This window comes from Lissotriton helveticus, assembly GCF_964261635.1.
Source record: "Lissotriton helveticus chromosome 1_1 unlocalized genomic scaffold, aLisHel1.1 SUPER_1_unloc_2, whole genome shotgun sequence".
In the NCBI taxonomy this organism is placed as follows: domain Eukaryota; kingdom Metazoa; phylum Chordata; class Amphibia; order Caudata; family Salamandridae; genus Lissotriton; species Lissotriton helveticus.
In genome coordinates, this window is record NW_027611659.1 from 997,422 (window position 1) to 1,053,198 (window position 55,777).

Below are 55,777 nucleotides of genomic sequence, written 5' to 3' on the forward strand. Positions count from 1 at the left end.
TCAATTTCTATAACATTAATTAAGTTAAGGGTGTTCAAATGGTCCATTAGCTCTCTACCCCTATTGCATGTTTGTCTGCTGCTGTGTGAATATTCGCTTGACCATGAGTAAGATAGCTTAGCATTAAAATCGCCCCCAGACAGATTCCTACTGACTTGAAAGTCTCTTTGGATTTTCCAATAGATGCAATACAATTAATCACATTTATAAAATGCATATTTGCAACAGAATGAAAATCATTGTTATAAAAAATAATTATCCAAAAGGAAATTCCCCTATTAAATAATATGCCTAGAAAATTATTGTTATCTGTATGTACCGTTTTTATGCATCCCCCTGTCTTAATATTGACCCAGATTGATAAACCCCCAAATGGTCGACCCTGCTTGGGGGTTGTTGCTAGGAGTGTTATGGCACTCAAACCCCTCAATATGCAATTCTTGTGTGGCCCATGTTTCCTGATATAAAAGGATATCTTGGTCTTTAATAAGTTGTACCCAATCTAGCTGGTGAAGTTTAGAGTACAACCTTGCAACATTCCAGCTTAAGATATGGAGGTCTGAACTTTCTGAGGCCTTCGTTTGCGTAGGAGGGATAAGTGGGTTGTGGAAATAGTACACTCAGTTACTGGCAGGGCATGAGGTAACCTAATAGCAGGATCAGTATTTTCCCCAAAAGTTCATTGTCAGTCTTGTGTCTCTAATCCAGACAAGGCCTCAAACTTATTAGGGGTAGTAATTCAAGAGGGATTGTTGGTGAAAGAAGCATGACTTGGTTTGTAGAAATAACCAAGTGGTAGTGCGCATATGTTAGTGCTATTATGTGTTATGAATTCGCAACCCCTTAGTAGGTGTCTCACCAAAGAAGGTCTGCGAAAGTTAATTAGAATACTGTCCCCTTCGATATTTTTTGTAGATGCACTGACTCACCCAACCCTGCGTGCCATAATAACATCCTTTATTTCGGATACATGGAAGTTTCTATGCCTTGATAGCCAGTCCGCACATTTATTGCGTAGCTGGTCCGGTGACTCATGCTGATCCCTCTTTAAAGTAGGTACTCCGGCCAGTACCAACACATAAGGGCAAGCAGCGGGCGGCAGACTCAGGACATCCTGATTAGCCATTCATACTTGGGACGGCAGGAACATTAATGCACGAGGTACTAGACAACCTGTTGTGATTCGAGCCCCTGGGCCTGTTTAACCTATTAGCACCATCCCTGGTGGGGTTGGTATTTGAAATGGTTATTGGTATAGGGGATGTGGGGGGGGGGGACCCGTTTCTATCTATAGACAGTTGAGGCAGCCCCTGGATTGATTGTATATCGGGTGAAGGGTGATTGTAGGAGCAGCAACTCTGGTGGTTTGCAACACAATTTTTGCATCTAAAATACTCATACCAACACCTACTCTATCGATGGCCCTGCTCCCATCAAGCTCTTTGATTTCGGCCTCCTTTTCCCCCACTGTCCCCTTAAAACGCTTGGCTACTAAAATAGCCACCCACCTTCTTATCCAGGGTAGATGAAAAGAACTGCTGGGGAAAGAGTTGTGACCTCATTCTATGCCAATCTTTGGAGAGGAGCTGTCTCCTGGAGGAGGCACACATCTGCCTCATGTTATCGAGGTAGGAAAGGATGGATCTCCTTTTATTGGGATTGTTGAGACCTCTCGCATTGAGAGTGAGAATTTTCAATGTGAGCTGGGAAATAGTGTGCCATAGTGTGTGCACCAGCTTTTGCCTGTATTTGGGTCCCTGTGATCCCTCTTACCACTGAGCTCCCAACGTCTGCCAGGCCTCCATTGCCCTGTGATCCTCTCTTCAACACCTTTAACCTGAATACCAGTTCTCCACCCTCCCCTCCCTAACCCAAACTTAGAAACCCATTAACCTCAAATTGTCCAGGGCCCGCCATTCGTACGTGCGCGTCCTTAGAAGTCGGAATAGTTGTGAATGTGTGTGGCCTGTTCCCCGTGTCTCTACACTCCCCGTGTCTCTACGCTCCCCGCAGACTTTTTCACTGCCCACCAAGCCTTGCAAATGTCACGTATCTGTCCCTCAGTCGTTCACGGTGTCATCATGGGGGAATGTCTCCTTTGACAATGTCTTCAGCACTGCCAGTCTTTCTTGTGCCATGGTCTTGGGGTCCGGTCTCCTTGCTCGCTCTGTGCTACGCCTCCCGTAGACCTTATGCCTATTTTCTCGAGGAGTTTTAATCTGTGGGCCCTCTGTCTCCTCCTGGATTGGATTCTCGATGCCCAGCACCTGGCAAGTGTCCTGCACGGATCTGAGCTGGAGGAGTTTGCCCTGCCATATGAAAATCAGCCGGAAAGGGTGACCCAAAGAATATGGTATTCCTTGATTTCGAAGACGCGTGGTTGCCACTCGAAATACCCAACACTTTTGAAGGGTTATTAGAGCCAGGTCCTGGTACAAAGCTATGGAGTGGTCCTGATATCTTAGAGGTTGCTTGTGCCTGGCAGTACGTAGTGTACACTCTTTTAGTTTAAAGTCTGGAAAGTAAGCCAAAATATACGGTGGGGGCGCCCAGTATGCTCCTGAAGAGACCCTGCAGGTATTGTGTGATGTCTGGCCCTTCTTCTTTAGGTGGAACTCCCTTAACGTGGATGTTGTTTCGCCGAGACCGATCCTCCAGGTCTTCTGTGTGTGACTGGAGATCGATCTGTTGAACCTTGAGCCGGAGTATCTCTTGCTGTAGATGCTCCACCTCCTCTTCCCGGGCTTGCCCCTGATCTTCGATGGAGGCCACACTGTCCCCAACGGCATTAACGCCCCGCCTTATCGTAAGGAGGACGTTGATGCCGTTGGGGGACGTGTGGCCTCAATCGGTTATCTCCTTCATCTCCCCCGCTATTTCCCTTTTCAGCGTCTGCAAGTCGCCTCATAATGCACCGAATAGCGACTCTAAAAAGGCGTGGGTAACTGGGGCTTCAGAGGTGTCTGCATCTTGGCTGATTTGTGTCATTGGGGAGAGCCTCCCTTCTCTGCTGCTGGTCATTGGGAGCTAGGTCAGCATCTTTTTTAGATTCTGATCCTTCTTGCTTCTCGCTGAGGACATGGCTGCTATATCTCTTACCACATCACTAGACCGTCCTGCCTTGTCGTGGGGGTCCCAGCCCCAGTGACTGGCTGTCACCAGGTTGTCCTCCCGCTGAGCTCCACTATGCTGTTGCTTGATGGTGAGGGCCATAGTTGTCACTCCCTTTCAGTCTCGTCCGGGCCTTGCTGCCTTCAACCGTCTGCTATTGCCCTGCTGGGCATCTGCTGCTTGTTCTCAATACTCTAAGCACTTTGCACCCAAACCTGCAGTGAATCCCCCTGTAGGCCAGCAGCCCTATCTGAGCCTGGAGCACTAGATGTCTTCTTGGACCACTGCGTCTAATTCCTGCACTATGTGCTTGCAGGCCATGGCCTCCGGTTTCCTCTGACTTGGCAGTCAGCTCCAGAGAGACTAATCCATGCCCGGGCCCCTCATCCATTGGCACCTTGTGATTCTTACAGCGTTACAGTTCATATCTAATTCCCCTTATTGGATATTGTCATTTTAGTGTCATTTTGTTTAATACATTTTACTTTATTTTTCTATTTTGGTTTGGGTTTTTTATTGTTTTGCATTTTGACTTTTACTTGTTTTGTTTCTGCATAAATGTTTTACATATTACCTTAAGTTAAGCCTGCCTGTTCGGTGCTTAGGTACCAGGGGGTTGATCCTCGGTTAATTGAATGGGTTTGAAAGTTCACTCTAACAACTATTGTGATTGTTCCTCATCTACCGCAAATAATAATTCAGTTTCTTACAGAAACTATCTGAAATTATCTGCAGAACAGGCAGTTGATAACCTACCAGGGTTGAAACACCCTGTGGACAAATTGGAATATGGGACGAGTATTGTCTGGCAATAGAACCTCTAAAAAAATTCAGCTTGTAGACGAACCAAGAATCACACTTGAATGTCACAACTTTTAAAAACAAGGTAGTCAGGAAAGTGTGGCGAATATATTGCAGCTCTTTGCATTTTGACAGCCCCAAGCAAATTTGAGAACAGAGTGCATGTATGTAGCAGAGACGAGTGTTCACCCAATGTGAGTGGTGAGATCCGCATTGCAGGTCTGCCTGAAGTTGTGATGCTGCTGACAGTAGCGTGTCTGCTAAAAGCAATGGCGTGGCTGGTGGAACTATAAAGCCAAGTAAGAGAAAGTTATCTTCAGACACCACAGTCTTCGTGACTGAGACCAGTAATACTGAAGACTCTGAGACTCACAGCAGTAATTTCTCCTTTCAGAGTGTTATTGCTGCAGAGGGAGTGAAGCCAAGAAGTAAGCACATTACTAAGGTACCAACAAAATTTAATATTGTTCATTTGTATTAACTGTTTCTCTTTTGAAGCATTTGGAAATGCTTTTTCTAGTTTTGTTGCTTTTTGTTAAGTTTTTAGGTCTCGCAGAGAGACCTATTGCCGCCCATCCACAAAGCTGATTTTTACGATGAGGATTTTCAACAGTTCACGTGAATCACGTGACCACAAGCTCCTCGTGCACGAGCTTGCATTCGATCATCAAAGGCAGCCCAGTCTCTCTCACACAAGCTTCTCCCAGCAGGCCGTCCACCCCCCTTCCTCTCCATATGGTTGCTCGAGTTGCAGGCAGCCCACCCCCTCCCTCTCCAGCGCCTGCCTTCTGTGTCTCGCATTTGATCATCAGAGGCAGCCCAGCCCAGCAGGCAGCCCACCCCCTCCCTCCCCATATGGTGCGCTCTGCCTCAGGCCAGCATCTCTCCTCCCATAATTATTCACTGCAGGGCCTGCGTCTCGTCACCCTTCCTACCAGTCCCCACAAGCAGGCAGCAGCTTCAAAGGGATCTGCTTCCCCGCCCACTACTTCACACTTCACGGCCTGGCGGCCGTGACTCGCATTTCTCCTTCCCTCTCCCCACAGCAATGCCAAGAGCTTGTTGTGCTCTAGCCTTGATTCTATGAATATGAGCAGATAAAATCTGAATGCTTGTGCGTGTTGCTTTACCTTCGCTGCTTTTAATACACATTTCCGGTATTTAAGTGCGCTATTGAACCACTTATTTTTGGCCAAACGCTGTTGAAACAACCGTTGCCATTTGTATGCTCCCAGAAATCTTTTGATCTCTTCTTGCATTTGTTCCCCTGTGCTGCTTGCATAAATGAGGAATCTGTTTTCAACTCTGTTATATTAAAAACTTTATTGAGAGTCACGTAGATGCTCAGCCCGCCTTTTGCCTGCCTTCCTCTCCAATTTTTACAGTTGGGTTATAGAATTTTGAGTAACCCATGAGTGGTGTTTCTCCACAGCTCCAGGTCTCCTGGAGACGTCTTATATCAAATGATCTTAAGTGGGTTTCTGATTCAGGCTCTAATGCAATCTTGCCGGCTCCTGCGATGTTCCACGGTGTCAGAGTAATCTTACTGTGGGGCATACAGTAGGCGCTCTTGTTGATAAGTGGATGCTATGATCGCTTGTGAAAAGCTTCCATTAGCCCGTTGGTGTTTAAGTTACTTGGTGTTACTGTTACCCGTCCCTTTCCTCCCACACGCGTCTGAATTACAGTGCCTTAGACTAGTGTTCCTGACACACATTCTTGACACACTGGTGCACGGGCTGCAGACGCGGCCTTGTGACGCGCTTCGGGAATCCGGACGTGCCTGTGAGCTTGAGGCCTCCCCCACCCCCTGGTGTGCAGTGATTCCATATGTGGAAGCGGCGCGTCAGCAGGGATGATGGAGTGGATCGAAGCTTGAGGCTGGTGCGCGTCAGCGCCGTTAAAGGCTCGCGCGTCTTCCTGCTTCGCGCGCTTCGTGAAAGAGGGGAGAGCCGCCTGTATGCTTTCAGAATAATCCATCACTTGATCCATATCACACAGCAAACGTACTGAAAGAAACAACGGCTAGTCCGGACTCAAGAGTCGTCAACAAACCATCTTAAGTGTTGCTCATTCACATTGAGCCTCAAAAACATCACATAAAATCTGGATCACAGAGCATCATCTCGGCGAGAGCCAGAGCATACCAAGCTACGGAATCACAACCTCAGTGCACGTGACCTCTCTGCTACTGCACAGAACATCTCAGTCATTTTAGGTGGCTTTATAGCCTGTGCGAGCCATATCACGAATATTGTTCAGGGCTCCTCAACCGACGCAAAAGCGACTGAACAGTTAATCTCTGCAATGTCTGCAGCTCCTCAATTAGTGCGAAGAACATCCGAGTGGAGCACTAATGAGCGCAGTCAGAGCAGAGAGGGTCTCAAATATTGCACCACATATTTCAAACACTGAACATAGCGTCGCTGCCGTTGCAAGAGCCTCTGAACCAAGCACTTGACCTCTTAATTAGCGCTCACATCTCAAGCAGTGCATAAAGCATCTGAGCCAGCACAAGGGGCCTCGTATTCAATACAACAACTCAACCACCGCACATTGCACCACAAGCAGTGCACATGGCATCACAAGGAGTGAACATAGAACCTCAAGCAGTGCACATAGCACCACAAGCAGTGCACATAGAACCTCAAGCAGTGCACATGGCATCACAAGCAGTGCACAAGGAACCACACACAGTGCTCATAGACCACAAGCAGTGCACATAGCACTACAAGCAGTGCACAAGGAACCACAAACAGTGCTCATAGAACCACAAGCAGTGCACATAGAACCTCAAGCAGTGCACAAGGAACCACAAACAGTGCTCATAGAACCACAAGCAGTGCACATAGCACCACAAGCAGTGCACATAGAACCTCAAGCAGTGCACATAGAACCTCAAGCAGTGCACATAGCACCACAAGCAGTGCTCATAGAACCTCACGCAGTGCACATGGCATCACCACAATTCCATTGAGTACTCCAACCTTTAAAAATAGCATCTGAACTATTACACAGGACATTTCACCATTGCACAATTGTAAATGCACGTTGCACTGATCACATGTGGACAAGGCTTCTCACCGTTGCATGGATCTTCCTGATCATCACACAGAGTAGTTAAAGGACAGTGCATAGTTTCTCAGCCAGTGCACAGAACATCTTGACAACTGCACAGATCTGACATTTGCGCAAGACTTCTCAACCATTGCACTGAGAATCTTAACCCTTGTACAGTGTCTTCTGATAATGGCACAGAGTATTTAAATGATTGCACATAGCGCGTCAGCCGTTGCACGTAACATTACAAGGAGTACACATAGCATAACCACCATTCATGGAGCACTCCAAACTTTACGTAGCATCTGAACTATTACACAGTACATTTGACCACGTGACAAGCTCCTCATGCACAAGCTTGCCCGAGCCTTCCCCCTGCCAGCAGCATTTCTCCTGCACTCGGCCCACCCCCCTCCCTCTCCATATGGTGCGCTCTGCCTCAGGCCAGCATCTCTCCTCCCATAATTATACACTGCAGGGCCTGCGTCTCGTCACCCTTCCTCCCAGTCCCCACAAGCAGGCAGCAGCTTTAAAGGGATCTGCTTCCCCGCCCACTGCTTCACACTTCACGGCCTGGCGGCCGAGACTCGCATTTCTCCTTCCCCCTCCCCACAGCAATGCCAAGAGCTTGTTGTGCTCTAGCCTTGACTCTATGAATATGAGCAAATGAAATCTGGATGCTTGTGCGTGTTGCTTTACCTTCGCTGCTTTTAATACACATTTCTGGTGTTTAAGTGCGCTATTGAACCACTTATTTTTGGCCAAACGCTGTTGAAACAACCATTGCCATTTGTATGCTCCCAGAAAGCTTTTGATCTCTTCTTGCATTTGTTCCCCTGTGCTGCTTGCATAAATGAAGAATCTGTTTTCAACTCTGTTATATTAAAAACTTTATTGAGAGTCACGTAGATGCTCAGCCCACCTTTTGCCTGCCTTCCGCTCCAATTTTAACAGTTGGGTTATAGAATTTTGAGTAACCCATGAGTGGTGTTTCTCCACAGCTCCAGGTCTCCTGGAGACGTCTTATATCAAATGATCTTAAGTGGGTTTCTGATTCAGGCTCTAATGCAATCTTGCCCGCTCCTGCGATGTTCCACGGTGTCAGAGTAATCTTACTGTGGGGCATACAGTAGGCGCTCTTGTTGATAAGTGGATGCTAGGATCGCTTGTGAAAAGCTTCCATTAGCCCGTTGGTGTTTAAGTTACTTGGTGTTACTGTTACCCGTCCCTTTCCTCCCACACACGTCTGAATTACAGTGCCTTAGACTAGTGTTCCTGACACACATTCTTGACACACAGGTGCACGGGCTGCAGACGCGGCCTTGTGACGCGCTTCGGGTGGTCACTGCACACCCCCTGGTGTGCAGTGATTCTATATGTGGAAGCGGCGCGTCAGCAGGGATGATGGAGTGGATCAAAGCTTGAGGCTGGTGCGCGTTAGCGCCGTTCCAGGCTCGCGTGTCTTCCTGCTGCGCACGCTTCGTGAAAGAGGGGAGAGCCGCCTGTATGCTTTCAGAATAATCCATCACTTGATCCATTTCACACAGCAAACGTACTGAAAGAAACAACGGCTAGTCCGGACTCAAGAGTCGTCAACAAACCATCTTAAGTGTTGCTCATTCACATTGAGCCTCAAAAACACCACATGAAATCCGGATCACAGAGCATCATCTCGGCGAGAGCCAGAGCATACCAAGCTACGGAATCACAACCTCAGTGCACGTGACCTCTCTGCTACTGCACAGAACATCTCAGTCATTTTAGGTGGCTTTATAGCCTGTGCGAGCCATATCACGACTATTGTTCAGGGCTCCTCAACCGACGCAAAAGCGACTGAACAGTTAATCTCTGCAATGTCTGCAGCACCTCAATTAGTGCGAAGAACATCCGAGTGGAGCACGAATGAGCGCAGTCAGAGCAGAGAGGGTCTCAAATTTTGCACCACATATTTCAAACACTGAACATAGCGTCGCTGCCGTTGCAAGAGCCTCTGAACCAAGCACTTGACCTCTTAATTAGCGCTCACATCGCAAGCAGTGCATAAAGCATCTGAGCCAGCACAAGGGGCCTCGTATTCAATACAACAACTCAACCACCGCACATTGCACCACAAGCAGTGCACATGGCATCACAAGGAGTGCACATAGAACCACAAGCAGTGCACATAGAACCTCAAGCAGTGCACATAGAACCTCAAGCAGTGCACATAGAACCTCAAGCAGTGCTTATAGAACCACAAGCAGTGCACATAGCACTACAAGCAGTGCACTTAGAACCTCAAGCAGTGCACATAGCACCACAAGCAGTGCACATAGAACCACAAGCATTGCACATAGCACCACAAGCAGTGCACATAGAACCTCAAGCAGTGCTCATAGAACCTCAAGCAGTGCACATGGCATCACAAGCAGTGCACAAGGAACCACACACAGTGCTCATAGAACCACAAGCAGTGCACATAGCACTACAAGCAGTGCACTTAGAACCTCAAGCAGTGCACATAGCACCACAAGCAGTGCACATAGAACCTCAAGCAGTGCACATGGCATCACAAGCAGTGCACAAGGAACCACAAGCAGTGCTCATAGAACCACAAGCAGTGCACATAGCACCACAAGCAGTGCACATAGAACCTCAAGCAGTGCACAAGGAACCACAAACAGTGCTCGTAGAACCACAAGAAGTGCACATAGAACCTCAAGCAGTGCACATAGCACCTCAAGCAGTGCACATAGCACCACAAGCAGTGCACATAGAACCTCAAGCAGTGCACATGGCATTACCACAATTCCATTGAGCACTCTAACCTTTAAAAATAGCATCTGAACTATAACACAGGACATTTCACCATTGCACAATTGTAAATGCACGTTGCACTGATCACATGTGCACAAGGCTTCTCACCGTTGCATGGATCTTCCTGATCATCACACAGAGTAGTTAAAGCACAGTGCATCGTTTCTCAGCCAGTGCACAGAACATCTTGACAACTGCACATATCTGACATTTGCACAGGACTTCTCAACCATTGCACTGAGAATCTTAACCCTTGTATAGTGTGTTCTGATAATGGCACAGAGTATTTAAATCATTGCACATAGCGCGTCAGCCGTTGCACGTAACATTACAAGCAGTACACATAGCATAACCACCATTCATGGAGCACTCCAAACTTTATGTAGCATCTGAACTATTACACAGGACATTTGACCACTGCACATATGCAGTTGCACGTTGTACTGATCACCTCAACATGTGCACAGAGCTTCTTAATCATTGCACAGAGGGGTTCAACCATTGCACAGATCTTTCTGATCATCATATATCATATTTAAATCACTGCTCTTAGTTTCTCAGCCAGTGCACAGAGCATCTTCACAACTGCACAAATCTCTGGGTGGAGTCACATCTCACTAGACGCAACTTGTGATCAAGAACCTGGATGCACGTGTGATTCCAAATGATAAAGGGACCACGGAGAAAGACCCGTTCTCAGTCTTGGGAATGGTAGAATGACTCAGGTGCTTATCATTGTAGCCAACCATCAAGCCGAAATACTAATGTAGATAAAATAGGTACGTATAACTTAGTACATGAAGGAGCCTCCAATAGTCTTCAGTACAATTATCTGCAACAGGATAGTTGTTAATACCGAAACGGGACAGCTGCTTTCAGAACTTATGCTCGTGTCCCTTGACAATTTCTTCAAAACAAAAATATTTGGATAGATGGATGATACTAAAATAACGGGGAACCGCATTCAAGATATCTGCTCGCGTCCCTTAACGATGTCTTCGATACGAGAATGTCGTAAGACGAGCGTTAACATCAACCTGCGGGCGCCACAATCGACGTGTCTGTTGGCGTCCTGCAGCCGTTGGAAGAGGTGATTAGAACTGGCTAAGTGTGCCATGAAGTTGGCATTTCAGTACATCCATGAGAAGTGAGCTTTGAGTCATGTAGTGGTCTTCTTATACCACGTGCAGTTCACCCTCTCCAAAGCCTCAATAATCCCTGGGTGAAAAGGACGGCTGATTCTGATTGGGTGCCTGATAGTTTTCCAGAAACTTATGTTCTTGATTGTTCATGTTTGTCAGTAGTTGATTATACTTTAATTTGTGTGCTTTTAAAATGTGTTGCGGTGATTACGACCGCCTAATTCTCACCTGCTGACCTTCTTCGTCTGCTGGTCCCCGTTCCGCCACGGCTTGTGCCGGTTGTGCGGAGGGACAGGAAGCACCTGGCGCACCAGCAGCGTCATCAGAGCTGCCCGCCCCCTTCCCTACTTAAACCACCACACAGCGCGGACGCGCGCAGCGAGATTGGCAACCTTGCTGTGTGTTGCACTTGCGCTGATTACTGAGTGAGTTTGGGGATTTAACTCCTCGCTGGAAACACTTCTCTTGCTTGAAGGCCAATAGCTGTTTTACCTGCGTACTTTTTTTCTAATACTTTGTAGAGTTTTAAACATTGCATGCGGTGATTACGACCACGTTTATACTTTAGTTTGTGTGCTTTTAAAATGTGTTGCAGTGATTACGACCGCCTAATTCTCACCTGCTGACCTTCTTCGTGTGCTGGTCCCCGTTCCGCCACGGCTTGTGCCGGTTGTGCGGAGGGACAGGAAGCACCTGGCGCACCAGCAGCGTCATCAGAGCTGCCCGCCCCCTTCCCTACTTAAACCACCACACAGAGCGGACGCGCGCAGCGGCACGCCGGTGGCGCGCCGAAGGCGTGCCAAAGGCAAGCCCGTCCGCGCCGGGACGCCGCCCGTCGCCCAAACCCGTGGTGGATTTTTTAAATTTGCGTGGCTCCTAAGTGGTCCGTGTATATTAACCATGATCTGCTATAATCAGCAGGAACTGCTCTCATTAAACCAGCATAATCTAGTAGATTCCCAGGTAGTCTGTCCCACTGCCACCCCTTTTAGGAATGATTCGGCCAGGATGGCTGTCTCCTCTCTATTGCGTAGGGGCTCGGAGAAATTTATGTCCGAAAGTTCGCAGGAACTAAGCAATATTAGTACAAAAACGGACCTTAATTTTCTCACTGCTCTCTATCTTAATACTAGATTCATCCCTAAACATGCCTTAGAGCTTTGGTGTCTACTGGACAATCAGAAACCTGACATCTGTTTCTTTACGGAAACGTGGCTCCATAGTCAGGCTTCCTCTGATATTGCTACGGCATTCCCCAGTGAATACCATCTGATTAGGCAAGATAGAGTTGGAAAACGAGGGGGAGGCATTGCAGTAGCCGCAAAAGGCCCCCATAGAGATTACCCGGCTTGATTCGCTCTCCAACGACACGCTCGAAATTTTGATAATTAACATAAAATACAACATTTCAGCGGTCGGCAAAGCATCCCTGGTATATAGACCCCCGGGAGGTAAATCCGAATTCGCCAACAATTTGTTAGATATTTTAGCCTCCCATGTGCTGGCTACAGATAATTTTATCTTATTAGGTGACTTCAATCATCATGCAGAGCTATTATATGACATGGATTCTTGCCATTTAATCTCAACCCTGGAAACCCTGGGACTAACTCAGCGGGTACAAGGCTCCACTCACCAAGCGGGTCATTTATTGGATCTAGTATTTTCCAATGTGACTGATTTAAACTGTGACCCCCCTTTGCAGATGATCTGGACGGATCATTTCTTAATACATTTTAATTTTCCTATACCTTCCAGGTCATGGACCACTACCCAAAAAGAATCCGTACTTATCCGACCTTGGCATAAACTGACTCCTGAGGCGTTTCATATGCATTTTAAACCTCCGGACAATTTTCCTAATGATACTGGAACAATGGCTATTCAATTAGAAACGTCTATTAGAAACACGCTTGATGCAATTATCCCGGAAACAAAAGTTAATTTGAAAAGAATCGCCTCACCTTGGTTTACTGAGACTCTGAAACAAGAGAAAATGGACTGTAGATCGGCGGAGAGATTATGACGGAAGTTCAGAACGCCTGAAAACCGCAAGAAGTATAAATTAATGCACTTTGATTATATGAAACATATAAAGGCGGCCAAATCTCTTTATCACGCAAAGAATAAATAAGCCTCCCAATCCAGCAAAGAATTGTACAAAATACTCAGGGAATTTACCACTCCTCAGGTGGAGCAATCAGAATTTGTCCCCTCCTTGGAGTGGGTGAACTCACTGTCCTCCTATTTCCATAGTAAGATCCAACTAATATATTCCTCATTTCCTTCCTCTTCTCAAAAAGTGGCTTTAAGTGGGTTGGTTTCTTCCGGCTCCGAGCCCTCATTTGAAACCACTGATTTTCCATCCATGATAGAATTTTAGCCCACTTCCCCAGCAGAAGTGCTATTGGCACTCAAAAAAATTAAATCAGGATCTCCTACCGACCCCCTGCTCCCTCGTAAGTGCGGTGAGCTATTCCCGTTGCTGACTGATGGTCTAACCAGTATTTTTAACGCTTCCTTTGAGAGCGCCTCCTTCCCCAGTAGCTGGAAACTGGCGCAAGTCAGGCCTATTCTTAAAAAGCCTAACAGTGATCCCTCTATCCTGTCCAATTACAGACCAATATCCCTACTACCGTACTTTGGTAAGGTTCTTGAATATTTGGTCAACAAACGTGTGTCTTCCTACATTGAAACATATGCACTTCTTGACCCGTCGCAGTCAGGTTTCCGTGCCGCTCATGGCACTGAAACTGCAGTAATTGAAATAGTGGATAACATCCGACTCTCCTTGGATAGGGGCGAATCAGCCATTCTGGTATTATTGGATCTTTCCGCTGCCTTTGACACCGTCTCCCACAGCATTCTGAAACATCGGCTGTGGGAGGTTGGTGTCAGAGGCAATGCTTTGGCCTGGTTCGCGGACTATCTCAAGGATCGTTACTCTTATATCAGGATGAATTCTCATGCATCCGCCACTATCCCTCTTTCTGTGGGGGTCCCGCAGGGTTCGATCCTTAGTCCCTTATTATTTAACCTTTATCTCTGCCCTCTGGCCCACATTATAAAATCTTATGGCTTCACTACGGTGTCTTACGCAGACGATACTCAGGTACTTATCACCTGTAGATCCAATTCCTAGGAAACCTGTACTAGTTTTAAACAATGTATGATTCACATTAATAGTTGGATGAGTGAAAACAAATTTCAACTCAACTGCAGTAAGTCAGAAATTTTGCTATTCGGCAAGGCCAAGACCTTCTAGTCTCAGGACTGGTGGCCTCATGATCTAGGGCCCAGCCCTGAGCCTAAAGAAGCCGTAAGAGACTTAGGGATCATGCTTGACGGGGCTCTTTCTATGAAAGTTCACGTCAACCAGGTTGTCGGGACTTGTTTTGGAATACTTCGCCAACTGCGTAAAATCTTTAAATGGCTCCCACCTGAAGCCAGAAAGCCCCTGGTCTAGGGATTGATCGTCAGCAGGCTTGATTATGGAAATGCCATGTTTGCCTCCATAAATGAGAATCTGCAGTCTGAGCTACAAACCATCCAGAACGCGGCCGCGAGGCTATGTTGGGATTGCCTCCTAGGTCTGCCTCTAAACCCATTCCTAAAAAACTGCACTGGTTACCTGAGCGCCAAAGATGCCATTTTAAAATCTTGAGTTTAACCCATAAACTCCTTCACAGCATCGACCCTTCTTACTTAGCAAAAAAATTAGTGTGGTACACTCCGTCCAGAGCCCTTCGCTCCAGCTCAAAGTTCTTGCTGTCTCAACCTAGAGTCCGGACGTCCAGGAATGGATGCCGATCCTTTTCATATGTGGCCCCCCAACTATGGAATAAGTTACCTAATCATCTTCTGTAGGTCTCCAATTATTTGGAGTTTCGAAGGGGTTTAAAGGCGTGGCTCTTTCCCAAATAAAGTTTCACTGTGATGTATCTCAACTCTGTTAGGTCAATGCCTTTCTTCTGCAAAGCGCCTTGAGACCTCTTTTGGTGATAAGTGCGCTATATAAAAGCATTTGACATTTGACATTTGATAAACACGCCCAGGGGTTTTATCTCTTCCGTTGACATGAGCTGCAATAAAAGTTTCTTTGTCGTTGCAAAAAAATATGAACGGCCAACGAGCCTCTGTAGGTCAAAGAATGGAAGGGCTGAGGAACTGTCAGTCATCTCACTGCTAAGCAGAGCCATGTCATGCTTCACCCTCACTCAGGCCTCTGATTTTGACCAACATCGCTTAGAACACTGGGACTTTCGAGCCCATCCTTTTAATGAGAAAAACAAAACTACAAGTCCCATAAGCAATAGTGGTGGAAGGTGTCACGCGTGACCTGGGACAACATCCGATTCAGCACATCCAGTTCCATTTTTTAAGTATTTGACACAATATTGAATTTATAATCTTTGTTTTTTATGGTCATGAGTCACCAGAATACTAAAAATGTGTCTTTTATTTTCAAGGTCAAATAAGTAATGGTCACCAGCTTGGAAGCTCTGTTAATTCTTCAGTATTTGTCATTGATCTCCATGTGTGGCTGATTTGGGTCTGCCCCTGCATCATTCCTGATAACTCGCACAGGTAAGGAGCTTGTAGCAGCAACATGATAACCCCATTCTCATCTGTAAGAAGTGCCCTCCTAGGCAGGTATCGATCACTTTTGTGACACAAGGAAGGGCCAATATCTGCTATGTACATTTGTTAAAAAAAAACAGTCAAATCACAGTATACTGTTCCTGGATGTTCAGTCCCAGCGGCATTATCTGTAACTGAACGCAGACACCCTAGGAAGCATGTGCTTTTAAGACAAGTTGCGTTCACTCACCTGAAGGTGACATGCTTCATCATTGGGCTATACTCCTCACCAGGCCGGCGCTACACTGCCTGGTGGGCACCACAAGAGGGCACTTTGTCGGAGATCTTTTATTAAGTACGCCAGATGAGCATAGTAGGACAGAGGATGTTGTGTCATAAGATGTGAGATTGGTGAAAGTCTGAATATAAGATCAACTATTGACCATTTGCTACAATATAGTTAATGTGATCTTCCTGGTCCATGTTGAGATCAAAAACGGTGGCAGAGAAATTGAGGAACTAATGACCCCTATCACTGTGTGAAAGTGTTGATCACCTATGGACCTGCTGGTAAGCTGGGGTCTATACTTCAGGTCAACCTTTTTCATGCCTTCTGTAGTCATGGAGCAATCTGTTGGCATTTCATCAGGACCAAATATGGGAAAATGGGTAAATGTGACCTAATCTTCTCCACAGCGTGAGGAGCTCTGTAACTCAAAGCCCTGCACCGTGCATAGGTGAGAAGGTGCCTAGTATCATCTTACTACTACAGGTGAGCGCTGTCTAACAGAGTGCACTAGTAACGGTAACCCTCATAAAATTCAGAACATATTGACCTATCCAATAGCGAGGACGCCGCATCAGAGGGCAACTGGTTTGAAAAGCACATGTTTCCTAGGGTGCCTGCGTTCAGTTAGAGATAATGTCTGTGGGACTGAACCTCCAGAACAGTATACTGTGAGTTGATTTATATGAAGAATGTGTATACTGGACTGTCATTTTCCTCGTCATCTCTTGTGCTATGTAAAATAATACACAACACACCTGGAGGCCAACACATCTATCATACATTTAATGCAAAAATAGCAAAAGGCCAAGCAAACTAACAAGTGACAATTGTCTTTGCAATGGACGAGAGCATCCACCCTAAAGCAAGTTGGAGTATATAATGCTAATGCTACACAATGTATTTTTATACACTTTTCTCCTAATACAAGTCAATGAAACATGAACACGTGATAGAAACAGTTACTGAAACAACACTAATGAGTAGGAGGCAGGATCTTCTCTCGAAAGGAATGTAAGGAGTCCGTGAGGTGCAGATAAAAGATACACAGACAAGCTGCAGAATTCACTGTTTCTGGAAATAATACTTATGTTTGTCAATATTCAATTTATTACAAGATACAGGAAAGTGTGCCGATGGACATCACTAAATAAAATGGTTCTGGCCCTAATAGAATCATGTAACCTTGCAGGCATATTAAGGCGAACAGTCACATCAAATTAATATAAGAATATTGTAATTTGGTAATGTAATATATCAATGCACGTTGAGGCATTCATGTGTAACCAATTATCGGTATTAAGGAAACCAGTATATCCAGTTATGCTTTCTCAATTCCTTCTTCCTAGAGGCCACCGCTGCTGCTAGCCAGCCGTATTCAGCAGTGCCTCCTGTGACCTGGAATCATACATTTAATCAATACCAAAGGTCGTCAATGCTTCTAGCCAACTCCGGTCACTGGTGTCTTTCCAGTCACAAGGTAAGGTGACTCCTCCTTTCGGTGATAGTGCGGATGGGCATCAACTCCATTGTTAGATTGTTTTTTACCCCAAACGGGTTCGGATGTATATTGCTGGGCTCCGAACCCGCTCTTCGGGTTCCCCTCAGTGCTCAGTCCACTCTACCCTCAACGGTATTGTTTCAGTACGCGTTTCCGCGTTCTCCGCATTTCAAATTGATCGGCAAACTCTTAAATTTTAATAGAAACCCTCGTGGGCAACCGTCTGGCCTGCTGCGTAGGGCCAGCCATCTGCAAATGGAACGGACTCCATTCCATTTCTGTCCTGGGTGCCACCCCAAGTACCCTCGCACCGACCTACATCAAATTTGTAACTTGTGCCTCTCTCCGGCGCACAAGGAGGAAGACTGCATGCTTGTAAGTCGTTTCGGTCCAAGAGGACTCTACCCGATCATCAGGCTCGATGACGAGAGAGGCAGCGTCAAAGCATTCAACACACTCTGGATATCTTCGGGGAAGAATCTGACCAAGACGAGATAGAAGCGTCCGCCGTAGAAGAAGAGACCCATCTCTATGCCAGAGCGCAATCGTTGGGGCATGCTGGGGCAGCCATGTGATTGCAATTCTACGTCATGCCAGTACCATAGGCGACTGACCACATTTATAGGTCTTCTTGCGCCCTTCTGGCATCTAAAGAGGCCAAATAAACAGCATTTGGGTATCAGCTCAATACTTAGTTTTGTTGCATGCATTATTTCTTCGACAGCTAGTTGCCAGAAGGAGTGTATTTCATCGCAGGACCATGGTTAATGTAAGAAATCGGCCCCCACAGTGTTGCAGCACAAGCATATAACTGGGCAAGACCCGACCATTCGATGAGGGTCTTGTGGCGTTAAGTAGGTTCTTTGCAGAAAATTATAATGTATCAGTCGAAAATGGGCATTACTAGAAACTATGTGTATTAGTTCACAGGCCCGCTGCCAGTCTTGATCTTCCATTGGAATGTTAAAGTCTAAATTACAGGCCTCTCGGGCCCGTGTGTACTGTCTACGGGAAACAGCCATAACAACGCAACTTTTACTACGCATTACCATCACAACGCAACCATTACAACGCAGGTGCCATTACAACGCATGCCATTACAACGCATTCAATTACAACGCAGGTGCTATTACAACGCATGTCATTACAACGTAAGTATAGGTAAGTATTTAATTTTATTAATATTAATATTTATTTTAATTTCTTTTAATTTAATAAAATTATTATTTTTTTAATATTTTTAATATTAATGTAGTTATTTGGGGTTTTAAGAAATAATTAATTTAAAATAATTATAACATTTTAAATATATTTAATATTTTTTAAATTACAATTTTAACCCCTACACTATCCAACACTTACCCTACTATTACACCCCCCTGGAGTTAGAATAGTAATTTAAACCCCTACACTATCCACACTTACCCTACTATTACACCCCCCTGGAGTTAGAATAGTAATTTTAACCCCTACACTATCAAATACTTACCCTACTATTACACTCCTCTGGAGTAAGAATAGTACATTAAAATATAATTTTTAAATTAAAAATATTAATATAAATAAAATATTACTAAAATATTATCAAACATAATTTAAAAATAAATTAATATTATTTGAATGAAATACTTACCAAATACTTATGTTGTAATGGCATGCGTTGTAATAGCACCTGCGTTGTAATGGCATGCGTTGTAATGGTTGCGTTGTGATGGCATGCTTTGTAAATGCATGTGTTGTAATGTCATACATCCACTGTCTACTGTATCTGATCACGTTGTTCTGTAAAGATGCATAGTTAGGTGTCTACACGTTCCATACGCTAGCAGTATCTCAAGGGTTTGAGTATGCGGCAGAGCTGTCGCATAGCATGGACAGGTGTGCTTAGTTGTGTCTGCCAAGCACCACATGTTGTTAAAATTGCCCCTGGCTTAGACCAAACTCTTAGCGGGTATGTTTACAGGCGATAAGTCTCATCTGGGTACAATTCACCCTATTGCTCGCAGCCCCCTTCCTCCATGCCTGGAAGGACATACTGAATGCTCTATGCCTGATTGGTTTTAATATCCAGATTGGGAGCTCCCTATGGAATGGTGCGCACTTAAGTTCTCTCACTACAAACCATTGCCATCTGTCGCACAATATATGGAGTATCTTTCGGTGTACCTGATTCCTCCATTAACAGCCCTGGAAGACAACCAGCTTCCACCATTCCCGCCAAGAGCCGCATTTCCCAACTAGGGTCTGTGTTGAGCCATCGAGCTGCGTGTTGCAATTGAACGGCATAATATTAGGGGTCCAAATGTGGGACCTCCAACCCCCCGCTGCATACGTCCTGGTCAGTGTGGCCAAAACCACTCTGCTATGTGTTATGGCCTTGTTGAAAGATTTAACAAGACCATGAAGGGCATGATCGGTAGACTTCCTCAAAAACTCAAAAGAAGATGGGATGTCTCACTTCCATGCCTGCTTTTTGCCTATTGGGAAGGGCCACAGAAGGGAGTGGGGTCCTCCTTATTTTAGCTTCTGTTTGGGTTTCCTGTTGGGACCACTGTGCCTTGTGAAGGAGGGATTGGAGAAACCTCTTGGTGAACCTTAGCAAGAGATAGTGGACTATGTGCTTGGCTTTTGCTCCAGGATGTATGAGTACATGGAAAAAGCAAGCAAAAATGTTGCGGCCAGCCTAGAGCTCCAGAAGCTCTGGTAATGCTAAAAGGCTGCTATGGTTGAGTTCCAGCCGGGGCAGATGGTATGGGTTTTTGGGCCTGTGGCTCCTAGGGCTCTGCAAGGTAAGTGGAGTGGACCCTACCCTGTCCTAGAAAGAAAAGGGGCGGTCACCTACCTGGTAGATTCTGGCTCTGACAGGAGTCATAAGAGGGTCAACCATGTCAACCGCCTTACACCCTACTATGACATGGCAGATGTGACCATGCTCATGTTTCCAGATGAGGATCAGGAAGCAAAGAGTGAACCTGCCCCTGACCTGTCCAACAATCCAAAAGAGGGGTCAGTGGAAGGTGTGGTCTTGTCAGACACCCTACCTGCCCATCAGGAGGCTGATTGCAGGCAAATCCTAAATCAGTTTAATGAGCTCTTCTTTTTGACCTCTCCCCAGACTAGCTGGTGTGTCCATGATGTAGACGCTGATGAAAGACTACCTTTCGAGAATAAAACATACAGGCAGACTGAACATGTGAAAGAGAGTATCAAAGCTGAAGTAAGCATGATACTGGAATTGGGAGTTCTAAAGCCTTCTGAGAGCCCCTGGACCTGCCCAGTTGTCTTAATCCCCAAGCCTCATAACCAGGATGGTAAGAAAGAAATTAGGTTTTGTGAGGACTATTGGGGCATGAATGCTGTGACCAAAAGCAATGAATACCAAACTCCTTGGGCAGATGAACTTATTGACAGGTTGGGAGCAGCCAAGTATCTGAGTATGTTTGATCTCACATCAGAGTACTGGCTGATAGGTTTGACTCCAGGAGCTAAATAAATATCTGCATTTTTAACCCTAGATGGGTATTACCAGTTCACTGTAATGCTCTTTGGTTTGAACAATGCATCTGCCACTTTTCAAAGGTTGGTGAACTAAGCCCTTGCTGGATTGGAATCCTTGAGTGTAGCCTTTCAACACAATATTGCTGTCTTTAGCTCCACCTGGCAGGATCACCTGATCCACCTTAGTAAAGTATATGAGGCTCTGAGAAGTGCAGGCCTCGTTATCAAGGCATTCAAGTGCCAGATAGGGCAGGGAAAGGTTGCATACTTGGGTAACCTTGTGAGTGGAGGCCAGGTTAAACCCTTACAACCCAAGATCTAGACCATTCTGGACTGGGTGGCTCCAACTACCCAGACTCAAGTGAGGCCTTCCTTGGTTTCCCTTCGACCATAGGAGGTTTGTGAGGGATTATGGCACCATTGTGGCACCCCGCACAGAACAAACTTCCAAAAGAATGCCGACAAATAGTGAACTTGACTGTGAGCTGTCTAAAGGCTCTTGAAACGCTGAAGGAAGCAATGTGCTCTGCAGCTGTTCTGAAATCTGCAGATTATGTCAAGCAATTCATTGTAAAGACTGATGCCTCTGAACATAGTATAGGAGCAGTGCTATCCCAAAAACATGACTCCGGCTTCATTCCGAAGACCCCCACAAAAATTTGTATCTACGGCCTCCACCCTGAAAGTCAGGTGAGAGATTGTAAAATTCTACAGGACTTTCCCTCAAAAGACTTTAAGAGGCAGAGAGGGACGTCTACCTCTGTGGTTACAGAAACTCACGACCAAGGATAACCCCTTATCAGGTGTTGAGAGTGATTCCGCTCTCAGGACTGTCATCTCTAAGAAGAGGGCTAGTGAGGCGGAGATGGTATCTACTAAGGTGCTCAAGAAAGACCACACCTCTACTCATGAAGGTCAGACTTCTTCCTCAAAAAGGGCTCCTGCTCCTTCTAAGGGACTACCTGTGCCCTCTATGCCTCCGAGATCTGTCTCTAAGTCTCAGGCATCTAAGTCTCTTCCTGAGACAAATTTGCCTAAAAAAATGGGTCCCTTGTCGACGAAGACTTCCGTCGCCACTGCTACAACGACTACTTCCACCTTCTCTTCTCCTCAACCTACAATGATTATGTCATCAGAGTCCTCTCCATTGACGTTTGTCATGGTGTCGGTGAAGCCTCGCTCGTTTGCCACCTCCCTCACTTCGTCGTCAATGAAAAAGAGGACTGTCTCCGGTCGGTCGTCGACAGATGCCTCTTCGCCGGCGAGACGGTCGATGGCTCTCAAGGCTCTACCTGCTTCGTCGGCGGATGCCTCGATGTCTGTAACGACCTGACATTCCCAAGATCGGGGACAGACACCCACAGAACACAAAACCACTTCTTGTGAGTTTCAGGATTTATTGATAGTGTGCAAGGTAGCGGGAAGTATATACATAGAATGTTATTTTGAATTCACCAGGTCTGTATTCGTTACCCCATTCACAGCGCTGGTGTTATGCACCGTCCTCCGCAAGTACAACGGTCCCGTTGTACGCCAACGGAGGGCACTGTGCTAAAAGCGGCCGACAATGCCGTTCGATAGCGGTGAGGGGTCTTGATCTCTGACGTTGGGGTAGCAGACGTGAGGAAGGTGGGAGTCGCCCAGCCGGGTTCTCTACCACTCCTTCCTTGGGGATACGGGGAGCAGCCGCTCTACCGGTATCTCAATCAGGCGATTCTCGCTGCTTATCACCCAAGAACCAAAAGAGAGAGATGGTCGAGAGCAGCCGCTCGATCAGACCTACCTCTGGATGCTAGGACCGTGGAGACGCCGCAAACTCCTCCCGGAGTGCGTCTCAACACTAATCCCTGACTAGTACAAGGACAGGGGCTGGGAGCTACGGCTCACACCAACCTCCGTTTACCTGGCCTCCGAGAAGACCCTTGGACCGGGCTGGGAGCAGCCGCTCCTACCAGCCTCAACTCGGGATCCTGAGCCGAGCCTCGCTGACTCGTCAGAGTCAGAGGACACTTACGCGCTGCAGACCACTGTTCCGCAAGTAACAGAGACACGGGGCGTTCCTAACTCCGTTCTCTTGAAGATCCTTGATAGTTTCAACAGTCTCTGCTCACAGAGCGCTCTGCTTCAGGATACGTCGGCTTTGGAGTCTGAATATCCGACACGGCGTCCTTTCCCTTTCCGCCTATATAGGCGGTCCTTCATGTTATGCAACACGTCTATAGGTGTTGCGTAATCTCGCCGCGCTAGGCTTCCTGGGATTTGTAGTCCGCTCTGCCAGCAGCGCACGGCAAAGGCATGACGAGGGCAGGAAATCATGACAATGTCGAAGGTTGCCTCGTCATTGACGGGTGCTTTGTCGACGATTGCTTCGTCGGCGGTTGGCTTGTCGGCGGTTGCCTCATCGACGGTTGCCTCGTCGACAGCACAGAAGCTTTTTCTTACGGAACTTCAACCACGCTCTTCGTCGTTGACCGCTGAATCGGTGGCGGCATCCTTGGTTCCACCTTCAGCTTTGATGTGTCTAGTCCTCTTGAAATCTTCAACAAAACTTTTGCCGCCTTCAGGAACGACGGATGTTTCCCTACTTCAACGTAGGAACTCTTCTTTGGGTCTATTGCCAACTCAACCATCACCAAATCTTCCTGTGTAGCTTTTGACTATGACGCTAATGAGGAGGATTTGGAAGAGGATGACCGGTTCCGTACTGCTCGTACTCCTTCCGAGCTTCTCATCAAATGCCAAGATATTGATGATGACCAAGGATATGATTATTACCCTGAGCCTAATACTCAACCACCACTTGAGTATCCAGCTGTGCAGATGCCCATGTCTCTCATCTCTATGCAACATATGCTTGATTACTACTGCTGTCGATTTCCTCCCTCGGAGTCGGCCTCATCTGTCCCACAGATGCCTCTTCCTCTGCCTTCATCGATCATCGGGCCGACCCCTCCGGTGGCATCAGTGTCTCATCACCCGGAGGACGCACACACAACTGACGACGACAGAGAAGGGGAGTGGGTGATAGATCCCTCCTTACTGAGTAGGACAATTATCAAATTCATACTCTGTCACCTTCCACTCCAATTCCTGTTGAATCTCCGCCAGCTGACATAGGTGGGTTTCATGTTCTCATGGACAGGCCGGCCAAGAGATTACAACTTCCTATAGTCACGAAGGACGACGACTGTTTCTTGTATGATTTCAAAGACCAGCCACGGAAACTGATCTGGGCTATCCCAATCATTGACTTCATCTGGCAGGACGGTTTGAAGGTCCACCCCTCTCTCTTCTGAATGAGTCCCTATTTCAGGGTTGTGTCCCTAAGGCCTTTAAAGAGGCAATTGTGGTTCCCCTTCTGAAGAAATCAGGGGCAGACTCCCAGATCCTGTTGAATAACTGCCCAATCTCCTTGCTCCCATACCTGGTAAAGGTACTGGAGGCTCATGTGGTGAATTATTGAACAATCCAACTATCTCGACTCACACTAAGCTGGGTTTCGGCCTGCCCACTCAACGGAGACTGTAATACTGGCGGTATTGGGCTCCCTGCGAGAGAAGGCTGACATGGATACTCCTCAGGCTCTGGTGCTGTTGGATGTCTCGGTCGCTGTTGACATGGCCGACCATGGGATCTTGGTGGACCGTGTCAAGGAGGCCGGCATTCAAGGCTCATCCTTTGGCTGGATTAGCTCCTTTCTAGAGGATCGATCCCAATCAGTCTAGAGCGAGAGTCCACCATGAGCTGACCTCGTCTGGATTCCTCGATGTTACCTCCAGCGTCTGCAAGGAGACCCCCTCAACCGTGACCTGCTCTGTCAGGTCTTGGTCTAGTGCGTCTCAGTCCTCATTCCTTAGCATTGGGAGGGTCAGGTCTTTCAGGAAGATTCTCCCAGTATTTCCATCCCCTTGTTGTCAGTGTCCTCAAGGATCCAGTTCCGTCCTTTGTCTTGTCTCTCTAGCCATGTAAGCAACTCATTGACTTTATCACCAACATCATAGAGACAATGCTGGGTAGCCAGCGCACGCTATTTTCCATTAGTGCTCTTAATGTGTGCTGCTTCAGTTGATGGTGTAATGGGAGAGAAACTGATTCCCCACTTGCCAAGCGTGCCTCCAGGAAAGCACATTCCCTGCCTTGAATTCACCCTATAGCACGCAAGCTGATTCAACAGGCCGCCCGTTCTCCTTAAAATAGAGGTCTGCTCCATCTCTCATACAAGCTTTGAACGTCTTGTCTTATAAATATCACGGATCAACCCTTGGGGGTAGCATGAAGTCTACAACCGGACCATCGAGTTGCACCTCCACCAGCGAATCGTCTGAGATTCCCCCTGCTATGTGTGTAGCGGCACTAAAATCTTCTTTATGGACAGTCTGGGTGAAAAGATAGTGCAGGCATGCCAGACTACCATGTGCTGCAGACAGGTGCGTCCGGTACTGATACCGTCTTCCCCCTCTAGGGGCATTTAGGAGTATCATGAATATAGTATAGGTGCAGTTCTGTCACTCCAGTCACCCCAAAGCTTATACAGGATGATAATCTATTCTAGACCTATGATCCCCTGCTTGAAAAGTCCATGCTGGTGGCGAATATTGAGGAAATCGCCCATTTAGCTCTCTTAGACTTATGGTTTCTAATTCTAATTATGGTTTTTTCTAATTCTTTTACAAGAGTCTTGCCGATGTTTTCATTCTTTTGTTCCCTCATGCCCATTGTTGATGAAAGACTTGGAATTGACCATAAGTAATTTTGCCGTTGTATTTCAACATGTCTATCATAAGACCATAGCATATTCATGTTATAAACACCGGTAATAATAATCTCAGGTTGGGTGCCATTGTCCAGTTGCTGCAATATCATAATTATCAAATTTATCAAATTGGTCGCCATTGTTCTTCGTAATTATATACGTTGATTACTACAAGAGATTTAATTATAATTTTTTACTTGTATCGTATTTTGACAATTAGATAATCCTTTTGACTTTGGACGTCCATTTCACTTTCCATTTTTAGCTCAGTTGATATAAAAATAGCCAAACCCCCAAAAGGTCTGCCATAGTTACTTGTTCTCTTAGCTAATGAGTAATAACCCTATAACCTTCCCATCTAAAAGGAACTAAAGCCCAAGTCTCTTGTAAACAAATGATTTGAAAACAGCACAGAGTAGCTAGTTCGTTATTCTGAATCTTTGCTGGAACCCCATTTATATTCCACAAACATAATCTGACCCTTTCATTCATAATTGTTGGGCCCCTTAAAGGAACTTCAGAGTGTAGATGTCAATCCTGCCTGACATTATGGAGGGCTGCTGATAGCCAACCTAATTTGACAGTGTCATATAATCGGTTTTCTATTTTTACGTCTACGTCATACCTATGGAGTTTTTAATATTGAATATTTCTTATTATTCTTGGTTCTCATTTGGTTATGATTTTGTAGTTTTGATGAAACAAAAGGGCTAGGATAGGAAGGTTGCAGGGGAGTTGTTATTTTTATTCCCCAGTCCTGAAAGAGATTATGTCCTTGCATAATACGGCTGGCGGCAGTAGATGATGTCTAAGTTACTAATGTCGATTCACGATTATTATTCTTGATTGTGAGGAATTTAATTGATTCTATGTCGGTACATTTAATTTTCTTTAATGAGGGTACTGCATTACACAATTTATTGTAATATGTTCCCACGAGTCAAGATATCATTATTACTCCTAGATTTATATTCCGGCGTAATAATTACCTGCACCACTCCTTCTTTTTGATCTGGGTTATTTTATTTAATTTGTTGCAGGCTATTTTCACCTTGAGCATGCTCAGTTAACCTTCCATTATGATTACTAACAGTTTGAGACCATGATTGTCGATGTTTATGTAACTGCTCCGTTTCGGTTCCCAGATCTTGTGGTAATTTATTATCCTTCCAGGTTTTTAACAATTCTCTATTCGTTTCATCCCCTCTGATACTCTCCCTCTTTGCTCTATTTGTTTCCAATTGCGATGGCTTATTTTCCACCTGTTTATTAATTTCCTCCACTTGCAGCATTTCTAAGGACTGAATTTTCCCATTCTCTATCATTTTTATACTATCAGCTTGATTGTTTAGGCATTTATTTTTCATAACTAAAAGGGTTTTGTTGGAGACATTTGTTTACCCTCACCTTCACTATATGATATTTGGTCATGGTTGTTTCCAGTGTTCAATCTTACTATATCTGATGCATTTGTATTTTTTTATACTTTTAAAAACTTTATTTCTTGCTACCGTTGTTTTTTCGTTTCTCTTTTTGATAGATGAACTTCCGGAGCTGCGTCTGTCATTGTTGATTGTGTCGAGCATAGGTTTATCACTTCTTGATCTTTTGTTATATCATCTATTTTTTCTTTAACAACAACAATATTGTCTTTACATTTTATTGTATCTTTAGCGTGGCAGTCGGTCTTGATGGGTTGAATTCCCACATTAGGAAAATTCGCTTTTACATCGTCAATTATTGTTTTTAAAATATCCGGAATGGTAGTTAGTTTGTTAGTTAGTGGGGCACAACTACACTCTGCATACGTAGATATTGGCTGAGATTGCGCCCTTACTATTAGATTATTTTGCGTTTTTATCTTCTGCTCAATTCTGGTAACAGAGGATGCCATAGCGCTCAAGATCTATTTGGACCTCCTTTTTGTTGGACTGATATGTTAAAGCTTCCAGAGTTAATTGCGAGGTTTTGAAGAATAAATCCCAAATTGCTCCTGCGTTCCCACTTCCTGGTGCCTGAGTACCTGGGCTATGGTGTTGCCCATTTATGAATGATAGGTCCTTATACTCCTCTTTTTGTGGTCCTTGAAAATCATCTCCCTCTTCACAAGAATTAATGAATTGTGGCCTACTATTGAAAACGTCTTTTTGATACGGAGTACTCCAGCGCTGCAGAGTTTCTGGGTTGCTGTTGTATTCGTCCTTATTAATTTGAGATGCATTATTTTGATTACATTTCGTCTGGTACTGTTTTTTAGCTGAATTTATTTTAGACAGAGTAAGATCCGATTTCAGTGGGGGTATTGGCTTCCCTTATGATTTTCACCCCACCATTTAGTTAATTTGGAGCATCTTGCTCTTGTTGATTTATTTGGCCCAAATTAGATGGTTCCCCTATCCCGTTAGCTTTTCTGATTTTTACTTGCACTTCTATTGGCATTGGCTGCCTAGTTTGTAGTAAGTGCCGAGTATCTCCCATTGTTAGATTTGTGCATTTTGCGTCCTCTTATTGTGAACGACCAGTAAGTGGAATAGTTAACATCTCTAGGTCTGTTATTTGACCCCAATGGTTGACTTGGTCCTTATTTGAATTTGACATTCGTTCGACTTCAGCTTCAGACTCAGGGTGGCCTGGTTCACTTACTCCTTGCTTAGGGGATATAATATTTGTTCTACTCAGTGGTTTAATTGGAATTTGAAGATCACATGGGTTAGTTAGCAATGTTAGCATAGCACCAGTTGGGTCTTTCATAAAATCAAACTTTGACGGCGACTTTCCCAGTTTCCCAAATGTATGGACCTTAGATGATTTAAAGGACTATATGTCACCTGCTATTTTTATTTTAAAAGTATCTAATATTAGTGTTTGCTGTATTTTTCTTTTCCTTTTGATAGGAGGGAGAGGTGGCCGCTCCTTTCCTGACCTCAAAATACACCCTCTAAGGTGAAGAAGTCTTGCTTCTTTCAGAGAATCAAACGGGCCAGTGACAAGACCAAATGGTGCTTTGATTGGACAAAAACACCTCCAAACACCTCCAGGGGAAAACACCCCCAAAGCACACCTCAGTACAGAATCCGCCGGTGCTGCTGGTTACTTAGTTAATTAACTAATTAATTAATCAATTGATTAATAGCCGGGCTCCAGGTAGGGCTGTAGTCTAGGTATGTAGATTAATTCAGGGGTCGAGGGGTGCTTTAAGAGGGTCAAAGTCTATTGTCACTTTCCCCTTTGCATAATTTCTCAGATGTTGTATTACAGACTTATTACAGACTCCAATGGCTCAGCGACTTACGGACCGATCAACCTTAACTACTCGCCACATGCCACACACCTCTTGCCACTTGTCACTCACCACTCACTGTTCATTGCTTGTTCGTTGCTATTCATCGCTGTCAAGAGTACAAGGGAGAGTGCTGGCAATCGTTCAGGAGCAAGAGCGGGATCCAGAGCCAGTCCCACTACAGGCGGCAGATGTAGGCACTTCCCTCCACTCCTCTACTCAGCTCTGCTCTGCTCGATGCTTGGTGTATACGTAAAATCAGGCGGCAGCTCTCTGAGTTCTGAGGAATGATTGAAGCGTGCGATGTCGGACCATAGATGCGTCCATTCCTCATCGGAAATAGGACAGTGAATTAAGTCTTCCCACATAGACATATACCAGGGGCGTGTGGAAAGCACTGTTTTAAGGAGGAAGCTATAGATAAATGAGATCACCCCTTTCATGTTAGCAGTCTTGGTGAGAAAGACCTCAAATTTTGTGAGAGGTTGAGTAGCAGCCTCCCGTATCTGAGGTGTGAGAGCCCAGTGCATCAATTGGATATACTGATATCTTTCCGTGTTCTTCAATTCAAAGTCCCTTTGACATTGATCAAAAGTAAGGGGATTAAAATTGTGTAACAAATGTATTAGAGCTAAGCAGCCTCCCCTTCACCAGGCATCAAAGGGCCCCTCATGTTGGGCCGGGGGGAAAGCTGGATTAAAATGGATTGGAGTGAATGGGGATGGAAATGAAGTCCACCTGTCGTCGCCCGAAATTGAGTCCCATACTTTAAGAGTGGTGCGTGTGGGGCAGCTAAGGTCACCCTGGCAGCCGCCTGGAAGAGAAGGGAGGCTCCAGCTATTTCCCTATGGCACTCTCGTCTTTGGAGACTGCTTAGCCTAGAACGTATGGCTGATATTTTCAGGGATAATTATAAGAATTTCGAATTTAAATGGGGCCCCTTTGTCTCCTTCCTCTCCCAGTGCCGTCCGTCTGCGGTGTGTCCCTCCTCCATCAGAGTCCGCCATCTCTTCCATCAATCCCAGTGCCGACCAACCTCTCGTTAGTATGAACACGCCGCCACCACGGGTGGGGTAGGGGGTGTTTTTTTTCTTTGTTCCTTGTTAGATTCATAATTACTTATCCCATGTTAGGATGAGTTTGTCGATGCTTTATGGCTTTTCCGGATACAACACCTCGGTAAAGCAAGCTGGAGAAATTACCGTTACAGAAGGCCGTTGAGTTTTCTTTAGACCTATCTGCTGGCTTAGCAAAGTTGCATGATCTTCTTTTTTTTCTTTGTTATCTCTCTCTCTCAGCTCCGGGGCACTTAGAAGCTGTATCTTTCATTTGGCTTATCTAATAAGAGGAGGAGCTGGTTTATATTGATCAATGCACTTTGTCCACCTGTTATAATTCTGTTGAGTCTCTCTGATCCCCTGCGTTGGACCAAGTGATGATGTAATTTTTGCCTGTAGACTATGGAAAAATAAATTAATAAACACATTTTTGACATAAATCTGGTGGCAGGCTCTGTGCTCCTCTGTGCCGCCGCACGAGCAGCACCAGCAGCGCCTTAGCACCGCCGTGCCGGCAGCGGACGTTCCTGCCCCCACAGCAGATCCGTAGAACTTAAAGCGCCCGTATAACAGGACGCAGGTGTAGCGGGAACCGGTCACAAAACAAACCCTGGCAGTCGTCCCAGGCTCCGCTCCGCTTGCTCGTCAACTCCTCCTTGGCTCGGCCCCTCGGCTCTAATCGATACGCTCTGCACTCAACGCCGAATCACAGGCCGCCAACAACTGTGAACACCAACAGAGGAAAGAATTGTGTGTTTCCCCCAGTTAGTGAAAAAAACAGCATAAGTCTTGGCTGCTTCTGCTGCAACCAGTCATATGCGTCTCTTCAGTCTAATTTTTCTGTCTAGAAAAAGATTTTGTCCTGGTTTTCTGCACCCAGTAAATCCAAGTGCAGAAAAACCTAACAACTGATAATCAGGGGGAATAAAATGAACACATGAAAGTACGCCTTAATTTCATTGCCCTTGATTCACACTCTGGACCATAGTTGAGGGATAGGTCTAGGCATAGTCCTCGCAGCACACAATAGATTTGCTTGAGGCAGAGGCCAGAGCTCAAAAGCCAGGAAACCAGATACAAGTAGGTGGTAACTCAGGGCAGGGGAAAACGCCTGTTGTTCGTGGAGTAGTCATTCCCTTCTGCATTACAAATTAATTAATAGTATATATTTTTTTAATATCTGTTTAGTGCCAGTCCATTTGACTTCCATATCTGCCTTTGGGATTCTATGTTGCAACTCCATAGAGTACATGTATCCTTTGTGAGCTTAATAAAATGTTGAAAATTCTACAAATCCTCCCTCCTACATCCAAGTACTCTCATGCTACCATTCTACACTCTGCTCTGTCTGAAAAACAGCTCAGCATTTTCAAAATTCTGCATTGATTTGGCTTGTAAAATATATTTTTGGAAATGTACATGTAATAACTATTTAATTTTAATACTATAGGTGATTGAAATTACGCACGAAGAAAGCAAGATTTAGCACTAAGCAACTGAATGTCAGTGCATTCTACGTTTAAACAATTTCCAAAAATCTAAGTGTGGCGAGGAAAGTACTATACCTGTAAGAGAAGTCTCTAATTGTGCATTTCATTAACCCAGAGCAAAGCCATATCTGTGCACACAGCATCAGAAATAATGTAGAAAGACCGCTTCAGCATCCTCATCTGAAATATTATCAGAAAGACAAATTGCCTCAGCATGACAGAATAACGTTCATCTAAAGCATCATGTAATTCTAGAGAGGAAGCACACAGTGCATAAAAGAAAGTTACAACTAAAGGTTTCTTCTGGATACCATCAAAGAAAAGACGCTGAAAGAAGACTCCGAAGCTGTCACGTTAACAACCAAAAGACTGGAAAATCACCCTTGTTCAACAACCGTTTTAAACCAGTTACGCAAGTTTGAGACTATCTGCCTCGGGATATAACACCTTGACCCACTCTGCTCACTCTTGCGAAAACCTTAAAAATTCACCACTTTATTGTGTTAATGACCATCTCAGATTGTTTCCTTTTTATTGTGTACTGTTCTTTAATTCTATGTAAATCGCCTCAACATTATCTGTTGTGCAGGAGTGATATGTAAAACTGTTAAACATAAAAATGGATTAAAGGACACTGTTGCGCTATAGCTAATGTAAATAAATCCTCATGCTCAGAACTACAAACGTTAACCTTACACTAAACATAGAAAGGGTAGAAGGAACTGATGTTCTGCGACTAATGATCCACAATAGTACTGTGCACGTTCTAACGCCCTCAGTTACTGCCATTACATTAGGACAAAAAGGTACTTATCAGTTTAATCATTAAATATCAGACTAACACCTTATTACTGCATTGCTAAGAACCTATACAAATAGATTTGAGAAAAACTTCAGTCACACTTTAAGTTGCTGCCAGAGAGGCTATTACCTAAAGACTATTATCTGCTAGGAAAATTTCAACGGGTGTTACAGGGCTGCTTCCCGAAATTTTTTGCTCAATTCAAGTGTTGAGAAGATTACACACAATTTCTTTTAGAGATAAGTGCTGAACATTATCTAAACAAGCCCAACTCTAAAATCGAGGCAAAATAACCGAAGTTAGGGAAAAAAGTTACCTGTGCCCAAAAAGATACAGCCATAAATCTTATCTCACAGAATTTGACAGAATACACACTGGGGGAAACCACTCTCAGTGCAAAGTATGCCAAAAAAGTTCAGGCGTAAATCTTATCTCACTGAGCATATGAGAATCCACATTGGGGGAAAACACTCTCCGTGCAAGGTATGCCAAAAAAGTTTCAGATGTAAATCTTATCTCACTGAGCATATGAGAAGCCACACTGGGGAAAACCTTTTTAGTGCTCTGAATGTCGCAAAAGGTTTAGTATCAAACCGAGTCTATATCGACATGCATTAACCCACTCTGTGGAAAAACCTTACCAGTGCTCTGAATGCCAAAAAAGGTTTTGTAACAAACCGAGTCTATCTCGACATGCATTAACTCACTCTGTGGAAAAACCATACCAGTGCGCTGAATGCCCAAAAAGTTTCAACCAAAAATCTTATTTCACTGAACATATGAGAATCCACACTGGGGAAAAACCTTATCAGTGCTCTGAATGCCAGGAAAGGTTTTATAACAAACAAAGTCTTTCTCGACATGCAATAACCCATTCTGTGGAACATCCTTATCAGTGCTCTGAATGCCAGAAACGTTTCATTCACAAAAACAGTCTCACTCGGCATACAATAACACACACTGGAGAGAAACCATATCAGTGCACGGAATGCCAGAAATGTTTCAGTTGCAAAAGCAGACTCACTGAACATACAAGATTCCACACTGGGGAAAAACCTTTTCAGTGCTCTGAATGCCAGGAAAGGTTTTGTAACCAGCAAAGTCTTTCTCGACATGCAATAACCCATTCTGTGGAACATCCTTATCAGTGCTCTGAATGCCAGAAATGTTTCAGTATAAAAAGTAGTCTCACACGGCACATAAGAACCCACACTGGGGAAAAACCTTATCAGTGCTCTGAATGCCAGAAATGTTTCAGTGAAAAAAGACATCTCACGCTGCATATAAAAACCCACACTGGGGAAAAACCTTATCAGTGCTCTGAATGCCAGAGATGTTTCAGTGAAAAAAGACATCTCACGGTGCATATAATAACCCACACTGGGGAAAAACCTTATCAGTGCTCTGAATGCCAGAAACGTTTCAGTGAAAAAAGACATCTCACGCGGCATATGATAACCCACACTGGGGAAAAACCTTATCAGTGCTCTGAATGCCAGAAATGTTTCAGCCAAAAAAGAAATCTCACTCTGCATATAATGAACCACACTGGGGAAAAACCTTATCAGTGCTCTGAATGCCCAAAAGATTTCAAACTTAAATCACTTCTAACTGCACATGTGAGATTCCACACTGGGGAAAAACCTTATCAGTGCTCTGAATGCCAGAGATGTTTCAGTGACAAAATGAGACTCACTAAACATACAAGGACCCACTCTTGGGTAAAACGTTATCGGTGCACTGAATGCAACAAATGTTTCAGTGAAAAAAGCAGTCTCACTCAGCATATAAGAACCCACACTGGAGAAAAGCCTTATCAGTGCTCCGAATGCCACAAATGTTTCAGTCAAAAAACCAATCTCACTGAGCATATAAGAATCCACACTGGGGAAAAACCTTATCAGTGCTCTGAATGCCAGATATGTTTCATTCAAAAAAGCAGTCTCACTCAGCATATAAGAACCCACACTGGGGAAAAACCTTATCAGTGCTCTGAATGCCAGATATGTTTCATTAAAAAAAGCAGTCTCACTCAGCATATAAGAATCCACACTGGGGAAAAACCTTATCAGTGCTCCGAATGCCAAAAAGGTTTCAGCCAAAAATCTCATCTCACTGAACATGTGAGAATCCACACTGGTGAATAAAATTATCAGTGCTCTAAATTTCCGAAAAGATTCAGAGAGAAGATGGTTACAAGCGCCATAAGAAAACACACCATCAAAATAATTCAGTTCTCCGAATGCCAGAAAAGCATCAATTTTAAACTCAATCTCACTCTACATGAGCAGACGCACACAGGGGAAAAACATTACCAATTTCTGTGAATGCCAGAAATTCATATTTGATAGGCACAGCCTCACTAACTAAGCGACTCCATACTGATGAAACACCTTATGAGTGCTCTGAATGCCAGAAAAGCTGCAGAGAAAAACGCTATTTCACCATGAGAAACTCCACATGAGAGAAAATCCTTATGCCATAAAAGGTTGAATCTGAAAGACAGAGTTATGCTTCATGAGAGATCCCACTCTGGGGACAAAACCTTATCAGTGCTCGAAATGCAAGCAATGTTTTGGCTACAAATTACTTCTCACTTGACATGAGCGAACTCGCACGGGGGAACAAAGCCTTATGTGTGTTCTGAATGTCAGATAAGGTTTAGTCTTGAATACAATGTCATTTCACATGAGAGAATTCACACTGGACTAAAGCCATATACAGGAGGGGAAATCCAGAAACGTTATACTCAGAAAGGAAATCTCACTAAACATGAGAAATGCATCCACATGAGGTGAAAAGTAAGGCGTATCTTGAGTTGCAGAAAAGCTTCTAACAACCTGACTTTACATGAGAGAGCACATATTGTAGTTGCAATAGAATTCATCAAGAAACTCTTGCAGGATAACTTAGGCTGCCCGCATGCAACCTCCAAAGAAATTTCAGGCCTGGAAATATTTTTAATTGCAACAGAATCCACAATTTGAGTATCTGAAAGTTACAAAACTCTCAAGGTCTTTACTTTACACATAGAAGTGTTAGTGCTTGCAAAAATCAACTAATTGCCCGAAAAATCACAATAATAATGTCTTAAATTTTACTCCACCCAAAAGGTTTCTGCTCACCCTTGTTTCTTAACATATGACTGATATCTATTTTTTCATGATAAGATTAAGCCTATGTGAAGTTCCTCAGTGAGGAACTCCGCAAATTGACAAAAAAACTCTGGCGGTCTATGCCGAGTTCCGCAAGCAGCGGAGTGCGTAAGGGTCATGCAGTTTGTGGTGATTTCATCCCATGTCGGAGGATCATTTGGCCCTTCTCTTCCAGGAAGTTGTGGATCTCTTTGTCAAACGCGTCCCTGTGCCAGAAGTAGGTCGGGGTTGCTACTCCCACTACTTCTTGGTACCCAAGAATGACAAAGGCCTGCATCCTAGCTTAGTCCTCAGGGACATCAACCGCTTTCTCCTAAAGGAGAAGTTCAAGTTGTTAACCTTGGCTCAGATCTTGTCTGCCTTCGACCCTGGAGATTTGATGGTAGCGTTGGACTTGCAGGACACTTACTTTCACATCCCCGTCTTGCCTGCCCACCGGCAGTACCTACGGTTCACGGTAGGCCACACGCATTTTCAGTTTACCACGCTCCCCTTTGACCTTAACAGCACCCTCCCCGGGTGTTCACGAAAGTGATGGTGGTGGTCGCAGCTTATCTGCGCAGATCAGGGGTTCCAGTCTTCCCCTATCTCGACGACTGGCTGTTGAAGGCTCCCACCTCCAGACTACAACGGACTTCCTGCATTTGCTGGGGTTCTCAGTTAACGTGCTAAAGTCTCACCTGATTCCATCCGATAAGCTCCTTTTCATCGGAGCGGTTCTGGACACAGCACAGTTTTGGGTCTATCCTCCCTAGCAGCAAGTCCAGGATATTCGGGCTATGATACCGATGTTTCAGCCTCCATCCCGGTGTTCGGTGAGAATGACCCTGAGGCTGCTGGGCCTCATGGCCTCCTGCATCCAGCTGGTGCATCATGCCAGATGGTATATACGTGCTCTGCAGTGGAACCTGAAGTTTCAGTGGGCGCAGCACCAGGGGAATCTTTCCGATGACGTTTAGATTTCGGAGGGGACTGCAAGTCAGTTGCAGTGGTGGTTCACGAACCAGGATTGGGTCAACAGCAGATCCCTCTACCTTCCCCAACCTGAGTTCACAGTAGTGACAGATGCGTCACTCCTGGGTTGGGGCAGCCCTATGGGAATGGTGGAGATCAAGACCTCTGGTCTCTGGCGGAGTCCAGGCACCACATCAACCCTCTGGAGCTCCAGGCGATTCGTCTTGCACTGAAGGCATTCCTTCTTTCTGTCAAAGGAAGAGTGGTGCAGGTGTTCACGGACAACACCACTGCCATGTGGTACTGCAACAAACAGGGCAGGGTGGGGTCGTGGACCGTATGTCACGAGGCTCTTCGCCTTTGGACATGGCTGGAACATCAGGGTATATCTCTGGTGGCTCAACACTTAACAGGTTCACTGAACGCAAGGACGGACAAACTCAGCCGCCAGTGCATGATGGATCACAAATGGCATGTTCACTCGAAGGTCGTGCTAGGTCTCTTTCAGTAGTGGGGAGAGCCTTGGTTAGATCTATTCGCCACCGAAGAGAACGCTCAATGTCAGCAGTTCTGCGTGTTAGAGTTTCCAAAGCGGCTCTCGCTCAGCGACCCTTTTCGTTGCGAGTGGAGTTGCGGCCTCTTGTACCACTTCTGCCAAGATTGCTGAAGAAGATCAAATGCGATCAGTCCCAAGTCTGGTACCCTGAGCTCTTGAGCATGGCCTTCGATCCTATTGTTAACAGATTTCTGAAGTGCATTACTCATCTCTTTCCTCCTTCTCCTTTCGTAATGCCCTAGTGGGAGTTGACCTCACTTATCTTATGTGTGCTCCCTTTGAGCGCCTACATAATTGTCCTCTTCGCCTCCTTAGAAGACTGCTTTTTTGCTTGCCATCACCTCTGCTTGCAGGATTAGTGAGCTTCAGGCTTATCTTCCAGACCTCCCTTTCTTGCTGTCCATCCGAACAAAGTAGTCCTCCATGTAAGCCCTCTTTTCTGCCCAAAGTGATTGCTTTTTTCCACATAGGTCTGACCATCAGATTACCTACCTTCTTCCCACCTCTGCTGTGTTTTTCTCTGCCAGGCGCACAACATATAGACTGTTCACACACTTTCTGTAGTATGCTTTGTTCTGGGCAGATAAACTCTAATCCCCACTCTACTTCTATCCTCGTGTTAGTGCAGCCCGATGTAAACAGTAATTGTAATGTATTTAGATTTGCATAACACTTACTACCCCATACGAACTTTGAAGCGCTTTTTCGGCGAGTAGCACACTACTCTAGGATCCAAAAATGATTAGTGGTGAATTAGTATAGGGAAATATAAAATGTATATGAGAGCTGGACATGTTGGTCTGTTAGTTGGATTAAAAAAGATTGTGGGGGATAGAAGAGGGAATGTTTTGCATTTATATAGCGCTTGCTACTCCTGATGAAGTGTTGAAGTGCTTTTCGGCGAGTAGCATGCTACTCCAGATCCCAAAAAGATGAACAGACAGATCAATTATGGTGGGGAGGTTGTTTTATTGTATACACACAACTGCACACAAATTAATAAAACTCAGTTGTAAAGTTGTATCCAAGAGGCAAGTATAGTCTCTGATAATAATGTATACAATACTGATAAGTTTTAAGTTGGCTTGCCAGCAAGACTGATGCCCGTAATGTTGTTGCAAAGTCATCTGTGCTGGAGTATCTTAGACTCTTGTTGAATTGTACCATCCACCTTGTAGGTACTGCTATTTGTATCAGGTCCACGTTGTAGGCAGACACAAACGCCTAAATTGTGCACTATTTATATTAAGCATAATAAGCATAATGTAAGTGAGCAGATGACAGTAAGCACTGTACAAGCTGTATTAGGTGCTTAGAAGTAGAGTGACATAGAGGGCAATAAACACTCACTAAATCTTTTTTATTATTATTAACAGTCCTCATAAGAACATACAATTCAATACGATATACAAATAGCCCATTGGGGGACAGTTAAGGCATCATCTGGGGATTACACATCCGAGAAACACAAGTGTCTTTCATGAATACAAATTGACTCCTCCTCCAAGGACTGCACTGTATTATTGACACGGGCGAAAAGGCAAACAAGCAGTCAGGATGCGCACTGATTGTATACCCCCCACCTGACAGGATGGTGACAGACCCCAACCACCTGCAGGGGAAACGTGGCACCTCACTTAATAGCTGCCAGACGCTTTACTATGTAAGCAGACTAGTGGTTCACAACTGCGCCTACGTTGGGGCACTACATGTTTTACCCAGCATAGTCTGGTGTGCTCCCCCCTGTGTGGGATGATAGCACCCGCTGAAGACTGCATCGCTGTGTAGTCTGGGACAGTGCACCTTCCATGTAATTCTGAACTGGGCCTTTAAATACGGTACTATTTTTTTTTTTTTTTTCTTTTTCAAAGGCAGAGGCAGAACAAAATACAAAGATGGAACAAGGTACAACAGTAACAGAGATAAGACAGTAATAAGACGATAGACTTCAATGACAAAATTCAAAACAAAACATAACACTCAGATACTGTCTCTTTAAAGGTATGAGCATGGTTAAATTAAATCCAGTTATCAATAGGAAGCCATAACTTCCTAGCAAATGACTTTTTTCTTCGTCCTTTCAATTTATAAACTGCATTGTCCATTCGATAAGTATCTAGCAATTTACCTAGCCATTGTTCAAATGAAGGTGGGTCAACATCTAACCATCTTGAGGTTATACAAAAGCGGTAAATGGACATTCCAATGAAAAGAAAATACTCTTGATCAACAGATAGACTCTCGGGTGGAAAGTATACACCGAAGATAGTGACAGAAGGGCATAGTTTGATGTTGACATTTAGCAAATTAGTAAAAAATTTTTCTATCTTATTTTTATATACAATAAGTTTAGGACAGCTAAAGAACATATGACATGAGTCAGCTGCTAAAATTCCACACCGACTACAATTAATGCCTTTCGTAGCTTTCCATTTAACAAGTTTGGCAGGTGTGTAATACAGATCCAGGGAGGCCATATAATGTTGACTTTTAAGAGAGCTGTTAATTAATACTGTGTTACTGATCTCAAATGCCCTTGCCAAATCGATCCCTTCTATAGACAGTTTCCTCTCCCACTTCTGGGCTTGTTGATCGAGGTCATCGTGTAACCTATTTATCATCAACTGATAGATGGTGCCAATACGGGCATCCTTCCTACCACTCTCCAAAACTTCATTAGGCTCCATTACATCACTATGAAGCAGATTTTTTCTATCCAAAAAGCTACGGATTTGTAGGTACTTAAAAAAATCGTGTCTAGAAAGACCAAATGTGTTTTGGAGTTCAGAGAAGGACATTAAGGTCCCATCTGAATACAATTGCCCAATTGAGTGAATCGATCCCAAACGAAATCCAGAAGTAGGAATACTTTGAGGAATCCCTGATGTTGAAATGTTACAACGTATAGGTGTATAGAAATTATATTTAGGAATAATCCGCAAAACTTTATTCATCTGTTTCCAAGCCGAAAAAGCAGAAAGCAAAATCTTAAATTTTGTTTTTTTATAATAGCTCGGCTCCATAAATATCAATAATAATTGACGCACATGATCACCCATAAGCATTTCAAAGATAGAAGGTGCCTTACTAATTTCATTAACATGGTCATGAAATAGTAGAACTTTAATAGTTTTAAGGGTAATGGCCCAATAGTATAGCCTAAAATTCGGAAATCCTAACCCAGCACGCCCTTGCGAGAGTGTACACCATTTAATAGATCTTCTTGACCGACGATACCCCCATAAAAATCTAGACAACATCCTATCTATTTTATTAAAAAGAGACATGGAAAAAAATAAAGGAATAGTACGAAAAAAATAAAGAAACTTTGGAAAGATTAGCATCTTAATGACATTGGTCCGTCCAAATAGGGATAAATGTAAGTTGTTTATCCTTTCCAAAGTCCTATTGGTGGATACAAGTAAAGGGTCCAGATTTAGTCCAACGATGTCGTCTATTTTGGGAGATAAAGTTACACCGAGATATGTAGCAGTAGAATTAATTGGCAAATCAAGGGGCGTACCTGTTTTAGAATGTATAATTTGGGTACTATTTTGTGTGCCTATTTAATTCAGGTATCCAAAGAATGTGGTACTACTTGTATACTAGGGTAGGACAAGGAAGATTGAATTTCTATGGTGGCAGAAATGTTTTTGTCAAAGTGCTTTATGCCCTAAACACTCTCCCGTACCCTGAACATAATGAGATTACGTAGAATACACCTCTGCGTGCCTAATTCTGCCATTTGTATTTCAAGACTGGTGATTAATGTGGCTTTATCAAGTTCAACGCCATTAAGCGTTCCCGACCTGTCTGATACTTGCATATGGAAAAGATGGGTCATTTGGAACCTAATGATAGATAAACATATTCATAGGTCACGATTTATGTCTGCATCTAATATAAAACTGTAAATTAGGAGAAGTGATAAGTGAGAAGTTAAAGGCAGCCGCTAATCGAGCTGCATTTGTACATAGGCCTTCCTATATTATGATATCTATTCCTGCTTAAGTCTTTAATTGTAATGAGTACTTTAATACCCAGGCATGAAGTCATCGTCGAGCTGTTTAGATAATCCACCTGTCTCGCCACTTCTTCCCCACTGCATCCTTAACCAGTGGCCTAGCCAGTGTGCCCTGGGCCCCAAGGCAAGAAAGGAAATGTGACCTCTGCCGTTTATTTGGACTGTGGAAAACAGCAATAATCATTGTTCTGTGGGCTCTTTAGGCCTCTGTTTGAACTGTGACAAACAGCAGTTATCAGGTTTCAGTGGGCCTTTAAGGCTTCTGGGACCTGGTGCCACTGCACCTGCTGCACCAATGGAAAGCTGAGCCCCTGCCCTTAACAGCTTCTATTCTAGCCCCACTGGAGAACCGAAACAGCCAAGTACTGATGTGGCCATATATGCAGGCATGCAGCCGCCTCTTCAACTGAAGGGATTTAAGTTGCATGAAAGCAGCATGCGGGAAACAACCATTTTCTGAGGTAAAGTCAACCAAAACCTTGTCTGTTCCAACCTGAATCCATTTAAAACCAGGGATGAAAAAACGATTCATCGTCATCCCTTGCTTATCAGAAGGGTAAAACAAATTCATCTAACATTACAGTGTACCACATAACAAATTGTGATTCTGTTTACAAATTAAAACTAGCATGAATAAAGAAAGGGGAGCCTTTGGCCAAAATAGCCATTTTCCCTACCCATACTTTTAACACATCTTATATAAAAAAATGCTAATTACATTGTCATCCGAAAATAGTCATTAGGGCCTCTTCATAACCAAATGCCACTTAGAATTGTCTTTCACTTCAAGCTTTCAAAGGTAAATTGATATAAAAGCAGTATTGAATTCTTTGGCTTTGTGTACTCTTACCAAAATTTAGAGCATCAATTGTATATGACACACCATAGAAAAAACGAGTTGTTTATATATACTAAACCTCCAGAAACGTTTGATTAACCAGTTATAAAGTCACGTCTAGCTTAGTTAGTTTATAGTCTTCTTTTTTATAATAGTAATTATTTCAAATTTTTACTGAATATGCATGGCTAAACACTTATGAGGTCCCAAAGGCGAGAACTATTGGCTATGACAATGCTTGTTATTGATTGAGTACATTGAGCGGCAGAACTTTTGATTAAGTCCTGAAGAATGCCGCAAACACCTCTTTGGAGGGTTAATAGGCTGAAACATGTTGACCTCTTATTGACTCTAACAGTGCATATATATTTGTCCCACAGTGTCTTGTTTTTAATCCTGGCACAAGGGCGTACAAATAATGGAAACCACATACCCTTTAGCATGTTTCAACTTTCACTCTGCTGCCCCCACTACCCTGAGCTCATTATTGTGGTATTTAGTATACCTTTCTCTATAACAAAACATGCCTGAACTCCTCCCTCTCAGTAAGGGGGTTGTTTCATAGTACAAGGAGATTCCCAATAAAGAAGCATGCCAACTATGGTGGGTGAGGGAAATCGTCCTTTTAAAGGGATATTTCATCTTAGCTAGGTCTTCATTTGCAACAGTAATCCTCAGAGACCCACGGGTTTCTTGATTGTGGTAGAAATGCATTTTTACCCCTTCTTTGTACGTTCAAGCACAGACCATTGCATGAAATGTTGTGATCTATGTAGGGAAAATACTCAGTGCACTGACAAAATGTGTTAAAATAACAGACAGTTGATAATCGCATTTAATAACTTCTCATACCTAGATCTATCTAGAAGAGAAGTCTGTTATTTCTAGCATATTTTTGGTACCACAAGATATAAGAAATTAGGGGATCTTTATCTGATATCTTTATCAGTAAATTATCTGAAATTATTGAACATAAACTTTTCCAAGTATTATTTCTAAAGATTAAGGAATTGGTCTTTTCTAAACTAACCCCAGTGCGTATGACTACAATAACCACCGCTCTCAAATCAATATTGTGCTTGTTTTAGTGAGAAAGCACTGGCTTCAGTATGTTTCTTAGGAAGCTTCAAGTTAGAGAGTGAAAACACTTTTGAGAATGCCTCAAAATTGTGATGAAGATATTTCAATATGTTTGACTAAAAGAATAGGTACATTTTTTGACAATATTGAAAGGGGAACTAACAGGAACAAATATTTACACGACATTACAAAAATATTAGAGATTACATTTCAGCAATATAGGAAATACTGAGGTTCATGTTCTAATAATCCATTTGGTAAAGAGAGGTTGCTTGTAGAGTCAGCACACTACTTTGTCTGTGATAGCTTTTAAATAAAGGCATTTTTAATGCACCACATTTTACTTTCAGATTCACAAATGTCCCCTTGGGTTACTACCTCCTGTTATGGTTTTTCAGCCGACATATGGTTTCAAAGCTCAATACATACCTTAACAATGTATTAAATATTCAGAAAGGAAACTATTAACACTCCCCTTCCAAATTCTGAATTGTTAAATGGGCTTAGTACATTTCAAAAAGGGGTTTAGCTTTTGCAAACTCTGTGAAGTACTGAACCCTTAGATTTTTTTAACAATAAAACATGAGGCCATTTTTCTCAATTCCCTCCAAATTAAGTTTGCTAATAATGTTAGTTGAATAATAACCGGTGCATGTACCTATTTAGTGTAAGTGTTGCTTCAGATCAAATAAAAACCATCACACATAACTCTTACACAATACTTAAAGACAGAATTTCTGACATCCAGCGTTAATGTTTTGTTAAATATATTTGCAAATGTTGTCACTTATACAGGAAAGCAGCTAAAGCAGTCTCTGGACATAAAATAGGATGTAATCATAATCTTTAGATACATTTTCTGAGTTTCCGGAACAATGTGTGTCTTCTGGGTTTATTCTAAACCACTAAAATAAACATATTCAATGATTTGAGATTTGATCTGTTTGTACTGGTTTCTATTGCAGACAATAATCTAGATTTAGACCAAGGATCAATTCCACCCATGGCTTTTAAAATCTATTTATCAATGATCTCTATTAGTGTTATCGCAACTAAAACTGTAATAGAACTGATCTGAGAGATGGACCTTCAAGTATTATGCTCAGTCAATTTATTGAACAAACTATGGAGTTAAAATCTGAATAGATTAGATCCATAAGCATTGCCTGACCACTGTATTATACATCAATCTCTAAGTACAATTCAGTCATCTTCTATTTTTTGCGGACCTCGTGCTGGGTCTATTAGAACTCTTTCAAAAATATGACATTTAAATGTCCAAAAAATCAGGAATTCTAGTTTCAAGCCTTGTCAAACCTTAATGAATGCTACACCAAAAGATGCCCTTCAGTTCCTACATTTTATTGTGCACCATGATTCAGAAATGGCATGTTTTTGCTTTTGGAGGTAAAATTCTAAACATATTTATTGTTGTTGCCAGCCAAAACATTATCACTAATTGGGATGATAACAACAAGTGGTCTTGTGATGCTTGCTGGAATGGGAAGTGTTTAATCAAAAAGTGGATGGAATTCAAGTTTAGGAGACAATTTTACAAAAGTGTATGGACTTTGTATATATTTCAAATTGTTGATCTACAAAATGGCCTAAATCAATAAATTGAATTGAAATTCAAGTTTATCATTTGAATCCTATTGTTGGAAAAGATGTGATTTTGAACCCCATGAGGTGGTTCCTTTCCAGGAAGCATTCAGGTTGTAATCATGAGTCAAATAATGCTGAGGAGGTTAAAATATTCAAATTGAATTCTAATTACATATGAAATGTTCATTGTTCAATATATTTCTCTTAGTATTTTAATGTGAGGACTTTATTGCTTAAGCAAAATAATTTGTATTTGTTTTTCTATATGTAGGAAGCATTACATTAATGAAATCACTGTATCCTACCTTCTTTGTTTCCTTTCCTGTTCTTTATGAACGTTTCTATTGTTGAACTTTAAAGATTGCCCGAAATTAGGAATTGTGCTATACGTAACTTTGTTGTGTTACAGTATGTTCATTTTTATGTACTACTTTTGTCTCTTATGTGTATGGCAACTGATGTTTTGTTTTGTTTTAATAAACAGCTTATGTTTATTAGGTTTTATTATTCAATAAAATGTTTCAAACACAACAAATGGTAGTTGATATGTATTTACAACTGCAGTATTGTTAATGTATGGGCACTTTCAAAAGGGCCAAAAATATGGTCTGTGGGATGACGGAGGTCAACATTGGCATCAGCAGGGAGAGGTTTGGGCAGGTGATTAGGGGTACATGTAAGGTTGGAAGTAGGGGGAACAAAGCATGTCCATTGTGTGGACTGTGACTCCTGGAGTTAGTGTGAGGGATACCATGCTACCCTGTAAATGAATCCCCTAGTGATTATTATCAACAAACTTTATTCGGTTTTATAAAAAAACATCTTCCAAGTTACAGATTGACAAATATAATATGTCCAAGTTAATCAGAACACAAGATAAAAATTCATGAATTACAGCAGTAGCATTTTGCGTCTGTGAGATCTCAATGAATGCTGTCATCAGAATTGGTAGCCGCTGGGGACAACACAGTGCATGGGCCGTTACTGGTTCAAGCAAAGTATCAACATCCGTTGGCATGACTGATGGGAGTGTGAGACATGTGTCTAACACGCATTCTTCTCAGCATAGCAGGCAGCGTAGAACAGGTAGGATGCAATCTTGCCAAATTGGTCTGAATGACAGAAACCATGTGGTATTTAATTCTCTTAGACGAGGTAGTCCCAAAATTTGGACGTTGCGCTCACGACACTTCATCGCCAGTAGAGTTGTCTCCATGGAGAACTAGGTGTCGTTTGTGAAATGACTTGCCATATCGCAGCAATAGGAGCAAAAATAGTATTCCTGCAGCGAGTCCCAAAATGAGAGGCAATCCGCCAAACACTAAGTGCACAAAGTTTGGAAATAATACTAGGACTGCTTCAAAAGGTGCTACAGTCCAGAAAATACGATCTTAAATACATGTACAATACCACTCGTATCAGACATGTTTAAGATACGACTTAACATTTCTGAGAAATGTATAGGGCAATTTGTAGTTAAGAGGGCATGTAACTCTGCAGAAGTCCTTGCGACTTGCAGATCATAGGTTTCTTTGTCCGAGGTCAGTGGCACAGTTTTTTGCAAAAGAATGGCTTTTATTCTGCTTAAAGTATCAATTCGTATAGAAGAGATGTTCAGTCAAGGCCAAAGTGGCGATTCCCGGCTGTCTTGGTTTTAGGAAACAATACTTGCATACAGCAAGTGACCCTGGATGACACAGTTACTAGATATGGTATTCTTGGCAACATGATATACACATAAGAGGGGTGGAGAAAACAAAACACATAAATTAATCAAGAGTATACAAGCAATGGCACACTCATGAGTGATGAAAAACTGCCCTCACTCACACACAATGTGTGTGACAATCTTCATCATCGGGTCTGCTACAACGTCCGGGCGTAGCCACACCCCGGGCGGAGCATAGGGAGGGGGAACAAAAAATATACAAGGACAACGTGTAACACAAAACTGTAAGTGACAACAGTGTTCACAAACAAAGACCAACAACTCAAGACTGAGTACAGTGATAGACAAAAAATTGCAGTAGGGAATGGTTAAAACTGGCTCCTGGATACCACATTTAAACGTTATTAGTAGATTCCAAGGTCAGGATTAAAATTAAATGGATGGTAGTGCTAGGGTAGGGTATTAGGACCCCCTAGCGCCCCTCCTTTATTGCTGTAGTCAACATGTTTCGACCTCTTTTTGCCCTTAAATACTGGGTCACCTAGGTCTTCTTCAGGTCTTCTTCAGGACGTCTTCCTGTCCCAGTCTAATATAATATTACCCTTACCTTAATTAGGTGTTAACATGGGTATAGGTCCCTCATGCCCATCAGTAAAAGGCTATGTGGAGGGAATTCCGCCAAAACGGTGACACAACTGTGAACAAAATTAGTGACATTCATAATTATGGACATTCTGAGTGAGCGGTTGAGGATGTCTCTGGCAGATGCATTCTGGGTGGTTTGCAGCCTTGTGGTGAGCTGTTTGATGATTTCTGCATAGAGAGAGTTCCCGTTGTCCAGACTACTGTTGATGAGTGCTTGGATGACGGGCTTCTTGTGTTGCATGGGAGTCATTTGAAGATTTTTTTCAGCCTTTTCAGTGTGTGAACAAAGCGATACCAAAGGGGATGATGGACGGAGCATTTGAGCAAATCAAACACTCACCCTCAGTCAACTGATCAGGGTTTAATCCATCACCATTCTTTAACTCACTCCACCACCCCAGTTCAGACATAGCCATATGCAAATCAGTCTGACCCTGTGCCTCATGGGTCGCTTTGTTTACCCTAAGTTGGCAGGGAATGCCCAGACGTGGGTCCCTTGCTCACTCTACCACTGGATTCAAGATAACCTGGCTGATGAGGATTATGAATCCGAAACCGGTCCCAGGATGCTTCTTTCCAGTCCAGGGAAGACATGGCTTGGCAGTTAGGGCTGAACTGGTCCCATGAGGCACATGGTCAGACTGATTTGCATATGGCCATGTCTGAACTGGGGTGGTGGAGTGAGCTAAAGAATCGTGATGGATTAAACGCAGATCAGTTGATTGAGGGTGAGTGTTTGATTTGCTCAAACGCTCCGTCCATCACCACCTTTGGTATCGCTTGGTTCGCCCTAAGTTGGCAGGGTATGCCCAGATGTGGGTCCCTTGCTCACTCTACCACTGGATTCAACATAGCCTGGCTGATGAGGATTATGAATCCGAAACCGGTCCCAGGATGCTTGTTTCCGGTCCAGGGAAGACATGGCTTGGCAGTTCGGGCTGGACTATTCCCATGAGGCACAGGGTCAGACAGATTTGCATATGGCCTTGTCTGAACTGGGGTGGTGGAGTGAGCTAAAGAATGGTGGTGGATTAAACCCAGGTCAGTTGACTGGGGGTGAGTGTTTGATTTGCTCAAACGCTCCGTACATCATCCCCTATGTTATCGCTTTGTTCCCCCTAAGTTGGCAGGGTATGCCCAGATGTGGGTCCCTTGCTCACTCTATCACTGGATTCAAGATAGCTTGGCTGATGAGGATTATGAATCCGAAACCGGTCCCAGGATGTTTGTATCCGGTCCAGGGAAGATATGGCTTGGCAGTTCGGGCTGGTCTATTCCCATGAGGCACAGGGTCAGACCGATTTGCATATGGCCTTGTCTGAACTGGGGTGGTTGAGTGAGCTAAAGAATGGTGATGGATTAAACCCAGATCAGTTGACTGGGGGTGAGTGTTTGATTTGCTCAAACGCTCCGTCCATCATCTCCTTTGGTATCGTTTTCAGTGTGTGAAAGCAGTGACGACGTTGGCCTGGGCAGACATGTCCAGGCGTTTGTTGATAATGATCCCTAGGTCACTGGTGTGCAAGCCTGGGGTGGTAGTAGGTCTTACGGTGGCTGGCCATCAGGTGGAGTCCTGTGGGCAGGTGTTGTTTCCAAAGATCAACACATCTGTCTTGTCAGTTGAGTTTGGGACAGTTGGATTTTATCTATGTCCTGCAGACGGTAAACGTGTTACTTGTGTTTTGGGTTTTATTCAGAGAGGGACAGTATTAGTTGCATGTCGTCGGTGTAGAAGAGGATGGTGATGTAGTTGGTATGGATGACGTTGGCCAGTGGGGTAATGCAAGTTTTGAAGAGGATCCGGCTGAGAGATGAAACTTGAGGTGCTCCACAGATGAGATTTCCGGTTTCCAAGGACTATGACATCAGGTTGACTGTTTGAGTTCTTCTTTTTGTCAGGAAGGAGCAGATCTATCATATGAAGGTCCTTGAGTCCCATCTCGTGAAGGTGTCCATGAGGAGGAGGTGTGATACGATGTGAAACACCACCGAGAGGTCCAATAGGATTAAGGCCCCGCTCTTGGCTTCTGTCTATGATCATGTGTATAGCATAGGTGGGTGCACGAGTGCTGTTTCCCTGCTGTGGTTGGGACTTGGTGGCATTCATAGTCAGATCCAGGCAGGATTTGTTTGCTTTGGAAACAGCTTTATATTTCTGTATTTTTAAACACTGATTCCCCTGTGCATAACGCGCATAACGTGCAGCATATGCTTTAGAAAAGGGTAGGTTGGCATATTTTTTAGCACACTGTTTTTAATGTTGCTTACTTAAAATCACGATCAAACGCCTTTGTGCACCTTGTCTCCACTGCCCTGGGATCCTGTAGCCTTTTGCTTTCTGGTCCGCTACAGCTTGTGCTAGTTGAGCGGAGAAAGCCTCTGACATCACTTCCGGCGGAAGTGTGGTTAGCACTCCAGTGGTTGCGGCATACACGGCCATAAAACCTCGTGCCGGGACAGACGCACAGCGAACGCACCGCTGGCATGCAAAAGGCAAGCCCGTCTATGCCCGTCCACGCCTGGTCGTTGCCAGCAGCCAGGAACACTGGACCTATTGAGGTAAACAATCAGATCAGGTAATCGCCTGCTGAGAGCACAGAACAAGGCTAGCTCACCACTACAGCTTTTCTGCATCAACCGGTATCCACACACACTAGAAGGTCCGGTGGCCTGTTATAATTGTCAGTTCCAAAGTGACCAAGAAACTGGGATACCACCAGGGAAATTACCCAGACCCTCTCCAACCAAATATGGCCTAAATAGTCTTCTTTGTAATGTTAGGTCACTGGCCAAGCACTCAACCGAGATATGGGATTTGATTTCCTCCCAGTCATCAGATATTTGCAGAGACATGGCTAAACCCCTCCAACCATCCAACCATCGCACTAGCTATCCCTAATAACTATAAACTAATCCTTTTCGATAGAGGGGAAAAAAACGAGCGGAGGCATTGTCATAGTTTTTACAAACACAGTTAATGTGACATGGGTCTCAATCACCTGCACTGACTCGATTGAGTTAGGTATTTTTGAGATAAGAGTGTCCACAATGGAAATGTGGAATGGAGCACTGATTTACCACCCCGGGGCCCCGGTCCAGAAACCAATTTCAGTCACCTATTGATAGAACAGATAGCCATGCATGTTCTAGCTTCAAACACATTTTTCCTACTAGGTGACTTTCATTTCCATGGGGAAGAACATACCAACCCGGAAGTTAGGAAACTTCTAATAGACCTAGAAACATAAGGACTCTCCCAAAGAGTCAATGGCCCGACGCATACTGCTGGTCACACACTAGATCTAATTTTTTCCAACATAGAACAGCTGGACTGCAAGACACCTCTCCCCTTACACGGACTGTACATTTTCTAATTACGTTTGAGGTTCAGCCCCCTCACTCCCCTACAAACAGCAGGCCGCGATGCAATGCTCATAGACCTTGGCACAATCTTAGTCCTGAAACCATTAGTGATGCTTTTCACCTCAAGTCACCAAATCACAACCCTGAGGTCTCTGAAGTGCTGAATTCCTTCAACTCTGCCCTTACAGAGGCACTGGACGAAACAGTTCCCTTTAAAAATCACGGTCTCACACATCACTGACCATCAGACCTGTGGTTCACGCCAGAACTAAAACTAGAAAAAACTAAATGCAAGATCATAGAGAGATTCTGGCGTATTAGGAAAGAGTCTCAAGACAAGGATCAGTACAAACAAGTGCTGTCTCGATATCATCAGAATATCAAATCTGCTATGCGGAGCTTTTTCACTAATCAAAGCAAGCCGACAACTTCCCCAAAGTCCTCTTTAGGTCTCGCCTGAGACAGCGCATGCTGTCTCTTTGAGACATTTAGTAAGTGGCTTTTAAAAGTTTCACCAGAGGCTTTTGGTGGCCTAAAGCTTGCGTGCACATGAGCGCGCACGCGCGCAGCTGCCATCTGCCTCTGTCATGGCTCATTAACCCTCCTCCACCCCCTTGCTGTCTGCTCTCAGTACCCCCTCCCATCTCCCCCTCCCTCCCCCTCCCTTCTCCTCCTCCCTCCTCGTTAGCTTCCTATTCTTAACTTCGGAAGCATCTGATGTGAATTATTCAAGGAGCAATTAACTTCTGACTAAGCCAATGCCGCCTCAGACAGTAGACATTTTCTGGTGCTTGTTCCTGTTTTCATTGGTTCCATGGACCCAGCTGATGTTACTGTTTGCTTACGTTGCACGCTTTATGGCCACCTTATCTTTTAGTATTGTATGCTCCGGCCAGACTTCGGTGTCAGAGCACGCTTTAACCCTCTACACCGCAACACAAAGTCATCGAGAGCGAGCAACAAATGACACCAACACACTTTCCCTTGTGGGGACATAGACTGTGAGAGTAGCACTGCAACTTGAGTTTCACCTACTACCTCTCATTTTTAAAGTGGAATTGCCAGCTTATGTCCAAATATTTAAGAAGCCCCCAAAGCTTTCCTAATTGTAGCCTTTGTTTGGAAATCCTGGGCAGGACGGGTTGGAGCGGCGTCCTCTGGCATATGAATGTGTAACCAGCTGTTGGAAGGGGCAATCTCAGAGGGCCAGGTTATGCTCACCCGGTCACCCCAAGACCCACCTCTCCCACAGATCTTGCCGAGTCTTATCGTGAGGTCCTCACCGGGGAGGACTTCGAGTCTAGGATCGTACACACTGAGCTCACATCACACTTACGAACAGACACCACACCGTTGGGTTCTTAGTAACAAGTTCTTTATATACGGAATAAAAGAAGGAAGCACTTTTATGTACACAGTGATCGAAGGATCACAAAGTCGTTGCGGGTTCAGGAAGGGGGAAGCGGGACAGTCTTTTAGACTCTGGGGCAGTACGGGGTGTACCCTACGCACAGCTCTCAATCCTCGAGCCGGGGGGTACGGACGATGATGGTCGTACTGGCTGCTTCACCTCCGTCAAGTCGGCTCGGTCGTGATGGTGGCCTCGATGGTCCAGCCGGACCAGAGTACTCCTCGAGCCGCGACGAGGTCAGCAGGGCTCGATCCGGAGAAGTTCGTGGGGAGCCGCGACAGCGTCAGCAGGGCTCGGATGGTTGCAGGTTCAAGCTTGAGCCGCGACAGCGTCAGCAGGGCTCCGGTGGTCTTAGAGGTCGAGCCGCGACAGCGTCAGCAGGGCTCCGATGGTTACAAGTTCAGCTCGAGCCGCGACAGCGTCAGACGGGCTCAGGTGGTTCAGTTCCTTGTTGCGAAGAGGGAGCCGGGGCAGCGTCAGCAGGGCTCAGAGGTTCAAGATGAGTTCTTCTTAGGGTCAGCCGCGATCAGATCAGCAGGCTTCAGGTCCAAGATACAACTGCCCGCTAGTTGTCAGGCGGGCCCAGATATAGTCCATTAGCCCTTTGATGTCCGGACCCTCGCAGGCGGAGGTTGCAAGCCCTGGGGGCTGTTCGTGGGCGAGGTCCGGCGGTCGGCTCTTTGATCCTTTGAAAAGAGGGGTCCGGGAATTCCCAGACGCCCAGCGGGTCTGGAGCCAGCACTCGGGGAGGCCAGAGGTGTGATTGAAACGGGTCCATAGAGGAGGGCCAAAGGTGTGACAGATACCGGTCTCTCAGGGGAGGCCGGAGGTGCCATCGAAACTCCCTGGCTTATCTCACTCGGGGAGCGCTTACCCCCCAGCCGGGACTGGCGCGCCTTTGGAGTCTGGGTTTCGCTGGGGCCGGGGTCACGCTAGGCCCGGGGAGCCAGGGATGTCGGGAAGGGAAGATGGCGTCCGGGCCTTGTGGGGCATGCAAGGTTAGGCGCTCGGAGCCGGTCGTGGGACGGGAAGGGCAGGCCTGGTCGAGGTGCTAGGGGGATCTGCGCTTAACTGGAGTAGGGCGACCAGGCTCGGGGTGCAGGCTACGCTAACAGGGAGGCTGCGCAGGGGACTCGGGGTACAGGACTACGCTCACAGGGTGTGGAGGGACAGAGGCGAACCACGCCACGAGGCCGGGTCCAACACGCGTCCCCCCCAGCTGAAGGCGGGGAGAACTACCCATCCTCTTGGGGGTTCTCTTCGCTGAGGCGGAAGAATCGGGACAGGCCGTCTGCGTTGGCGTGGTCAGCACCAGGCCGGTGCTCAACAGTGAAGTCCATCCCCTGGAGGGAGATGGACCAGCGCAGCAATTTGGGGTTCTCCCCTCTCATCTGCATTAGCCACCGGAGGGGTCGGTGGTCGGTCTGGACCCGGAACCGAACAGGTAGGGCCTCAGCTTCTTCAGGGCCCAAACCACCGCGAAGGCCTCCCGCTCGATGGTGCTCCACCTTTGTTCTCGAGGGAGGAGCCTCCGGCTAAGGAATTCTACTGGTTGGTCTAGGCCGCTCTCGTTCACCTGGGACAGAACTGCTCCGATGCCATGCTCGGACGCGTCCATCTGAACTACAAATTCTCTGGAGTAGTCGGGGCCTGTAGGACGGGGGCAGTGCACATGGCGTCTTTCAAAGTTTCGAACGCCTCTTGGCAGGTGGGTGTCCAGCTGACTTTCTTCGGCTGGTTCTTGGAGGTTAACTCCGCGAGGGGGGCTACGATGCTGCCGTACCCTTTGATGAACCTTCGGTAGTACCCCGTGAGCCCTAGGAACCCCGCACTTCCGTCTGGGTCGTGGGGGCCTCCCAGGCCACGATTGCATCGATCTTGGGCTGGAGGGGGGCTACGAGGCCGCTTCCGACCTAGTGCCCGAGGTAGACTACGGACCCTTGTCCGATCTGGCACTTGCTTGCCTTAATGGTGAGACCGGCCCTTCCCAGGGCCGTCGGCACCACCCAGAGGTGCTGGAGGTGCTCGGGCCAGTGGGAACTGTAAACTGCGATATCGTCCAGATACGCAGCGCTGAACTCTTCCAACCCAGCCAGTACCTGGTTTACCAGCCTTTGGAAGGTGGCGGGGGTGTTTTTCATCCCGAAGGGCATCACCCGGAAATGGTAGTGACCATCCGGGGTGGAAAACGCGGATCTTTCCCTAGCTCCCTTGGTGAGGGCGATCTGCCAGTATCCGCAGGTCAGGTCGAACCTGCTAAGGAAGCGAGCAGCCCCGAGGCGATCAATAAGCTTGTCTGCTCGGGGGATGGGATGCGCATCGGTTCTGGTGACTGCGTTGAGCCCGCGGTAGTCAACGCAGAACCTCAGCTCGGGAACAGCCCCAGGGGCGGCTGCCTTTGGAACCAGGACCACGGGGCTAGCCCATGGGCTGTCAGAGGCTTCGACCACCCCAAGAGCTAGCATATTTGTTACCTCGGCCTTGATGCAGGCCCGGACTCGGTCAGGGACGCGGTAGGCTCTGTGCCGTACTGGTGGGCTATCCCCGGTGTCCACGTCGTGGACGCACCAGCTGGTGACGCCGGGGGTGAGGGAGAAGAGGTCCGGGAACTGTCCCAGTAACTGGCGACAGTCCTCCCGCTGCTCGGGAGAGAGGGAGGGGGAGAGACTCACACCCTCTACGGAGCCATCTTTTTCCTTCACGCACAGGAGGTCGGGGAGAGGCTCCGTTTCCTCTTCTTCTCCATCGTCCGTGGCGAGGAGCAAGCTCAACTCGGACCGGGCGAAGTGGGGCTTGAGGCGGTTCACGTGGAGGACCCTCAAGGGGTTCCTGGGGGACTGCACATCAATGAGATATGTCACCTGGCTCTTACGTTCCACCACCTTAAAGGGTCCTGTCCACGAGTCTTGTAGGGCACGGGGCTCCACGGGGGCCATCACCCAGACCTGCTGTCCGGGCTGAAACTCGACCAGAGTGGCATTCTGGTCATACCACCGTTTCATTTCTTCTTGACTAGCCTCGAGGTTGGCCTTGGCCAATTCTCGGAACTTCCTAGTCTGGTTCCGGAGGGCCAGAATGTATCGAAACACATCGGGAGGGGGCTCTAGGGCCGCCGTCTCCCACCCTTCCTTAACCAGGCTGAGGGGTCCCCTGACGGGGTGCCCGTGGAGGAGCTCGAAGGGGCTGAACCCCAGGGACTTCTGGGGGACTTCGCGGAACGCGAAGAGGAGACAGGGAAGGAGGACGTCCTACTTACGCCTCAGAGGCTCTTCGAGACCCATGATCATTCCCTTGAGGGTCCAGTTGAATCGTCCCACCAGACCGTTACTCTGGGGGTGATATGGGGTGGTGAATTTGTACGTCACCCCACATTGTTGCCAGAGGGACTTCATGTATTTCGAGATGAAGTTGGTCCCTCGGTCGCTGACGACTTCTCGGGGGAATCCCACCCGAGAGAAGATGGCCATGAGGGCCCGCCCCACTACGGGGGCCGTCACCGTTCGGAGGGGAATGTCTTTGGGGTAGCGGGTGGCATGGTCCATCAGGACAAGGATAAAGCGGTGACCCAGGGAGGTCCGGGGGTCGAGGGGGCCCACGATGTCGATTCCCACCCTTTCAAAGGGGGTACTGACCACGGGTAAGGGTTGGAGGGGGGCCTTGCGCTACCCTCCTCTCTTTCCGCTGGACTGACACGTGGGGCAGGACTTACAGTGGGCCTCCACATCGGAGCGCATGCCACCCACCGGCCAGTAGAAGTGGGTGACTAGGCGGTGATACGTTTTGTCTTGCCCCAAGTGTCCCGCCAGGGGCACGTCGTGGGCCAGGTTCAGGAGAAAGCCACGGAAGCGTAGGGGTACCACCAGCACTCGGGCTGACCCTAGCTCGGCAGACTTTTGTTCGCTGTACAAGAGGCCGTTCTCCCAATAGACAAAGTGGGAGCCGGCCTGGTCACCGGCGGCCTGGGCGGCGGCCTGCTGCCGCGGCCCAACCAAGGATGGACAGGAGGTCTGTTCTAGGCAGAATTCTTCTCGGGACGGTCCTCCTTCCTGGCGCCACTGGGCCAGCTCAGGAAGGTCGTCCAAGCTCGGGGTCGGTTCGACGCCAGGGCCGAGGGGGCCTGCGTCGGGGGGGAAGCTTTCCCCGGGGAACAGCTCAGGAGTCTCAGAGGATGCAGGGACCTCGGGGTCCTCGGGGGTAGCCGGTGCTGCCTCTGGAGTTGCCCCTCGGGCGGCCATCGACCGGGTGTTCACACAGGCCCATTCGGGCAGGCCCACCATCTCCAAGTGGGTCCTTTTGTCAACCCGCTGCCATGGGGAGC

At 45.5% G+C, this 55,777-nt stretch overlaps 1 long non-coding RNA gene across 2 annotated transcripts; it reads left to right on the forward strand.

Moving 5' to 3' along the window:
* The first annotated feature begins 4,302 nt into the window (after positions 1–4,302).
* On the forward strand, positions 4,303–31,700 carry LOC144805727 (uncharacterized). 2 transcript variants are annotated; one of them, XR_013605584.1, is made up of 3 exons: positions 4,303–4,357; positions 15,380–15,497; positions 31,318–31,700. It is a non-coding gene; the product is annotated as an uncharacterized LOC144805727 (long non-coding RNA). The 2 variants fall into 2 exon arrangements; XR_013605585.1 differs by lacking the exon at positions 31,318–31,700 and adding an exon at positions 17,127–17,253.
* Positions 31,701–55,777: the final 24,077 nt, after the last annotated feature.